This window comes from Trichoplusia ni, chromosome 1 (assembly GCF_003590095.1).
Source record: "Trichoplusia ni isolate ovarian cell line Hi5 chromosome 1, tn1, whole genome shotgun sequence".
Taxonomy (NCBI): domain Eukaryota; kingdom Metazoa; phylum Arthropoda; class Insecta; order Lepidoptera; family Noctuidae; genus Trichoplusia; species Trichoplusia ni.
Window position 1 is genome coordinate 229,372 of NC_039478.1, and position 70,145 is coordinate 299,516.

The 70,145-nt window shown below is 34.9% G+C and overlaps 4 protein-coding genes across 6 annotated transcripts in view; 2 read left to right on the plus strand and 2 right to left on the minus strand.

The window, feature by feature from the left end:
- LOC113499427 (gamma-aminobutyric acid receptor subunit beta-like) overlaps positions 1–9,452 on the plus strand; it is a 13,843-nt gene extending 4,391 nt beyond the window's left edge. The window contains exons 3-9 of the mRNA XM_026879944.1: positions 3,773–3,999; positions 4,104–4,186; positions 5,734–5,871; positions 6,279–6,563; positions 6,727–6,902; positions 6,991–7,125; positions 7,322–9,452. Of these exons, the coding sequence (XP_026735745.1) occupies positions 3,773–3,999; positions 4,104–4,186; positions 5,734–5,871; positions 6,279–6,563; positions 6,727–6,902; positions 6,991–7,125; positions 7,322–7,486 (1,209 nt within the window). The 3' untranslated portion in view covers positions 7,487–9,452. The remainder of the gene's footprint in view (positions 1–3,772; positions 4,000–4,103; positions 4,187–5,733; positions 5,872–6,278; positions 6,564–6,726; positions 6,903–6,990; positions 7,126–7,321) is intronic.
- Positions 9,453–18,642: 9,190 nt separating this feature from the next.
- On the minus strand, positions 18,643–25,578 carry LOC113499512 (UDP-N-acetylglucosamine--peptide N-acetylglucosaminyltransferase 110 kDa subunit-like). Of its 3 annotated transcripts, XM_026880055.1 has the most exons (8): positions 24,711–25,577; positions 22,234–22,628; positions 20,585–21,822; positions 20,213–20,504; positions 19,961–20,141; positions 19,746–19,850; positions 19,371–19,550; positions 18,643–18,780 (listed from the first exon to the last, which is right to left on the minus strand). In XM_026880055.1, the coding sequence occupies exons 1-7, from the start codon at positions 24,827–24,829 to the stop codon at positions 19,388–19,390; spliced, it is 2,493 nt and encodes an 830-aa protein (XP_026735856.1). In that variant the 5' UTR covers positions 24,830–25,577; the 3' UTR covers positions 18,643–18,780; positions 19,371–19,387. The 3 variants fall into 3 exon arrangements, with proteins under 3 accessions (XP_026735856.1, XP_026735917.1, XP_026735993.1); XM_026880116.1 differs by lacking the exons at positions 18,643–18,780; positions 19,371–19,550; positions 19,746–19,850 and having other exon boundaries at positions 20,003–20,141; positions 20,310–20,504; positions 24,711–25,578; XM_026880192.1 differs by lacking the exons at positions 18,643–18,780; positions 19,371–19,550; positions 19,746–19,850 and having other exon boundaries at positions 20,036–20,141; positions 20,314–20,504; positions 24,711–25,578.
- A 2,487-nt stretch (positions 25,579–28,065) lies between these two features.
- Positions 28,066–39,359, minus strand: LOC113499708 (tryptophan 5-hydroxylase 1). The gene is made up of 10 exons (XM_026880314.1): positions 39,029–39,359; positions 38,611–38,764; positions 38,042–38,207; positions 36,448–36,498; positions 35,429–35,546; positions 34,552–34,715; positions 32,815–32,941; positions 32,383–32,615; positions 32,089–32,305; positions 28,066–28,374 (listed from the first exon to the last, which is right to left on the minus strand). Exons 1-10 carry the CDS (start codon positions 39,302–39,304, stop codon positions 28,288–28,290), a joined length of 1,593 nt encoding a protein of 530 aa, XP_026736115.1. The 5' UTR covers positions 39,305–39,359; the 3' UTR covers positions 28,066–28,287.
- An 8,117-nt stretch (positions 39,360–47,476) lies between these two features.
- LOC113499811 (JNK-interacting protein 1) lies at positions 47,477–53,535 on the plus strand. The gene is made up of 8 exons (XM_026880392.1): positions 47,477–47,611; positions 47,820–48,073; positions 49,177–49,431; positions 50,095–50,295; positions 50,400–50,517; positions 50,593–50,755; positions 52,111–52,292; positions 52,616–53,535. The coding sequence occupies exons 1-8, from the start codon at positions 47,529–47,531 to the stop codon at positions 52,686–52,688; spliced, it is 1,329 nt and encodes a 442-aa protein (XP_026736193.1). The 5' UTR covers positions 47,477–47,528; the 3' UTR covers positions 52,689–53,535.
- Positions 53,536–70,145: the final 16,610 nt, after the last annotated feature.

The following is a 70,145-nucleotide window of genomic DNA, read 5'->3' on the forward strand; positions in this document are numbered from 1 at the left end:
ATAAGAATTTATAAAAAGTTCTTTTATAATTGGTTTTCAGTTTTTCACCACTATATAATTTTTCTTGCGTTTCAAAATAATAATTATTTCTTATCCTTACGACACTTAAACATCTTTAAATCTGCGCCTTGGGCACATTAGGTGCCTGATGTACTAGAAATATTGAAAGCACATACTGGATTCTTTAATTTTTCTACTTACATAATTGGTAACGCAAAAAAAAACATCCATTCGTTAAAGTCGTCTTCCAATTTCGTCATCTTTCCATTTCAATTCTCCTGTGTTTAGTCCTCTCCTCTTCTTAATAAGTGTATTATTTCTTCTGCACTGAATTTCATTTCAGTACCAACCAATAGAAAGGGGCCACCCACTCTATTGGTTTTCCAAGCCTAGGTTTTTACGGAAGCTTTCGGTGTAGAAAATGTTCTTTTGTTTATGCCAGACAACAAGGAAAGGAATACCGACCACTACATTGATGTTCTTGAAGTTCTCCCTTACTTTTAGTTTGTCTGGCCAATACATTATGCCCAATAGATAATACATACTTGTTTGATATTGTGTTAATTTATCGGCTTTAAACAAATTTGATTTAGCCGTATTATAAACGTTGAAAGAAATTCGTTAGAATAACAGAACTTCATCACTTGCTTCACTTAGGTTTGACGTAAAATGCGTATTATGTTAAAACCACATTGTTGAAACAATAATTTCGTTTTTAGTGGCAACAATAAAGGCCTACATAATATAAACATCATTCCATGATAAATTTATTTAAACTCACATTAAAATTTGATGTGTTCGAGCTCTATGGACTTGCGACGACTGTTTATCTCTTATCGTGACTCATTTTGTAGTTTGTTGTGTATGAACGTATTATGTGTATTTACTGAAATATTGCCAATATAATTGTAACTTTCTTTTCTCTCCAGTGACTTGGAACATCGACACTATCTGACCTTAGTAAAGTTTAAACAGTTGCATTTTTAAGTTCACTAAGAGTCGTAATTAAAAACGAAGTTCAGGTCAGAATATTAAACCGAATTCGGTTTTCCAATATGTCAAACTGTGTGAGCTTGCTAGGCGTATGTTTGGGCGAAGGACCCTGAAGTGGAAACCAAATCAAGGTTGGGAAGGTCACAATGAGACGTGACCCATGGCCCAGGGTGGGGAGGTTGCCTAATTAACTATTCGCAAACTCTCGATTCGACCTCATTAAAAACGTTATTTTTTCCACAAACCTGGTCCAAACTTAATTGGTGGCATCTTGTATACGTGCCGGCTTCTTAGCTTGAGTCAAGAGACCAGCCTCTATCGAGCCGTGGGTGTTCGCCTGCGCCGCCGCGCCTCTTACCTCGCCTTGTCCTTTCACTTAGTACACTCATCTCCCTGTTCATTCTTAGATCTCACCTGTGTTCTGTAGGCTTCACGTCACTGTCACACTCTCTGCACATTTTGTTTTTTCTTAATTGTTTTAAGCTTTTCGCTCAATTTGTCTATTCAATGTAGTGCAGTGTCTATATTACTCTCAAATGTTACTTCTGTCCGTAGTTATAAAAACCAAAATACGACTTACTGTGTATTATATTACAATTGTATGTAATAATATCGGCAGCTTACTTATTCATAAAATATCTTAAAAATAAAATCTCTTAAGATCTAATTATTAGAGAATTCACTGACCTTTCAATCCAGGAACAGATTCTATCAATAAGTCAAGGTGTTTTTTCTTTTCTACTTTGTCAGAAGCTTGAATACTATTGTAAATTTCCGAGTAACATCGATTTTTAGAAATAAACTACTAATTTTTTAATGTTTATATTAAGTAATAAAATTTCTTAAAGCTGGGCTACTGTTCAGTGTCAAAAGTCAAGGCTTACGTCTTCTTTTCACTGATCTTAAGCCCAAACCTGCAAATGACTCATCGAGTGTCGACACAAGCCTCTGTAAATCTTTTGGGGGAGTCATCTGCATACATCATCTTAATAATAGTCAACTATAACACTTTGGTGTGAGCTTTGAGTCTAGCTAAGTTGAAGAAGTCACTGCCATTGATTCGAAAGCGGATACGAGTACCCTCTGATAAAGTCTGCAAGATATCCCGAACCACACCTGCTAAGGGCACGGCGAACAGAGTTGGAGCGAGTACACAGCCTTGCTTTACGCCCCAACTCACTGAAAAGAACTCTGAGTCTTCGCCCTGCACATTGTTAACAACGCCTCCAAGTTTCGTCAATACCCCTATAAGTCTTCTCGAGGCACACTGTCAAAAGCTTTCTCCAAGCCAACGAATCAACGAGGGCGCGTACATCCCACGTTGAAAATGTCATATCATGGGTTTTAATGATCTGAAGCTCATTCCTTCTTTTGTTTATTTTTCGACCTCTTGTGGTTGATGCGGAGACAACCTACCTCCAAATTTGTAGGATTAATCCTAGACCCCTTCCCGGGTCCCCTTAGTCCGGGGGGAGTAGGGCCTCTCTAAATAGAGTTGCTTCGTCACTGTGAATTGCACTGAAAACAGACATTAGACAAATCCAGGTTAATATCACAACCACCAACTCAAACAACTCTCTAACTCAGCTCATCGCTACAGGACTCGATTGAATCGGGCTCCTTTGCCGGAGCCAAGTCAATTGCGCAGGAGATATAGTGCACAAAACGTAAAAAAGACAGTATGCGCTCGTACGTTCGTACGTTTAAGTATACAATGCGAAGGGGGACCGCCACAATCAGTAAAATGCAGGAACGTCCCTAAGTCTCCGTGAAACCTCTGATGCGTCTCGGTTGTAGGACGACTTATTATGAAAATAATGTACTAGTATCGTGTGAAACATAGCTGTGTAACAAAAAAATCCCAACTAGATAATTGTCTCATTTTAAATCCCTTTACTTACAAGTCCTTGAATATTAGGTCTTATCGATAGTAACCTCTAAAAGTTTTGGCATTTCAAGCCACAAAATCTGGCCTTAAAATGCCTAAATTAATAAATCCTAACAAATTAAATTTTTTGTACACTACACGGTACATCCATTCTGCCGATGTTGATGATAAAGCAGTTTGATTTGGATGAAAGGTCTTAATCAAGACATGTTCATATTAGGTTATTACCATGTAACGTGGGCTTCTAAACTTATTTTGATGATTTCAAATTAAAAATTAACTATTGAAGCCCCTGATTTATGCCTTGAAGAATAATAAGATATATAGATAGAAAATTATATTATTCTACTTAAAAGTTATCCAGGATACCTGTTCCGGTTTCGAAAGGTCGGCTGCTAAAGTTGTCCGATAATCAGATACAAGTTAGAGCTTACCTAGCCCCCGAGGAAATCTAAATTAATCACAAGTCAAACCCATAGTGTGTTAGAATGTGAGCCTGTTTTTTGACTGTTAAAGAGATTCACCTTTGTCCGTGTCACCGTGATATTAAATACCATACACTATGACACTTTATAAACTTAAATGTTTATCAAAAAAGCATGCTGATGTTAGATGTTTATGTCTAGTTACCCGATTGTGTACTGCTGTTGACGTATTTAGTTCAAAGCATAATGATGATTTTAAGCAATTTATTCGCGACATTTTATGTTCCTACTACATACTTGAAATTTTATGAATATTCAGAAAAGTATGTTTCGTTTCTGGCAAGTATTTGGTTGGAACTAAATAATTATAATCATCTTACATTCGACCATGTCAAAAAGTTTTATCTTACTTCCCCTATCGTAATACCTGGTATAAAAATATGACGCTCAAAATTTCTCTCCTCAGGATTTCACGCTGGACTTTTACTTCAGACAGTTTTGGACCGACCCACGGTTAGCGTACAAAAAACGAACAGGAGTTGAGACATTATCTGTTGGCTCCGAATTCATAAAGAACATATGGGTGCCCGACACGTTCTTTGTGAACGAAAAGCAATCTTATTTTCATATAGCCACAACCAGCAACGAATTCATACGTATACACTATTCTGGCTCTATCACTAGGAGTATCAGGTAATAAGACATTTGGAATAAGTGTGTGCTGCAAGTCTCAAGGGTAAAAGTATCGTTGCTATTGCCCCGTGTATTTCCAATTGTTACTCTCCTGTAAATTTCAGGTTGACGATCACCGCCTCCTGTCCCATGAATCTGCAATATTTCCCAATGGATCGACAATTATGTCACATAGAAATCGAAAGTTGTAAGTATCTGTATTATTGGATATAATTATGTATTGCCATATTGTGTTTTGAAACTTGTACATTAATCACAAAATGCTAACTTTGATAATACAATATTGTTAATGTTTTAGCTGATATAAGAGTGTTGCTGGATAACCGCACGCTTTGTGTGTCAGTTGCAAAAAACGTAATATTTGTTTTTATATACTCGCAATGCCATTATCGACGAGAATAATTCGGAACTACATATTATTATTATTAAAATATATTTAAAAAGTTAAACAATTCGTTGCAGATGATAGAAAAATAATCGAAAACAATATTACTGATAATGTGTGTATTGTGCTCACCAAAGCAATCATTAATTTGATTCTTTACCACGATGCAAATTTATCACTAGGCTTACAGAAATTGTGTTGTGACCACTTTCTTGTATCACAGATGCTACTCAGGGGTACCCTGTGAGCACAAGCGTACAACATAAGCGTCGACACGTGCTGTGATTTCTCTCGTGTTTTCATAAATTGGAACGTCTCCTTCTCGCATACAGCACCCGCAGAAGGCAGACTCGTAAATAGTAAGCCTTTATTGTCACGAGCATCAAGCAAATGAAATGATTCTGAGACATCGACGCTGCGATTTGCTGAGTGGGCCAAAGGAGGCGGGGTACGGTGGCGCCCGCAGGGTCTGCATAACCACCGACGGCCGTGCCGCAGACAGGCATCGCACGCGCCCGGCGCCCGGCGCACACCCACACCCTCGCACTAACGCTGCTTGCGCCCATCACTCCTACACCGACTGGTTGCATGCGCATAACCAAACATCTTGATGGCTCGCATTATTGGACTCACTATGCTTTTCTCGTTGTATTTTTTGAGCTTAATAATAACGTGTTACATTCATTAGAGATATCATAAAAATATCACAGTTACTTTAATGCTCTTTTATCACGTAGGTAGATTATATTTTTCTATCATCCATATCGAGTTAATCCGAGTGTTAGTAATTGTGCTACATTTTAGTATACTATTCTCGGATTGGCTTATTCGTGTTTGTTGCCATATAGCCCCCGAGTCAAATCCTCGACACAGCAGCAGCCGCGTGAGGGAAACGCGATGCTTCGCAGCGTAAGTGATAGCGTTTTGTGTGTTTGGCATGTCTCCGGAGTCGGGTACACAATGAGAGACATTCGGTACCATTGGAAAGATGGGCTGACCAGCGTCGGTATGAGCAACGAGGTGCAGCTGCCACAGTTCCGGGTGCTGGGCCACAGGCAACGAGCCACTGTTGTTACACTGACGACAGGTAACCGATCGCAATAGCTGCTCTCCCAGCACAGTCCATCCATTGCCCGCCACCGACCTCGTCTCCCTCAGCCCGTGTGCAGACGATTGAAATCGCGACACTAGCACACACGCTAAACACGACACGATAATCGCACGACGAGATGCGCGGAACTGAACTCGCGACTCCCCCGCTCTTACCCCAAACGAAAAACGACTCGTGTTTCTAAAACCCATTGAGATGGGCCTGGGGTGGTTTCATTTATAATGTCCGCTGCGCACAGTCGGCTACACCATGCGGGACATCCGCTACAAATGGAACGAGGGGCCCAACTCTGTGGGTGTTTCCAGCGAGGTGTCGCTGCCGCAGTTCAAGGTGCTGGGCCATCGTCAACGTGCTATGGAAATCTCCCTTACAACAGGTACCTGGGTTCGCGGGGGAATCTAAGAGTAGGGAACGAAGGCAATGATACTTAGACACCACTACGTGGAACACTGGACAGAAACAGCCACGATTCTTTCACGTCCTGCTTTTGTATTATTGCACAAAACACTATGAGTGGTGTGAAATAGTTTTATGTCATGTCATTTAAGTATTTACAACAGATATAATAAAATTAATTGTTATTGTTAAATGTCTATAATATCAATGTCAATTAAATATTTTGAAAATTTTCCTCCAATACAATGTTTTGTAAGATTCGAAAACAATATTAACATAATCGTAATATTATGTGATGTATTAATTCTACAAACAGAAATATGATTTTCTAAATGTATGAGAGCTTACTATTTTTTCAGTAGATTCTAATTCTTCTACCTTTTACAGGAAACTATTCAAGATTGGCATGTGAGATACAATTCGTACGTTCTATGGGGTATTATCTCATCCAAATTTACATTCCGTCTGGTTTGATTGTCATCATATCGTGGGTGTCATTTTGGTTAAACCGAAATGCTACACCAGCCCGCGTGGCTCTAGGTGTCACCACTGTATTGACGATGACGACGCTTATGTCCTCAACGAACGCCGCTCTGCCCAAGATATCATACGTCAAGTCCATTGACGTCTACCTGGGAACATGCTTCGTGATGGTCTTCGCCAGTCTTTTAGGTAATATACTTAACAGTATCATTCTGCCTAGCGAACGATTTATACAAATGATGCGAATTTTTCTTATCTTGAAATTTATATTTTGCGAACGTAAAGCCATGCAAAAGCTCCAAAAATAGCCAATGAATATTTCGTTACGGATACCATTCTCTTATCTTTACAGAATACGCCACGGTCGGATATATGGCAAAGAGAATCCAAATGAGGAAGCAAAGATTTGTAGCTATCCAAAAAATAGCATCGGAAAAGAAAATTCCCGTCGACTGTCCACCTGTGGGTGATCCTCACACGTTATCCAAGATGGGTACTCTCAGTAGATGTCCGCCTGGAAGACCCTCGGTAAATTGGGCTTTGGCAATTTATTCCTATTTTTTCTCATACGTAAAGTGTTCAAACAAGTAAGATTTTTTTCTAAAATAAATTCCAGGAAGTAAGATTTAAAGTGCACGACCCAAAGGCACATTCTAAAGGAGGAACTTTGGAAAATACCATAAATGGCGGCAGAAGCGGCGCCGAAGAAGAAAACCCTGGCCCTCCACCCCACATACTTCATCCCGGCAAGGTAACTATTAATACGACCTCTTATGTTACTAAGCGATGCTGTTAGTCTTGCGATTTTAATTATATTGCATTGCGATAGGTGAATTTTACTATTGGGATACGTATTCATTGCTATATGCGCGTGCGAAATTCATTGCTGTGAATTATTATGTAGACTTCATAGTTCTATTTTGCTAACCATAGGTTATTATTTTCAGGACATAAGCAAATTGCTCGGTATGACGCCTTCGGATATCGACAAGTACTCGCGCATAGTGTTCCCCGTCTGCTTCGTATGTTTTAACCTCATGTACTGGATCATATACCTTCACGTATCTGACGTCGTGGCTGACGATCTGGTTCTACTGGAAGAGGATAAATAGAGGGCTCTGTATATGGATCCACTTATTTTTCCACAATTCTTCCTTATAATAATTTGAAACAAGCTTGAACTAGAGATCTTGTATATTTAACATAATTGCTTCCCTCATCGGTTGACAGAAATGACACCTTGTGTAATTTCACTTACATTCGGGAAAAAATATACTCGCAAAATGAGTTTGTAGATATTGATATTTATTAAACATAGAAGTACTAAACGTAATGTAACAAAGTTGTAAATACTTGAAAGGTACGAATAATTATGGGCGATATAGTATAAGATCTAGGTGTTTTTCTTGGAATCTAAAGTAGAATCCAAACGACTGAACTTTTATGTCATTTCGGCCAAGTCGCAGGAAATGACGTGTACTTTGTATTATTTAGTTAAATACCAGTAGAACGTAAGTTTCTTAGTCTGTCAAGGGAATTATAAAATAAAGTTAAAAAAAAAAACATGAGTAGCCATGGTCAACAAGCAAATATATTTGAAAAATTTAACTGTTTGTGTTCAAGACAGATTACAATTCATGATTATTTTTATTTCAATGCTTTTTCGAGCAAAAATTGCGTCTACCCGGGAAAAATTAACCATAAAAGTTCCTAAATTCAGAATGGGGGAATTTGATTTTGAATAGTTGTATAGAATAAAGTTTCAAATTATTATGTGTGGTAAAATGAGTGGAGTAGATAAAAAAATTAGTAATACGAATCTGATGCTCAAACTCTGCTTGAATTCAATTAGTTTTAGTAAATTTTTGTAACTATGTCATAAAATTAGTGATTTGTTTATTCTTTGCTGATATCGTTGTAATAATACCATTAGGAGTTTTCTTTTAACAGTAGTTGCAGACCATTTTAATAATTCTAAACTATTTTATTTGGAATCGTAGCTTTATTTTTTAACTTGTTAATGTTAATTAATGAATGTTTAAGCAAGTGACTTTGCTTTTCATCAAAGAATGCACGTTGAATTTTGATATTTAATATATTGTAAATGTTTTATTGTGTTATTTTGTTACCGTTATGGATACAATGCGTAATTATGTCAGAAATCAAGTGCATTCCATTATCCTTATACATATCTTCTACACGAATCGGAACAGGTAACTATCCACCAGTTTCAATAAATTATATTATTATTTTTATCATTATAACGGAACAAACCAGTTCTATTAGAGGCATGATGCAGTCGCCAAATCTAACAAAAATTGTAAACCCCAGCATGTATATTCCCATTTTCGTAACATCTAACTTTTTTCCAAATTTCTACATCTGTTACGTTTAGCTTATAATTTTATATTATTTATACATAAGAATAAAATTTCCTAGAAAACGGACGAAAGCATTGGTTTTAACTGACTCAGGTATATTCTGCTTTATCCTCATCAATATTTGTTTTATTGATCTTGTTAAAAGCTATTCGTTCATTATGCATTTAAGTTCAAAAAATATGATTAACTTCGAGTTTAAATTATACAAAAAAGAAAAAACATTCGTTGTGTCATATATTTCGTGATCAAGAAAATAACGTTATAACGAAAGAAAAAACGATACCACTAGTAAGTAGCTTGTTTTAAAGTACGAAACGACAGATATAAATAAATATATGAGTAACTACTAAATAATAATTTTAACAAGTATACAAAATAAATCAATACCGCCTTATAACAAGGCTCGCTTCAAAAAATCCTTTGCTTAACACCTGATCTTAACAATCAATATATTGCGCCAAGCGTCGAAGATAGTCTTAATAGAGTGTACTCATAATCTCACGAATATGAATTCGCTCATTAAACGGCGCATTTCCTTCAAGTAAGACCTGACCCTTAATAGTTGAAAAAGCTCAAGGCGCGCTAAATGCTTATTCGTTTTGGGTTCGTTGCGTAAGTAACTCGTATATAGATCATTGCGTTCCCGAGCAATTCCCCTCAAAAATGTCAAGCCCTATTTTGGTTAAACCTCAGTGAGTTCATAACACAAAAATGTTCTTTGTAGAAATACATATTTTAATTACACCAGGCAGTCATAAAACTCTTTTATATTATGCTATTCATTTCGATCGACTGTTATTTGTAATGATTTTCGTTTCATAGTAAAATGTATATCTAGCCTAGTTTAGTAAGGCCATAATAGTTTAGTCCTGATTTTAAATAGTTTTACCTCTGAATATATTTGCTATTTCTTTACTAGACGCACAATAGTCCATGCAATGCTTTCCTAAATTAGTTCGATTTAGATGGATTAGCTTTTTTGCTCGCTAGTTATCTACCAAAGCTCCAGTAGTTGAAGCGTAATTGAGCATTAGAATTGCGCTGTCAATGTGGGAATATATTAAACACAATTCACTGTCGTGATGGATGCCAAATGAATGTTCCTACCTTCACAGCGTTAAATAACACCCCGACCCTCAAATATCTGACAAGCAGGGCTCCTGTCTTCAGCTACGACTCTCAAATCAGTTCATTGTGCTTTTTACGCGCAACATATGTAATTACGCAATTTAACATATTAAATAGTGGGCGTAGAGGTAAGATAAGTAATATTTAAAGTCTAGAGTGACGAACTCTATGAAGCAATAATTTATGGAAAGTTCAAGTGTAAGTACCTACAGTGTTAACAAGCAAATATTTAATTTCTGTGAAATGACGCAACCTCAAAGATACAGTTAAAAACAAAAGAGTGCAAAGAACTGTTGTGACCATCTGCTAATATTTAAACTGGAACTAGTTGATTTAGCTTATTGTGTCCAAATTTTACTAATGTCGGATAACTTGGGCTGCTTCAAAAAGCTCATGCCTAGTTTCAATGTTAGCAAGTATCTCAATTAAAAATAACAATGAACCTGTCCGATATTTTGTTTCCCATTTCATGCATTTTTCTTTTTAACGAAGCGGTTAACTAAATATGTTCTTTACCCAGACATCACGTACTCTTTAAGGCAAATTGATTTAATTTAATTAGTTAAAATTGATTGTGTTAGAGTATACTGAAAACTTCGTTATATTGAATTGACCGAAATAGATAAAATAATAAGTAGTCACTGTAAACTTAGATGTTCCATATTTAAGCTTAAAACGTGTACGGGTACATTTTAGATGGTAATGTACACAAATAAGATGTATTTATTATGATATTATAGAGCGCCTTCAAATAATATCAGAAAAGTGCGCTTGTGCGCAGTAGCAGCGACTGCCACTGGCTCGACTTAGGAGCGCTGCCACTGCGCTTGAAGAAGTTATAATGAGAGCTGGTATCGGCGCGGACAACGCTCCTCCGTCACGCTAGACCAGTGCTCCCCGAATTTGAAGGCGCCTTAAGAGAAGCACTTAAGGTATGAAGGCACCGTGTAATCAGTGTTATCACTTATATTATTTATTGCAAATTATTAAGACTTCGGAGTCTATTGTAATACATAGAAAAATATAGGATAAGTTATAGGTGGCTGGTAGTAACATAACGGTAGTAAATATGCAAAGACGAGAAATATTAGTCACGTCTCCGAAACGAAATTCTAAAATATTTGTCTAGTGACTAGCTACTAAGTTCAAAACATAGGTCCAAATGGATTTATCTTAGGTATTGTCTAAATTTATGTATAGCTACGCACGTTCTGAAATAAGTAAATTTCTAATAAAGATGGCAGCGTCATTAAATTATTATTACCTTTAGCAAAATTAATGTTACGTTATGCGAGATATATTTGAGTTTAAGAACCGAAATTTCAATTGACTGGATAAATTTTATTATTGTTAAGGATAACAGAGTGAAATTATGAACGAAGAACGCATAGGAGGATATGAAAATTCATACATTGTCCCATAGTTTAAGTTAATATGATCCAAAACAAATGTTGCATGCAAATAAAATGCATTTGTATACATCTATGCTGTGATAATAAAGTGCAATTTGTTTTCAAATATTCAAACGTTAATAGTAGACCACACGATGTATAAAGTCAATCAAAAACAACTAAAAAGACATGAATTGCAAAACTATGAGAAGCTTTACGAAATATTTAAGGTATTGTATTGGCTAGCTGGTAGTACAAAAACATCCTTCAATGCGTCCGTCGGTCATATATTCCAATACATTATACCGTTACAAATATTTCTTATAAGAAACGATGCCTACCGTAGAGATGTTATTGAAATGTTGTTATAAATTTGTACATAATCGTATGTCAAACTGAATGTGCAAAAATAGATTTAATTTGTGTGTAGGTATGACATAATATGAAGAAAATATAATATGACAGTGTAAATTGATTATATTCATATTTTTACGCAAAAACCTACTTGAGAAATGGAATTACCTAGAATTAACACCAAAAGTCAAATGTGATTCAATAGATTAATGAATGATGCTATATGGAATGAAATACACCACTCTTTCAAGGATTATCCTAACAACGATGTTACGTTTTATTTTTGTTATTTACTTTTACATTATCATTACACAATATCGAGTGAAATGAGCATCGTATTATCCTCGGCAAATTTTCATTACGGCTTAAAAAAAAAATCCTTACGTCAATTTGACGGTATTAGGCCAACAGTAGCAAACAATTGTACCAGTTTATTTATTTAATTTTGCAGTAGGTCAAAATCTACATTGATTTATTTGGTGTTTTTTTTTTTAATTTTCCTTTAAAAGTATAATAGTCAAAATCATACTTTTATTTATTATGCGTTAATTTAATGTTGAATAATAGCAGGACAATTAAAATAATTAAAGAGTTCCATGACCGTTTGTCCCTCTAAATGAAAGCTTTCAAATAAATGCTTAATCGCAAACGAAGCAAAAGCACTAACGGACGGAACGAAAATCGCAGAAATATAATTATCAAAGCACACATACACATGTCCATGGCAAACTATAAAATTTGCGTTTTGAAAGAAGTGGATGTAAAGGCTCTAGTGTTATTAATCTTTGTGTAAGGCATTTAAACATTTTACAAAATGTTACCCATAAGTGTCTCGACGACGCTTCTGACGCTGATATTTATAGTTTCCAACAACTTATTATTTTATTTACCGATGCATTGTTGGTAGAATATATACCATGTTGCCACCTTAGTCGTGAACCAACCCAACTATTATAATTAAAAGAAAGCAATAAAAAAGAGACCGAATTTGTTAAAATATTTTACCTTCTCTCAAACAGCATCATGGAACAACGTGGCACGTGTGCTTTTACATATTTTTGTTTTTTAAGGATACTTCTATATTACCTTAAGTTCTAACATATTTTTAGAAATATACATTTTATAAGTCATACAACTGTAGAGAATAAATTTGAAAATAGTATTAAATGCAATAATCTTGCACGTGTATTAATATAAATGATAAAATTGTACCGTAATCATTTACCTTATAGATCTGAAGAGACGCTAGATAAACTTTGAAAATGTTACAGAATTAAACGAAAATATTGAACGCACGTGTCTTAGATATTATAGGATTTTATAAATAGATATATACAATAGCTTAAATGACAACTATAATCGAGTATTTTGGTTATGATTTTTACACTAGATTCCCGATTAGCAAGAACAAATTGTTGTACTTTCCTCTTATAAACATGAAAACCATATATTGTGTTCTTGATACAAATTCTGTAAATGTTACGTTTTGCATCCTATATAATTTGTTTAAGACTATTTTAGTATAGTTTGTCTATTTCGAAAAGTATTAAAAAGTTTAATTTATCTATCAGTTAGGGATGAAGCAATTTTATTTATTCGCAAAGAGATATATTGAAGAATAAAATTTCTACATCCTAAGCAAAAGAGGACTGCGATGCTTTGTAGGTTATTCCTTGTTGATTAAAGTACAACTATTTGTTTTGACGGATATAGAAGAAATATTTGTAAAATTTAAATAATAAAAGTAAATAGATTTAAATATGCGTGTTGAATACTTGTAAGCTTAACACCGTTTACAATTGTATACACGTGTAGACTACTACTATACTACGTATAAAAAACCATGCCATGAACGAGCATACAGAACCCGGTCTGATAAACGTTATCATTTTCCCCACTTTATTATTTAATGCATTTCGTTTCTCCTACAGTTGCAATTGTACTTATATGCAAATAATTAGACTAGAATTTAACAATTAATCTTAAGTTAATAATATTACTCGTAACTATCTTCCATTTCTTCCAAACTTTACTGAAATTTCCTCACAAAACTTAATCACCTTAAATAACTCTCGCACTATTGACTTAATTTAAAAACAAGTGATTATAAATTAGAAGTTAGAAATATTAACTATATTGCTCACTTTAATGATAAGCAAATAAATATGTATTCAAAAATCATCTTAGCTCACTCATACCTTAAAACAAGTGTCTAAAAAATCTACTTTCAAAATAGTTTTAGCTTTTTCTTTAACTCATAAAAACGATATGTCTACAAAAATCTTATGATTATTCAGGTCGATTATTTCAAGTTGCATTTTATATACACCAATTATCTTTTCTTACAATAAAGCTGCCAGTATAAAAATCAGATAGTTTCAACACACAAAGAAAGATCATTATATTGTAAATGTAGAACAAAATAGGAAAGAATAATATTATGTAATTAAAACTTACGTAATGAGACAGGACTTTTTTACGCTTTTCGGTTTTCTGATACCTAAAGTGTGTAATCGGTTCGGATATCAATCAACTACGCACTCAGGTCCGCTTCCTGTTGCCGCTGGCTATACGACGACCTCCAAGAAAATCATCTCCGATCCAATGCTCAACGTTCGTTGATGATGAGAATCGGAACTAAATCTTATGCGAGGTCCTTATTTAATTTTAAACAGAAAAAGAAATCGTTTCTTTTTTTACTTAACAATTGCTCTCTTAATTTTATAAAACAAATTGTCTGCTTTCACAATAGTACAGGAATGAAGGATAAAAGTCTTTATGATGCAAAAATGGCTTAATACACAATTTAGAGTGATAAGAAAACTGTCGACGTTTACAATGTCAGATAACAGAATTCGTAATGTGTGCTAAAGTAGTCAATGTCTTTTGATTTGTTTTTGTTTTGTGCGTAACCATTATTGCAAGACGTTAAACGAAATACATTTATTTTGGTAGGAAACGAAAAACGCTTCAACAAAAATACTTTGGATGCACACACGCAAGTTAACTGTTACATTAACAATGTTTGTCAATTTTGCTATTTTGTAACACGGCGTTTTGTTCTTATGTAATTTGATAAATCAGTGCTCAAGTTAAGGGTCGATAGAAAGGTTAAAAGCGAATCTTGTCTCGGTTACGTTTGGACTTTGTCTTGACTAACTAGATCTTTACCAAGATTGCGAGTAAGGAAGGTGTGGTAAAAAAAATGAAAATAATAATTCTTACGGCCGGTCGAATCCGATTAATTGAAAAGATGTCTCTTAGCCCCCGACTACGGGCTTACGGTGTAATTGTGTAAATTATGTATAACTCCTTACTAATCCAGACAAAGCTATTTCCTCAGATGACGATCTTGCTTTTAACCGATCAATCGTAACTTAATGTTGATTTTTTGGATATCTAGAACAATATTTACAGATTTGAACATTATTGCACCACGATGCATAATTCATTTTAATTTTCTAATATAATTATTATTGTTAGCTACACTGTACTAATTTGTGTACTTATGAACGACTATTAATATTTAAAATTGATAATGAAAATAAAACATTTTTCAAATAATCTTGTTGTTTTCTTTATATTTATACGCACTTTTCCTTGTATGTTAAGCTTGTGTAAAATATTCGCCGAAGTGAAATAATAAACTATTTCGGAAGAAAATATGATTTCTCACACGGGTTCCACAAGCAAGAACTTCTAACTAATTCTAGATTATAGAAAGGATGCTGGTTAACGTTATGGTTACAAATAATCTTTTATTTACGGACAAACTATAGACTACAAAATGATTCCTCAGCTAGCTAGTTGTGCTCGGCTTCCAGTCTAACCGGATTCAGCTAATAACCCGTGTTTTACAAGGAGCGACTGCCTATCTGACCTCAACCCAGTTACCTGGGCAACACGATACCTACCCCTTAGTGGTTGTCAGACTTTCACTCAAAATGGAGGAAGTTGTTATGTTACAGATGGTCACCCATCTACGGATCAACCGCGTCAAGCGAAGTGTGATCGATTATCGATCTACTTATTCAGTATAGCTTAGCCACGAGCTCCTCTTATTGTATGTAGATCGTGTTAATCAAAAATAGAAATCATAGATAATACGTGATTTTTTAAAAGCCTGTCTCTCATTCCATTGCTGGGAAAACCCTACCCTTTTTCTTCCAGACCTTTACATAGGTTTAAGATGAAAATCAACGCTGAGCAACCCTCTAGAGGGATCTCGGCATAATGCTGACGCTATGACGCTAGTTTTATGTATATATGTATAGTACTAATAGCTGTAATACCGAAGATAATAAACGTTATTCTATTCTATTCATATTCTGCGATTTCTGGCCACGCTGATTTAAGTGGATTATCACACCACCTTCGCCACAGACGACCTCTGGCGTCCAATGGGTGACAATTTTTGCCCATCGGTCACGCTGCATTCGCGCTAAATGACCAGCAGTCGGGTAAATAAGATAAAATTAAGAATTTAAACACCCTAAAAAATAACGCATTTTTAGCAGAAGAGCTCTAACTTGACAATTGGATTTCAAATCCAAAAATTTTGACCGCGCGGATAGCCGAGTGGTTGAGGTCACCGCACCAAACCCACTGAGCGCGACCTGTCGCGGGTTCGATCCCCGCGTAGGAAAAGCTTTGTGTGATCCACGAATGCTTGTTCTGAGGCTGGATGTCTTTGTGCACGTGATTTGCATGTTTGTAAAACCCCCCGCGACACAAGGATTAAATTCCTTACTGCGGTGGTCGATATTAAAAAAGAAAAGACAACCATTTTTCTACCACCAATTCACACCAATACCTTCCAGCACCCACAACTATTAAACGGCTCGATTTTTTTTTAAACATGTCTTGCTCACTGGCACATTGTTCACATTTGTACAAAATAAACTAAATTAAAATAGCTCAATCCGTTCGGGAGCCACGTCCAACTTATACAACCCCCCTTTTTGGGGTTAAATAAGGAAAAATAATCAAAATAGCTTTTAATGTTGGACTCCAGGACCGTAGTGTAAACGATGAAACATGTTTGATTCAAACATCTTGTAGAATCTGGGCACTCTAGATTCATAAAAAATAGAAATAAACAAAACAGAAAACAATTTATGAGCAAAGAATACATACGATAGAGTTAGAACAGAGCTTAACACAAAAATGGCTCGTTTTTCAATATTGCGTTGCATTTTTGTGTTGATCGTTATTAATTTATTGTTTTGTAGCTAGTGAGTAATAGTTCAATAGTTTGCTGCATTACTCTCAGGCAATAGATCATTCTGAATTGGTTACCACAATAAATCGTCTACAACCGACCACAAGAAAAGGAGATTTATTTTCGGTCAAAATATATTACACTTACTAATAAATAAAACTTGAAACCACGTGAATAGCTCATGTCTGTTATCCGCAAAGTCCTCTTCATTTATAAGGAAGGATTCACTGCCTTACTTGCTTACTGAGAAACGGGATTCTAAATTTCAATAATGATACTACCTTGTATTGCGTTAAAAGTGAAATTCAACCTAACAACGTGAAACCCGAATGCAGTGGTAAATTTGATGTTTAAGATCTCGACCGTGTGGCCGAATGGTTTAGGCACTCGACTCTTGTAGTCGGGGCATGTGGGTTCAAATCCCGCCGCGGTTCTCATGGCTGCTTCTATTTTTGTAACTTCTTTCATTTTTTTAATATAAATTATCATACTTTTTCTTTAAATTGTTGTGATTAAATACACTTTTCACAAAAAAAAACCGACTTCAAATTAGTTTCAGTATTGCGTTTTTTGTAAACTTTGTAAGTGCCCTTGAACATTATTTTTTTTCGAAATAGTTTTTATAACCTTTGTAGTGAGTACAGGCGTGATAATATGTTGTGTGATGGCGTAAACAATGCTTAGATATGCTATAGCAACAATTGTGGTTAATCTGCTGTTATTTATTGAAGAGTTCCCCCGATTTCCCATCATCAGATATTGAAATGGTGATAATGGGACCACACGGGAAGCACAAGCTTTCAAATAAAAAAAGAATCATGAAAATTGGTTCACCCAATCGCAAGTTACGAGGTAACAAACATAAAAAAAAATACAGTCGAATTGAGAACCTCCTCCTTTTTTTGAAGTCGGTTAAAAAGTATTGGTACTGACATAAATTTTATCTTACCGATCATCTACACTATAATAAAACTGTAGAGATCAATACTGATGCCAAAAATGCAATCAAGTTTTTTTCGTTTGGCTGTCTGTCTGTATGTCCATACTCCTGGGCAGTTTATAGGCTACATAACATAACGCTTAGACACATAGGAGTTGAGCAGTGACGATAAATTTGAAGCTTATCGGATGAAAATGCGCTTTCAAGCTCTACGTACGTTGATCATAGAAAATGTCTATGTTTTACAAAGATGATGGTTCCAAAAAGCCTAAAATAGTATATTTACATCTTTCATAAATAAGCTACAATAACGTGTTTAATTGTAAGGAGTTTTTTTTAAAGTTGCACAGGTACACCTAACTAAATCTACCCACATAATACTAGCTGTCCCAAAAAACATGAGTTCTAGGGAATAAAAATTAGCCTAAACATAGGTGGATTTAGATATTTTTGACTTTGTTTAGCTATGGATTTTGTTCAAAGGCATGGCGTATTATTCTGGATCGCCCGAAGAGTTGCGGTCCTAGCGGTTCACCGCAGTCCGTTGGTTCAGCCTCTAGATTAAAAACTCCGTCTGGTTTAAAAATTAGTATGTGATCAATGACTTATTCTTGTTCTTCAATAATCATTAATTTGCCGCACGGAAGCGAATAGAAAAGTTGCTATTATTTTGAGACGACTTCATTAGGACGTTTAATGTCATCAAGCTTTTTACACCTAAATGGGGTCTTATCGAATTTATGCTTAAAAATGTTATGATATCTGCATCATCAGAAAAATCATGAGTGATTTGATTTGTTACATGGCAGTTCAAAATGGTATGTGGGAAACTTTATGAAATGAAAAAGCCGCATCATATCGTTTTATTTATTAGCACAATAATAATTAAAAATTACGTAGTCAATAACTAAGACGCATAAAATCTGCAGACTCCTTATGGATAGCATCTGGACGGACAGCTCGTACAATAACTTTTAAAAGTGTTATTAATCTGTAAATGAAAAAAAACAATTTACCTTCAAAGTCACGTGACTACTTACTATACGCAGCTGAAGATTATGTAATTAGAAACGGAAATAAGTCGAATAAAATGTTATTTAATTAATCTTTATTTACTGGAACTAAAATTTTACATAACAATAGCATCAAATGGAATACAAATTTAAAAGCGCTAACATAAACTGCTGGGGAATATGAACTATGGTTATATGACGAGCACTTATATTTAAGAAGACTAAAATCTATCTTGGGGCCATAAAAACATTTAAACAAGGTTTAATATCCTACTAACATCTTGATATTGTAAACACAAATGCATTCGCTTTGCTAACAATATAAAAAAACAAACGCTATTCATTATTCGCTTAAGCAACAATTATTACAAACTTTAAGCTTATTAAATAAAGGATTTTTATTAAATAGTATTAAAACCGAGAAAACAACAACGACAACCGACAAACCTGTATTGATCGAGCCAAGTCGAAGGCAAGTTTGCTCTGTGCATTTTTAAAACGATGATACAAGGATACACAAATAATGCGTGCAAATTAATGGGCCACTTTGAAGGCAAGTTTTACATACCTTTTATTTAATCAAAATCATGTCTGTTCCACAGCATATATGTGTTGTGGCTTATCACCATTCTCATATCGTTCCCACATTTTATTATAAAGTGATTCCAGGCCGCGAGCATAATGCTCGCAATTAAATAACGTGCTATCTAGTCGTGCTTTAGAAACTTTAGCTCTTATATATCTTCGACTGCAAAATAATAATGCAATATTTATATCCATTTGAGAAGTAGGTACTTAAACAATCAGCAATGACCACATTAAGAAAGTGCTGTGATTGCAGTTTGTTCATTGATCTTGGTCAATAAACAAAACAAAGCTAGATATATAATTATAATCTATTTTCCATTTATTTTTTAGGTTGAATCAGTGAACTTTTACTTACTACTCGCTACTTGTTCCCAATTTAACAGCAATATCTTCGTATTGTCTTTTACTTTTGGCAATGAGTTCTGGACAGCCCAGTGCTTGCAACTGCGACGCCGCGACGCTATAAAATACAAAATATCTTAAAAACAAATATTTAGTTATATACCATTTCACGTGTTCATTAAATCAAACTAGTAAGTCGTTGATATTCTAAGAAAAATATTCTGATACCGAGAGGCTAATGTTTCGCCAGGAAGGGTAATAACTGGCGTGCCAGCCCATAACACATCCATTGCAGTTGTATGCCCATTGCATAACGCTGTATCTAAACATACATCTGCTAATTGCCCCCTCCTCACATGTTCTTCCTTGCATGCGATGTCAGAAAACAAAATTCGTCGAGGTGGTAAACCTGTAAACAAATATATAAAAGTTGTACTTAATCCAACAAAGTTGAACAAAAAGAACAATCAAAGTCTGTACCTAATTTCTGGGCAAATTTATGTATATTCGGTTCGCCAGCAGCGGGAAAACTTAACAGCCAGAGAACGCTGTTTGGTACCTTTTTCAGGATATTTACCCACATTTCCAAAATACTGGGGTCAGTCTTGTATAATTGATTAAAATTGCAGAATACTACGGCATTGTCTGAGAGACCGTACTGTTTTCTTGAAGTCAGTACTATGCTTTCATTTATTTCTTCGGCAGCAGCAACTTTTTTATTACAACTGTTCACCGATAAACCATTCTGTATACATGTGCCGTTGACGGTTACCTTGAATAAGAAAAATGCAAAAGTTAAAATGTTTCTTGCATTCAAGATATATAACCTTTTTTTGCCACAAAAGTAAATACCTGCAATAGTTTAGAATCCTGAGTACTTTCGATAACTTCAATTGGAATGTTTATTTCTCGAATGCATATTTCTATTGGTACTAACTCTTCATACTCAACTTGTTCGATTCTTTCAGTCACATTTAATAAATTTTCAATTTTGAGATTCTCAGCACAATTTATTACCGCTGCATGTTGGTGAGAATCCTTATCATTAACAGTTATGACATTAAACTGTTTTTTCAAATGTGGAAACATTTGTTTATGATCGCCAATGAAATATGTGTGTGGCATAAAAGCAAACTTTTCAGTAAAATCTAAAACTGCAGACGAGGGAGATGAGATCGTGTCAGTTATTATGTAGTCCATGTAATTCGCACCACTCGTTCCAGGATATCCCAACCACATTACTTGGATAGGAGCAGGCCGTAAAGCAAAAATTTCGTTCCGAGCTCCTTTCGTATAACCATTCATGTTTACTAGAATATCTATGTCATCATTGTATATCCTTTTGGCTGCTTCGAAATGACACATTTCAGTTGAAAAATCCACAAAATGTTCTGAGTCTTTCACTATTCTACTTCGGAATGTAGTTCCATCATCAACATTTAGAGCATAGCAGAATATTTCTAATTTTGACCGGTCATGGAGTCCTGGTATAGACTGCATTAAGTGGGAAGTTGGATGGTTACCAAAATCACTGCTAACATATCCTATACGTAATCGTCCTTTTCGTTCCTTATGATGTAAAAATGTATGTTTGCTATGTAACATGGCAACTTTCTCCGTATATAAATTTGCATGTCGCGTGGCAATTTCTTTTCTGGCCTTATTTGATAACGGATATAAAATGGAATGGTGCGGATGTACGGAGGACATTTTTTCGGTACGTAATTGCTCTTCTACAATCAACACAATGTTGTACATTCGCTCATCGTAATCATCCCAGTTACAAATTATTTGCAAACAGTGCGTTAAATTACAATAAGCGTCGGGAAAATCGGGTTTTAATTGTAAAGACTTTTTGTATAATTCAATGGCTTTGGTAACATTTCCCAAATCTTTATAAATACTTGCTAAATTACAGTGCGCGTCGGCGAATGTTGGGTTTATCTCAATTGCTTTTTTGAAACACTCAAGAGCTCCCGCTATATCTTGCAATTCTCTTAATGTATTCCCCATATTGCTATAAGCGTCGGCAAAGTTGGGCTGAATATTGATTGCGTGTTTATAATGCATTAACGCCTCATGAAGCTTACCTGTAATAATCATAATAAAATGAGAAGTCTGTTTGAGCTGACTATAATTATAAAGAATTAACTTTGTTTATATTTGTTATCTTATTTATTGATACGTTACGAGTTGCGTTTGTTTTGATACTAAGAGTATTTATTCATGCATGCATACTATTATATTGTAGGTCGTTAATGGTTTGTGCACTACTATTATCAGGTCTATGTCACAAGATAATTGTTCTACATTTTCCCAAGGTGAAATCAATAAACACATATCGAACCGACAGCTTGTTACGTGGTATTTATTTCTCTTTTACGTTGGAGATTTGATATTTTTGGAGTTTGGTATTTTTCTGTTCATTCAAGTATAGCATAAAATGTATTGTAAAATAAATAGTATTTCTTGCAAAGTAGAGAAATTATTATTTAACCAACCTTGATGTTGTAAAAGTGAAGCCAAATTACTGTGTGTTGCCGCGAAATTAGGAAATACTTCTAAAGCCTTCATGTACAGTTTGGTAGCTTCATCAATTTTCCCCTGTTCTCGTTTGACATTGCCGAGGTTGTTTAGAGTATCAACGTGAGAAGGGCATAATCGTAAAGCTTTGTTATAACACTCCTCCGCCTCGGAGACGAGGCCTTTTTCCTTGAGTGCATTAGCGAGATTGCAGTAGGCATCAGGAAAATTAGGCTGGAGTTCTATAGCTCGTCTGTATGTGTCTATAGCTAGATCTATAAACCCTTGTTTGTAGTATAAGCATGCTAAATTTCCATGTATGATTCCACTGTTGGGAGACAAGTTCAATGAATGAAGATAAAATGCTACCGCTCTGAAACAAAGAACATATTTTGTTTTATGAGGTTGCAAATATAAAATAGAAACCATGTACAACATAACACAATGTTAAAGATAGGTTAAGGTCAATTAAAGGTGTGTTGAAGTATGGTATTTATACGTTAACCTCAAGGATAAAACCTGGTCGTATGAAAGTATGTCCCACTTATTTTTAAACTTACTATTTAGAATTCAAAATTTGTTTTATCTTATATTACTACATATTGATTACATACTCCTATCTTCAAACTCAAAATATGGGCCGCGAGACAGTGAGCGTTTTGCTGCGGATAAAAGTAATCAGGAAATTATGATTAAAAGCTTTTGTTGTTTTTTTTTCTTTACCCTAGTAATCAATTTAGTAGTTATTAGAATATTATTCGAGAGCCACTCAAGTCTACTTGCAATGAAATAGATACCTTTTTCATTTAGGCATCCTGAAAGGCAAATAATAATGTGAGTCGATTAATAGGCAACAAGATTGCCCGTGTGTCGAAGTAATCGAAGAGTGGTAATTATTATGGTAAAAATAAAACTTGCTTTCAAGGTTGTCACTTACACGTAATACATTTATATGTGTGTTTGCCTTGGAAGCAAGTTCCTGAAATATGATCTAAGTAAATGTTAATGAGGTAATCTCGACAATCTGCTAAACGTAATGGAAACAATCTTCAATAGGTTTGGTATGGCGCTCAATGACTGCACGGATAGCCGAGCGGTTGAGGTCATCACGTGCACGACGTGTCGCGGGTTCGATCCCCGCGTAGGACAAGCATTTGTGTGATCCACGAATGCTTGTTCTGAGTCTGGGCATGTGCATGTGAATTGTATGTTTGTTAAACACCCCGCGACACAAGGATTGAATTCCTTAGTGCGGGAGTCGTTTTTTTAAGAAAAAAGAAAAAAGGAACAGGAGTCAAGTACTAATTACATCAAAGCTCCCACGTAAATTAATAAGCATAGACAATAGCCCTTTGGCGCAAGTAAACGCCAAGTAATTTAAATATCTAGGTACCATAATAAACGAAGATACACTCTCAACAATAGATATGAAAAAAAAATGGCTATTGTTAAACAATTTTTTCTTTGAAAAGAGCGTTTTTACTAAATACTATTAAAACAGAAGTATATGGAGTGTACCACTGTATGTATGCGAGACATGGACTATAACCAAAAAGGACTGGCAAGACTTGGCGCGGCTGGCTTTAAGATGTGAAAAAATTGGTTTTCAATGAGGAGGTACTGCTTAGGGTTAACTGAGAGAGAGGAAAATTAAGTAATTAAGAAAAAACGCGAGATACCTGATAGGTTTGGTATAATAGAAGGACAGATAGGGAGAAAAAGAGAAAGACTAAGAAATTACATAAATTAATTTAAGGAAAAGGGAGAAGTGCCGATGTATAAAAGAGTAAAAGAGATAGAACAGAACTTATTTTTTTTGTATTATTGATTGTTTTCCTCCTCTCTCAAGACATATCAATCACAAACTTATAGCTAGTTTGATAGATATTAACTAGTTACTCTATAAAATCAATATGATCATGATTGATACGGATAATTGACGTTCCCGGAATAACTTTAGTCTTAACAGTGTGTAGACTCCGCAGTGCACATAGGGTTTTAATGATGTACAATTATGTGATTTGCAATAATTAATCTTAGCAATAAAATACTATTGACAAACTTTTCAACAAAAAAGAAATCACTGTTTTTCTTTATTTTATCTAATAGCTTTATCCATATTGTTATATTTAGCCATAGTTTTATACATTTCATATTTTTCTATTTCCTATACATTATTTTGAAAACGTATTATTATTAAAAATTGTTAATTAATTTTATTATGTTGGATGTTTGTGTCAGTAATGAATTAAATTAACCATTATTTTTTCTTCTGAAGATTATAAAGAAAAAACGATTCTATCTTCGTTCAAAAAATTATGTCAGTTACTTCCTGTTTAACCTTGTGTTTAATGTATGTTGCGGTTTTATGATGTCTGTAAAACTGTTTAATAACTTTATTGTTTCCTCGTTCATATTTTTTTTATTTACCTAAGAAATTCTACATGTTACTTACCTCTTGATCTTATTTTTGAACCAGGTGACACATCCGTCTGAAACATCCGACGCCTGCGCGGATTGCCGCGGCGGAGCGATGTTGATGACGGTGTACACGACGATGCATTGGTAATCCATAACACGGACATGTCCTCAGCGCGAGCAAGGTTGTACTGAGGAGGCAGATGCCGGAGACACGGGCGAGTCTGCCCGCGCCGCGCCCGCGTCACGCCGCGCCCGCGCACCGTGCCAACTTCCCCGGAGCGTCGCTACGTCGACGCAAGCCGCGGCCTTCGTTCACCCGCACGTTTATACACTCAAATCGTGAGCATATATCACAAGATCTATTAACGACGTGAAGACCATGCGCACACGCCATTTAGTCGCCTTCGCGATATATTTAAAGCATCATTCGTCTCACCATAAAACACTCGGGCCTCCGCACTGGAAGACTTCATCGAATTGGTGACGGCATTAAAATAAGCTATCTACCAATTTACAACCGCGAGACTTTTATTTCAATCGTTTCAACGTTTATACGAAATCTAAATTTAAAATATAAGACTCCGTAGCACCGCGCGTTATTCATAAAAACGATCAGCTGTTCTTACAAATATCAGCTGTTACGCTCTCTCGTTTGTTATAGCGTCTATTGTTTACTTGCGGCGGTAAGCTGTCACACAGACGATAAACTTGTTTGAAGACAAAAGATACGTGATGAATTACAATTATGTATATAAGAAGCGCGCTGTAAAAGTTTTTAAACAGCCGTAAACTGTTTACGTAGTAATAAAAGCGTGCATGTGCGACGGTACAGTAAATACGGTAATATCGATTTGCGAGCAAGCAGAAAAGCGACGGCGGCGGCGTGGTGACGCGACGGAATCTCGACGCGACTGCGGCCGTGGGCCTACTTGCTGGAAGCTGGCGCGTCACCCTACTCCTCCACGCTCCACGCTACTACTGTCAACGTCTGCTTAATTGTTAGCAACAACTTTTACGTTCGCCCGAAAAAACAAAACATGGCTTAACTGAATTATATTGATTTTCGGTTTAGCTTTAGCTTCAACAGTCAAGTGACAAAGATCACGCCCGCCCTTGCGCTCACCACTGTTCTACTGACCTATTTTTGGTAATCATGTTTAATGTAAAATTTACAAATATTACGTCTTTATCTATTTGAAATCAAATTTGAATATTACGAGGTTTTTTTATAATGTATTTTACTTCTAAAATTTCAAGTCTTAATAAGTCGTTACAATAATCACATTTTGATGGCCCTTAAAAAATGTTTACGACAATTATATATTTTTTTGTCGTCAATATTTTGTTCTAGAGCAGACAATACAATTAATGTGTGTTTTCGTTTAACAAACACATTAATTGCTTTACACCTGAGATACAAAATGTAGACACACGGGAATGAGAAAACACCGGCACATCCTACACATAACACACCTATTATGTAAGCAAGCCAGTGACCTGGCAGATTCTATTGAAAGAAAATATAATCCATCACAAAGATAAAATCATATTACTTTCTTCCAATAAACATAATGTAACTAGCTCTGTAACTAGTTCTTCCAATACCGCTGTTATTTAAATTCTATTCCTATTCATTCATAATGTGTAGCTAATATTTATTAATTTTGTTCTTATGGCCTTATAAAAACAAAGAAAATATTTCCGCAAATCCCACAGACCCCGCCTCTGCAATGCCGAGAAAGTAACTGCCGTTTTAATAACCAACTTGAAGTAAAACGATTTATTTATAATCTGCAATTTTTTAACAAAAGCTCGGAAGGCATCGTTAAAAGGATTTTCCAACCAGAAAAAAGGTTGAAATAACTAATCTCAAAAATAAGTTCCCATTAACGGTAATTGCAGAAGGGAAATCCGTAGATTCATTGATGTGCTCGGTTTCTGACTGCAATGAAAATTAACTTCGTATGTATACAGCTTTTAAACGAAACGAGTAAGCTGTTTCAGTCAAATATGTAGTATATTTTAAGCGACGCTTCTATTCCTCGCTTTTATTTTTTGACTTAATACATTTATTAATTATTATTTATAATTATTACTACAGTTTAAGGCATTCTCTTGTTTCAAAGTACAGGAAATAACGCAACACTCCTTTTTATTTCATCGCATTAAAGGTACGGTAAAAAATTAACAAACAAAATTCATAATTTTTCTGAGTATTATGACTAAAATTAAAAACTTGTTAAACTAAATCCATTTGAAACTGCATATGCAGCTTGGTAATGGACGAAATATATTGTTGCAATTATTTAGTGAATGCTGACTGAATATTTTATTCAATCTGAAGATTACCGGAATAAAACAAAAATATTCAACCATGTGACATCCAAAATTTCAATGTTAGAAGCTATTTTTAACTTCTCTTGTCGCTCACTTGCCAACTTTCATACGAATTTGACAGATACGTAAGTAGTTATAATTAAATTCAAGAAGCATTGCCAAGGACTCCGTTCCGATGGTTATCTATTAGACCACTGTTTTCCGCATATTGAGTATTTGTGTAGTAAATGTAATTGGTGCTGATTATAATTATACAGCATGTTCAATTATTACCATTACAAGCCGTATCACGTTTTGCTGCGTGTGGAAAATAATTTCGGCGTACATTCTAAATATTGATCTCATCTGAGGTTAAATCATTGAAGTTTTTACTCGACCTCATTTTTACCCAGTTGCATCACTTTGTTTTAATAAATTAATGGTTTTATATTTTGGCTTCGTGCCAAACTGATGCTAGTCTCGACTGGTCAGTTATGTATAAGTGGAAGCTGATAGATTCTGATCATTTGATTTGAAATCCCTTGTGGTAATGGTAATTTAAAAATATTGTTTCCGTCTTGCCTTGGCTATTACGTTTTGTATTTTTCAACTTCATAAAAACAAGATTTGCCTTAACTATGGAAAGCCGTCTGAATAAAACAGTAGGTGACTAATAGATAAGATATTGATCGTTAATGTAACTAAGTATTACAACCCAATATATTAGACATGACAGGACAAAGATATTATCATCGGGTTCAATAAGAAGAACAAAGAAATCTCGGAACTTTTTCTATTCATTCGTGTTATCTAAGTAAGAGTCCATTATCGGTTATTGCCAATATTGTAACTAGTAAGACCCCAAGACAACAACCTTTTAAAAGGTAATAATGTTTATGAACAACATCAACGTCTTATGTACTTAATACTATTCAACTATGACGTGTTATTAACTGCTGAGCAGGATCTCAGGTATTTCTTTAAGATTGATTACGTTATAGCAAAAATAAAAACGAGAAATATTTTAATTGTTTTATTTCAATACAATTAATATTTGGAATCAATTGTTTGGATATATACTTTGATGTAACATTAAACATTTTTACACAACATCACATGTCTACAAATGTCAATAGAGAGAAAATGATGAGCTCGCCTACAAGCTAACGACTACGATATAATATAGTCATATATCTAAATAGTTTATCATGAACTAAGCAGATCCAACTGGTAAGGACATTTTTAAGAAGCTTTAGCAATTAATTTGAATTATGGTGTGTTTATCTAGTTGGTAGTTACTTCGTGTCTGGGCGGGGGGAAGCGCCGCGCTCGGAGTTCGGCGTGCTGCCGCCGGAAGTGCTCTGCGGACTCCTCTCTTGAACCTAAACAAATAATCAAACCGTTAGTCACTGGCACAAAATAACTCCCCCAATAACACGCGTCGCGTGCTGTATCGATGAGCCGTTGTTTGTGCATGTCCGTTCTATGATTTCTAATAAACTGTTGGCAATTTCCACGCTAGTTCTAGGAAATGATAGCTTATAACGTTGATAATAGGTAGTTCAGCGTGTGGCCTTACTCTAGTTATTGTCGTGCTAAACCCTGAATAATTCTGTCTATAAATGTAATTTGAGCAAAATGAAAAATGTATGTTATTCTTATAAATGCTAAGTGTGAATATGAAACAGTTGACGCAGGCCGTGATTAATGTGTAAAATCATGATCAAAGTGAGATGCGTTGAGATTAGGGTATCCAATGAGAAAAATACTTGCGGTCTAGATGTCAGTTTTTTGTAAAGTAATACTTTTAAACAGATTCATCTAGGTATATAAGTTATTAGTAATTTAACACGACAACAAAGTCTAATAAAACTCAATTCTTTATTTACACCATTTCAACTGTTATCAAATCGACAAATGATATGCACATAAAATCATTTAATCACGGTATTTGCTTTAAACGTATCGACTGTTTTATTGCTATTAAATATTCTTAGTCGTTTGTAAACGTCTGTAAATAAGAATTACTTCGAACGATTTTACGATGTATAGTACCTACTCGTATTTTCTTTACGCATATAAATCTCAACATCGGAATAGAAAAATAAATTCATTTTCCTATGAGCCATGGTTGGTTCAAAAACTATATTGTACTATAATGTTAACTGCTTGACAAATTTAATTGTAACCTGTTTCAAACAAAAGCCGAATTTTGATTTTCGTATAGTATTTTCAATTGAGAATTTTACATAAGATTGTGCTTTATAAAAAGAAAATATTATGTAACTTTTTAATGAATAAGAAGCTCCGTAAAATAATGTATTTCAGCTGAACATTGAGATGTTTGAGGGGCATGTCTTGTTTCATTATTTACGCTATGTGAACTGTTAAATTTTCCAATGGTATGCGCATAAAACCATTTGATAGCTTTATAGTTAGAATGTTTATTACTCGATCGTAACAGCACAACAGTGGCAATGAAGCAGAACGCATCCTTGATTGGTGCCAAAGTTACGGCAGTAAAAAAAACAAACCGAAAAAATAAACATTATTTCGATATTTAATTTTCTAAATATCGAATGTTAAAACTAAATCGAAAAGTATGTTAATTTTATCTTACAAAATAAAATGATGACGCAATTACTTCAGAAACTCGCGGATATGGCTGGATGGCCCTGTTCAAAACTATGTACCTACTCATGTAGCTATTTCTTCAACCAAGATCAAATGCAAAATTATTAAATTCATAGCAACGCCAATTGAAAATACCACTTAAATTGCTATTATCATTTATGGGCGTTTGATGTATACGTCGACTGCCAACTGTTCATTGCTAGCTGATTGACCGGTATGAAAACAAACATAGGTACTTTTGCTACCGCGTAACTGACATGCGCCTTTTGGTCATGTAAATAAACGTTGGATTTACGATTCGCCAACCATGTAGTTTCATTTTGTAGATATAAGATTATTGGTTTTTTTTCATTGTTAATTTAGTATTTCATCAAGAATGCAATAGTTTTTTTGTTTTGTCTACGCTCTTGATGTAGGTGATCCGTTGGATGTCATACAATAATTTAAGACTGCTGACTAACAATTCAGTAATAGTTATTTTCGCGTTGCTCTAAAAATTATTAGAGACGATAATTTCAGCTTTCAGTAAATTAAATTTAACCTTCCGAAACCGCGACTTGTTATTCACGTATTTTCAGCTAAACAACTGACTTTCTGCAGAACGATGTTCAAAGAGTTCAGAAATTACTGTTAAATTGAAATCACGAGCTTCAGAAAAAAGTAGTTGATTAATAAGTTTTAAGATATACGAATGTTAAATGTTTAAATAACTGAATTTCTTTATTTGATTATGATAAGATTATCAGTAAGTATAGAATTAATGCATTGTTCAAAAATACCTACGTAAAAGAACCTTTGATCTCATGATCAAAGGTAACTTGCGACACGTTAGATAAACACCCCAGTGTGCCGTGCTTTACTTACATTACATTCGTAACAGTGATTTTAAATAGACATCACAAGATCTTTTAAATTTTCTCGTTACGTCGGCTTACCTAACGTTAAGACGTACCTACGACTAACGTACCTTTCAGAGCTTAAATCACGGGGGAATTAATAACAATTTATTTTCGACATTATTTTTTTTACGTCAGAACTTCAGACTGGATGAACCGATATTGTAGTTTTTTTCATTCAACTTGATATAGCTCTGCCGCGCTAATATACCGATTTAACTCAAAAAAATCACAAGACTTACTCCGAATATCGCTAGCGCGGCAGAGCTGCACTCAATAGGTAGTTGTTTAAAATAATATTGTTATTACAACAAAACATACAACTGACTTCAAATAAAGAATACTGTTTGCGTTAAAAAAGTAGTTACTAACACCAATTCTCTTTGAATGTAAATTCGTTTTTTTTTATTAATTGTTTAAAAATAAAAACACTGATTGTCAAAAACATAGAAATAATATTTAGATACTATTCGTTCTTCATGAAATAGACAACTTGATTTATTTCAACGTGTTTTGTTCCCTCGACTCGTGACTTCTTTATATATCGATTATTTAGAAGTTACCTACTCAGTGCAAGCGGTCAGAACATCAATATATAATTAGTATCTAAGTGGGGCACTGATGGGATCATTAAAATATATTTTTCCTGCGTGGAAAACGTCCACGCCTTTATCCACTGAAGCACAGTAATTAGTCTGTTGAAAGTATGCTCAGAATATTTTATAACTAATAATGAATTCCGGTATCGCAGTTGACGGAAAACCGACTAATTAAAAATAAGTTTAAAGAAAATTTACTTTTTTGTGTCTTATAAAATATCAATAATTAATATAAAATATCATCAATATAATAGATTAAGCTAACAAACTAGTCCAAATATCCTATTACGGCTAATTTAAGACGAATACCCTTTGTTGAGGTAGTCGATAAGGCGCAAAGGTTTTGATTTTAAACTAAAAAAAATACCTATGTATAAACTTTCTTTAGTACTATAATATCTATAATAATATCTGCCCTGTTAGACTGCCAATTATATTGTTGTCGAAGATACCTGGCGTACTCTTGGCAACTAAAGTGTAAACATTAGACTCCCAATTAAATCATGACAGTTCACTAATTCCCTTCTATATTTCATAGTAACATTTTTCGCTTAGTTTCCCGTGTTTATGTATCTAAAAATATTCTGTACCTACGTCTGTGACATTGTTATGATCACATAAACAAGAGGAGAGCGGAGAGCTACCTAGAGAGCAGATCTCCAGAAGATTTGGAGAAAAACTTTTGAATCATTTAAGATAATGAACTTGTACAGCAGTATATTATTATAGTTTAGGGATGTTGTTTTTTCAAACATAAATATTAATGTATAAGATATACTGAAAATAAATTTATTTTGAAAGAGAGTTACTAATTGAGTTCCTTTCATGTTTTTCTCCATAGGAGTGACACATGGCTTATAGTCTTTGCTGCCATAAAAGCCTGTTTGAAATACAACTGTTGATTTTGATAAATTAAAAATAAACATAATATATTTGATGCTCACAATAGGTTAGGCTATTTACCTACCTGCAACCCAGTGTGAAGCATGTTCGCAATAGTCTCCACGTCCAAAGTAGAATCTTGAGCAGAAATCTTCTTGATGGCAGACGATACAATGCAGATATCTCCTCTGAGCTCGCGAACCAGAGCAGTTATCTTCTGAGCATTGCTGAGAACTTCGACACTCTGGGTGTAGGGGTTGTAGCGAACGCCAAACGGACGCTGTATGCTCTCCGCAAAAGCCCTGAGAGAAAAAGAGCACGTTAATAATACAGAAATTGCTGCAAACCCAAACCACAAATAATAGCAAACAAGCAATACCTCATCTTTTCTTTGGCTTCTTCGAACGAATCTGTATAGTAATAAGCATTTTGATAGGAGGTGATGATGCATTCTTCGTTGACGGTAACATCCGGATCAAAGCGCTTGATCTTCTCCGGCGTTGTCAGAGCGTGTTGCAATTCAGCAACGGAGGACAATAAACCGGCGCCATATACTCGGAAACTTCCGTCCGTTTGCCGACACAATCCGAACTCAACGGTGAAAAAGTAAAGCTGAAATAATAAAACACAATTACAGTGTTGCGAGCGTTTTTGTGGATATTAGTGGTGCAATCATTCAAGATTTATATTTCCGGAGCACGAGTAACAATTATTGGGCAACTACTTGGGGTTGCTAAAGAAATTCATGCCTTCTAGTTTTCTGTATTCTGGATCATGGAAAATGTCTATCAATTTGGTCCGTTATAGTTACCGTTGCCAATTTGTCAATATCCTCGTCGGAAGCGCCAAGGGATGCGAGACCGAGCTCTTGCGAAAATTGGGCAAAGCTCGGGTTGGCAAGCAACGGCATGTGCCCTAACAGCTCATGACAGCAGTCACTGGAAGGAAATATATATATCGCTTTTATTTTTTTTATATTACGGTTTTATTAACAAATATAAGAAAAATAAAAAAGTTTTTTTTTGTATTTTGTAAATGAACTACGATTTTATTACAATTTATCGTTGACAAATTAGGATAAGGTCATCCCTTTATTAATATTTCGTATCAATGTTCTGAAAATGTGTCAGCTCCATTCGAACTCGACCCAGTTTTCAATGACAAGTATATGATTATAAATTTATTTTTTCTCTGAATATAAACCTAGAGTATTTTAAAACACTTCTTACATCAGAAACTACTTGTACAAATCGAAAAATGTTTATACTGAATCAAGAATCGTTGAAACTGCTCAGACTGTTACTCATTCCAAGTAATGTTTCATAGTCAATCTTTTTGCTTTAGCTTACAAGCAGAGTTTAGTATTAGAGTATCGACTCTAAAAATAAAGTGGCAGGTAGGGTCCTTCATCGTAACCCATTTAACACGTTCAGTGCCACCGACTCTCCCGGAGAGTCCACGTAAATTTTATTCCAGTGCCGTAGACTCGCCTGGCGAGTTCAATGAGTTTGCTGTTTTTTTCCAAAATGCATGTGTATTTTTTGCTTAAAATAATACTGAAGACCAAATATACCCTAATCTAAAGAATTACGTGGTGGGCCGGGTGTGCAGACGCAGTTTATAATCGAATGAAAATAAACTATTCTGCAATGCCTTGAACTCGCTAGGCGAGTTCACTGACATAGAATCTCAAACTTTTATTAATGAAACATATATAATTATGGTAGATACTTTTATTTTCATTTTACCAAGTCACATTCACTTGCAAAACAACGGCGGATTGTGTTCTACATCTTGTAGGGCTCGAATTTCGTGTTATTATAAAGGCAAAGGAATGGACTACTGGAATGCTTCCTTCATATTAAATTCATGTATGTATGTATGTAATTGGTTTGTATTATATTGTGGCAGCGTGCTGCTGGGGAGTTTGTTGCGCCGTTTCTTCATCACAGCTAAAGCACTTAGGAAGCGGTGAAGGGCGAAGAAGGGTCTTATGTTCTTAATAAATTTCGAACGTATTCAAAATGTAAAACGTTCTTCGAAACTTCACAATAAACATTTTAAAACTTTACTGTCTTTTAAACTATATTTAAAAACAACCTGTTTATAAAACAATATTAAATATTCAAAATATAACCTAAATAATTACCACTATTTATAAGATTGACAACCACAGCATAAATTACGAAACAAACATACCTTTTCTTTTATCTGCAGTGTTTCTTGCCATTTTTATATGTTAAATTACATCGTATATTAGTTAAACACTTTTTAATTGCGTTAAACAGGCAACGTAGACTGTCACGGCCACAAAAATAACAAAACATTGTTTTTACCCTAACCCAATGCCACTGAACTCGCGTGGCGAGTCGATGCAATTCATGTTGCAGTGCCGGCGACTCGCCTAGCGAGTCCAACGTAAAATGTAGGCGGCATCTGAGAAATCATCGTGAAAATCGTAGTGGTAATGAAAGTGTTAATTTGTACGTTTCTTATACTGTGAACTGCAAAGAAAGTTTAGTAATAGCTACTTTGTCTGAGTACGTACGGTTCGGGAGTGTAGAAAGGATCCGACGAGTGACGTATGTATTGAGTGCAGTGAAACACTCTGAAGGCTAAACCAGACAAAAAATCCCTTGGAGACAGGTAGCCTGCGACGGGGCGCAGTTGGAATCCAGTTTTGCGCTTGAGGAAAATGCTCACATCCTCCAACTGTAACATATTTCATGTTCATATATATTTAACAAACAAAAACCCTAATTTTTAAATAATTTAAATAATTGTGTAATATATAATTATGATTTAATTGGTATTTTTACTGTTGTATAAACAATTTTTCTTCCTCCTTTCTTGTCTTTACCACAATTCTAACAAATTCAACTATACCTCTATGATATAGGACGTCCGTGAGGTGAGGCAAAGAAATGGATATACATATGTATATTAATACGCACATGCTTATGCTCAAAAACATAACCCTCCTAACGACACAGTTAGGTAAAAAAGGCTTTCCGGTTTCAGTATTTGGCTATGCGCCAAAGCATTCAATATTGTGATACGATGTCACGATTTCATAAAAATGTAATTCAGCAACGTTTTCTGACAATGTATAAAGTTGTGAAGGAATCCATATTTTTTTGTTATATTTACGGCATAGCTTTGCTCGCTTGACTACTAACTATACATTTGCTAACTTATTATACACTAAAGAAGTTTAATTCCGTGATCGTCTTGAAGTTCAGTGAGCCCCGTGATGAATGCTCGTTTCTTCACCGGGGAAAAAACTTTTCCACATCAATATTAATTACCTACAGGCCTTTTAATTTCGATTTCGCAGCGATGATCTTTGAATAAATAACACAGTACCAGCACAGGAGCTAAAATAGTTCAAGCTATCATAACTAAATTCAGGACAAAGTTGCGACCTGTGGCAAATTATCTTCCCTGTAGCCGCAGTACTTGACGAGTTGCGGCCAGTTCTCGAGATACTCCTCGCATGCATGCTTCAGATAGAGTTTGTGGAGTTCACGAAACACGATGCCCCTGTAATAAAGTCACAAGCCTCAAGTAAACTAAAATAACAATATTTATAGTAACTATAAGTTGTGTTTTGTCATGAGATGTTTGTGTGATTTGAATAAAGGGAAACTTTTGATAATCAGGCTAATGGTTGCTTTAGTCAAAATTTCAGGACTTTATGAAATTAACAATTTCAGCTGTACTTAAATCCGAGCTAACGATAAGAAAGAAATCTGAAAAATGTTTTGGCAAAGTGTGATCTAAATCTTAATGATCTAAAATATACTGCTTACCACAGAAAATATATTTCAATGAAAAATGTCTTATTGTAGCCACAAGATAATTACGACAAAATTATTATGGCTAAATTAAGGCTGCCCGAATTTATATCATCTTAAGCGCTACACATACGAAGCTACACGAGGTTTAGGAAAGCTTTGTCGTCGACAACATACGCAATATACTTTGATTGATGAATTTCCTAAACAAAGAACCGCAACAAGTAGGGATAATAAACAAGAACGACAACATTCATATGTTACATATTAATGACACAACAAATTCTCGACATCCAAGAAAATCCACTTGGAATTTCTCATGGTTTTATGGTGGTCTTCGGTAAATCATGTCAATAAATATAAATAGATAACAACTCTCTGCTTTATTTCAACGACTGAGAGTTCATAAAATCACAATCAACAAACAACCCACGCGAAGCTTTGAAATTATTAACATAGTTCGCAAAAATATGGGCTAAAACAATTGAATTTAAAAACATCGCCTCAGCAAAGTCATAATTCGCTCTTTTGTTACAATGCAATGGGTCTATAGAAACGCTATTATTAGATTAATACAAGTAGAAGTCAAAACAGAACGTGATTTCAAACAAAGCAGCAAACTAATGTGTAAGTTAGTAAACACTCACCAGGTCTTAATTTCCACGTCAGTGTATTGAACTTTTGGAATTGGCAGGCCACTGCAACAAGAAATATGAGTTATTGACGACTATGTAGGATTGTAAGTACTATGTTTCCGCTGCAAGCTGGTCTAGTTATAACATCTTGTTTGTAAAATACAGTACAGCTGATTTTCAATGCCGTTTTACATGTTTTGCGTCATTGTTACTGACTTTGATCTTGCGTACTTTTAGACTTCTTAAGTAAAAGGAACGACTTTAAGGGCAGATTACATAAAGAGTTATCCAAGCTTAATCCGAAAGTGTTTAAATCGAGAATCATAACTATTGCAAGTTGTCATGTCTGTCCTTCTTTATTTAAGTAAATCCGAGATCGCATCGTAAAACTAACAGGGGGTGTTTTTAAAATAGAAAATAAAAGCTCACAAAATTTTGTCTGTAGCTCTGCTAAAGTAGGCTTGGTACTCGAGACATAATGTGGAGAAGGTATTTTTAGACTAAACCTATTATAAATTGAATTGATGAAAAATGTAATTAATAGCCTATCGCTGTTTAAAAGCTGATCCTTTCCTCCTTTCTTTGGGCCGCATTTTTCAATACAGCTCGACGAATAAGACAACTAACTCTTGCTGTTATGATTCACAGTGGTATAAATTATTAAATCCTATATTTTTTAATATTATCTTGCCATTTATGGTCCTTATAAAATAATCGTCAAAGGAGATGAATATTAAGACTGTTAGATATTTTCTTCATGGCTTTTTTAAACGATCCTGTTTTTGTTTAATTATTTAAAATGTTACTCAACAGAAGTTTTGCTTAATTGAATTAAATCTACACACACATAATACAGAATTCAACAGTATTTTCTTTTGTTTTTTAGAATCCGGTTTAGATAACTCAATTTCTTTTTTCAATTGTTAATACAAATTCTATAAGAATTTTGCTAATTAATATTATAATGATACCAAGAATTAAATACAGATCTCGGAATCGATCTAGGCAATCGACTAGTCGAGAACTGTATGTTAATATGTACCTACTTACTATTTGGGAATTTATAGGGGTTTGTATGTGTCGCCGAAACGCTTCTTGGGTCCACCCAATCACTTAGGGTGGTTTGATTCAAAGAATTGATTACAATTTTGTTAAAATGTTTCCGTGGTCATTTCAAAGTGATCTTAAAACACGTTACTAAACTTTGCAACATAGAAGGCTAGAATGTAATGTTTGATTTACTGAATTTCATATCCAACTGTTGACATTAATAAGAGGGTCTTCCGATGTATAATTTTGACGGCTAAACAACAATAGTTATTCTGATAAAATTTTATCTGATTTAGCTGTGAGAAGATAGTTTGTTTAGCGGTAAGACATTAAAAGGCTGATATAATTATTTAAGAGTCGTCTCCTTTTCTGAAGTCGGTTAAAAATTGTTTGGACGAAATGAAAAAAAAAGACTTTTTTATTTTTATCGACGTCCAAGCAGGTAAAAACGTGGATGAAAGTTAATTAACATGTTGCTAGATTTAAAAGGTTACAAGTGAACTACGTACTACGTTTGATAGGAATTATCTTAGTATTATTAAAGCGAGTGACTTACTACTTGTAATTATTCGCAATGGCAGCAAATTGTTCCCTTCGTTTTCGGTACACAGGATCCTTGAAGCCAGGGTGATCGGCATCCAGCTCCGACCCGTACATGAGCACGTTCTGGGCTCGATCCAGGTCGGAAATCTTCCTTGGGAACCACGGCATTTCCCCGAAATCTATAAATAGAACGAATTATAAATTTTGTTTCCAATTATTTTCCTTATACTCCCTATAAAAGTTCAGTAAATTATTCAATCAACGAGATGGTATAACTTGAAATGAATTTCCAGTATTTGATTAGGACAGATCGATCTTTTTTGTATACTGTTTGAAGTAATATAAACTTTTAGATGACAGAAATGTGGCGATTGTTGAAAAAGATTTTATAAGGATTCAAAGACTGTTTAGTTGTAGTTAGTATATAATACACAACACTATTGTTTGACCCAAAATTTACTATAAACATATTAACAATTTGCTAACTACACAACTATCTGTATTGTAACCAATAGCTGTGGATCTTGTTTCTCATTAGATTAATAAATAATATTCACAAAGTAAGTGAGATAATGTAGTTACCGAAACTGGCAGCAGCGGACAATGGGGTCGGTGGTGGGAATTCCTCGCCAGTTGTTGAGGATACCACCTCGAAGTCCTGGACCTCTCGCTTCAACATCCTCTTCAACTGTTCCATGCGTTGAGGATCACATTCCACGTCCACCAGGATATCGGACTACAAATGAAAAACATTAATAAAAATAGAAATGCACGGAGAACGTAGTAGTTTTAAGTAATTGAAGAAGAATATTCTTTATCTATTTGGTCAAGTTAATATTTTATAACACGTACAGAGTTGTTGAAAAAAACATAATAAAGTGATTTGGAAAATAGGCATTAGGAATTTGAAGTTGCTGGCAGTTGGTGTCATTAATTTTTCGACTGAAACTACCTTTTACATGCTAGGTTTAATAAATTAATATTCATTTCTAAAACTTACTGAAGAAAGTTCAGTTACTGATTTCCGAGATTCAATGTGAAGCACGTTAATCCCGAGGTCTTGGAAAACGGTGAGGGCTCGAACCAGTCCGCCGACTTGGTTCCTTAGGGTAAATATCACTGAAATCCTCTCGCTCTCGGAAGCCTGGGCTTGCTGCTGGGCAGCCATTTGGAGCTCTCGAAGTTTTGGATGGTGATGAGCTTCGTTCTTAACTTCCCATTCTGATCCGTTTCTGTACAGCCAAAGTCCCAGAAGTCCTTTACCCGAACCACTCATTATCTGAAAATTAATAAAATTAGATCCGACCGCAAAAATAAGTCATAAAAATAATTAGTATAATGTGAATATGTTACATTTTAACAAAGCACAGTTTGAAATTTCGAGATAACTTAATCTGTCGGGACTGGTAAATTAAATTTGGACTAATAAGGGGATGTTTCACTGCAACGTCTGGGACATACTGCGCCTTTCCTCGGGTTCTGTTCGCTTATAAAGAGAAGAGGCGCGGGAGACTCGACGGAGGGTGGGTATATTTGATTGGCTGAATCAAGTGTTCGGAGTAACTTGGAAAACGTTCTCTTTTCACACCGTAAAGTCACGGACACACTTTGGTAACGTTTTATTTGTTTTTAATCTTTTACAAACCTTAGAGTGAAATGTCTCTGCGACGCTCGAATAAATAGGTCAGAAAAATAAATTATGCTTCAAAGTAAAAACAGTTTATGAAAAGAAATTTACTGCCTTTGATGTGAAATATTTTTTAAGTCTTCATTAACTTTTAGACCATTTGGCATTTTAGTAATACTGCATAGGCAATTTTTATTCCTAATAATAGAACTATTTAATTCATTAAGTTAATAAATTTAGCCATAAGCAAAACTCGATGATTACAGAGACTTTTTTACTTCGGAAATCTATTGTAAGCCTTCAATTAAACTATTTACTTGATGACGGCTTGATTTAAAAATATATGTGTAGTGTAAAAGCCACCTGTTGCGGGAGCGTGCGCGGCTTCTTTTACAAAAACAGTCAATGAATATCCAAAAAGTCACGATTTTACAATTAACTCCTTAACTTTGAAACATTAATTTAAACAATCAAGAGACGTTAACTTTGAAATCGAGGAAAAACTAGTTTTATTGATGCTTCTCGTAAGTCTAAAGGTGCCATTATCGCTAACATATACAAACGTTTATATGGCCGCCACCCACACTAGGATAGTTCTCTTTGTAAGTGTAGCTGCGGACACGAGTCTGCTACGTCGAAGCCGTTGGCTGACGGGCGCTAAGCGATCCAGTCACTGTATTTATTACCATTGTTTAGCGAAAAGAGCATCCCCTATCATTCATTACGAGAAAAGGGGCCCCACCATTTATTCACTGCTACTGTTACTTCAGTCCGAGAATAGTAAGTTAGGTTACCGTTTCAGAATATATCAAGCACAATAGTGTGTAAAAGGTCATTATTAACAGCTTCATTGTAATGCGACTCTATTTGACTGTGTATTCTATTAAAGTTACGGCAACATGTGATACCATCCAAACCATCCAACTGGGGCGACACAACTTCGAGAAGGAAGCGAGCAGAAGAATACGTTTGGGCTGGGGAGCATTCGGGAAGCTACGTCATATCTTTGAATCGTCGATCCCACAATCCCTTAAGACCAGGGTCTTTAACCAGTGCGTCCTACCCGTAATGACGTATGGAGCTGAAACGTGGACACTCACCGTGGGCCTGGTCCATAAATTCTAGGTTGCTCAGCGTGCGATGGAGAGAACGATGCTCGGGGTATCTCTGGTGGATAAAATTCGTAACGAAGTCATCCGCCAGAGAACCAAAGTTACCGATATTGCTCGCAGAATCAGCACGCTGAAGTGGAAATGGGCCGGCCATGTCTGCAGACGGACAGACAGTCGATGGAGCAGACACGTGTTGGAGTGGAGACCACGTTTAGGCAAACGTAGTGTAGGACGCCCTGCGGCACGATGGACCGATGATTTGAAGAAGGTGGCTGGCAGCGGATGGATGCGGGCTGCCCAGGACCGGGATGGTTGGCGCTCTTTGGGGGAGGCCTACGTTCAGCAGTGGACGGCGATAGGCTGAGATGATGAACATGTGATACATTATCGACAGTAGATTGCATGGAAAGCCGTGTGGTTAAGTTTCACCTTAGCAAAACTATTATGTGCGACGTGTCGCGGGTTCGATCCCCGTGTGGGACAAGCGTTTGTGCATTTGGTGTATTTGTACATGTGACTTATATGTTTGTGCAACACGGATTGAATTGATTTATAATTATACATAAAAAATTTTGTAGCACCTGCAATTATCGTGATTAAAGTGACTGATTCGAGTTTTGTAGATAAAATTTTCGGTATAATTCCTACAAAACTGTTCTGCGAAAGTCCTTTAAATAAGAGTTACAAAACTCTGGTACAAGAAATAATTACACAAAGTTTGTCGAGTCAAATAAATGAGGGCGGATAAGAAATGAATAATATACTATTCTGGACGTACCTCATTCCTCGTTAGAATGACGTCATTGTTATCTAAATACGTACATATAAAATACACGGCGGACACAAGGAAATTAGATATGGCCCTCATTTCGTCACAGCATGACAACCACAAAAGCTTATTCTAGTTTGACGTCCCATATAACTCGTATCTCGACTGGTTCACGCCTCGTTACTCCCTGAAATCTACACGACGTTCTAATTCACTTGCTACTTATTATGCTATGTATAAATACACGAGCAAATGAAATGTACTCTGAATTATTCAAAAGCCTTTATCTTTTATTTAGGTATGTTATCTAGACATTAATATTACCTCTATTTTCTTCGTGCGAGCCTTATGAGGTGATTAAGGAGGTAATAAGCCAATATCTGATCGGAATAAAGGAAAAAATCGTGGCAACAACAATAGCCTTCAATCTATTTTCATACATTTAAACTAGAGATAGGCTATCGAAGAGATACTTTCGTGAAATTTAATTCTCTGCTTTTTATTGAATTTTTGACACTCGATTTCAAAGTGAAGAGTGGAGTGTATAGGTCACTATGCCAATGACTTACTCGTATACAAACACGTGCTACAAATGCCTAAGCGTTGCTTTTCAATGAAATTCAATATGAATGTTTGGGAAACCACACCGAGACAACTATTGTTTTCCATAAGGCGGGCGTGGCTTTTCTTATCATCAAATATCACATAGCATCACAGCAACCTTCTAAAAATAGATTAAAAAACAAGTTGTGCTTAAAACTCCTTACACAGTTGTTGATATTGACAATATTTAATTATTATATTTTTTGTCAAAATCGTGGTCGAAGACGGTAGGTTCTCCAAAATATAGAAATACATTTTCTAAAGCAGACAAATAAATCGTTAACTTGAGTCGCGAACGAAGACGCTTTTAATTCAATTTCCTCGGAGACGCGTCTCAAGCGTCTCTCTGATTTGCAACGAGTTATCATTCATTGTTACATTTACTGAAATACAAATCTTATTCATAATGAATGAAACGTATCACCGTCAAACATAAAAGGTTTTGCTTATTTCTTTTTAATTTAGCTCCTGTTCCCCTGTGCAAACCAAAAACCTCCGAATTTTCTATTCTATACAGTCCATGACGCTTAAGCACTAGTAATACATTTATCAAGACTAAATACAACGGGGAAAGTACGATTTTGTAAACACACATTTATCACACTTTGTAGTTTTAAAGTTGCGTCCGAAGAGCTACATAAAATTCATTTCAAATGAGCATGTAAATGTGCTACGTCGCATAGTACGGCACACATTGTTGTGAGTGCTACAAACCGTAGCACAAGTGTACTTTTCTACAAGAGAGTGTACTTGTTAGCAAGGCAGGGCTACGGCTAATTAGGAAAACTGGAGATTGTAGGCGCAGACAATAGACATGGCTTGCATCCAAGAGAGCAGCGATACATGCTGATGTTCGTGATACGCCACGTACATCAGAAACAATACGTTGTAAGGCCACTGGTAGGTACTCTATGGAGATCAATGAAAAATAAAGGATTGGTTTAGAAGATCACTGCATGTTGAAAGGAATGATTTTCAGCATTCCGTACCCAAAGAATTCTATCACTCAGGCTTCACTGCCTGTCCGCCTGTCACCGAGCTGTATTTCAATAGCCGCGATAGCAAGACAGTTTAATTATCACAGATTATGTAAATCGGGGTTAGATTATGGTAGAAAAAGATATTCTTCTAGCAAATGTGTGTTTCTGAAGCCTATTTTGACGGTGAGTCCAACTCGCACTTAACCGGTGCTTAAGTCGCTGTTACTGTAAACGACATTATAAAGGTTTAATTTAATAACTTAAATATTAGTAAAACTTACTGTAATAACCAAAACGCAACACTCAACGCGTTTTAACCGACCTTTCACATACCAAGTTAATTTTAACTTTGTTTTCCCATTAGTGTCATACATTGTATCATCATAGACCCACTTTAAACGTAACTAACTTACAGCCGCTCTATTTAAACAAAATAGAGCAAACACATTATATTTTATAAGCTTTCATTTAGTCCCACTTGTTCCGGTGTCTATCTGTAATCAAATCTTGCAAGTCAATTTTGATGAATTTCCGGATTCCGATCGACAAAGCAAAAAGCCATTTAAAACATTTTTAGGGTTCTTTTGTTGTATGTTTAACATATACTTTTTCTCACGACATTTGCCTGCCATCTTTGTTTTTAGGGATAGCCGTTTCTTGGGCAAATTCTTACTCTAGAGTTATAAGATAGGTAGGTCCTACTAGCTAGGTTATTATGACACAAAATGATGAGAAAATTCTCGTTCCTATGCTATCGACAAAGGCGAATCCACCTGTAGGACACGCTATACTTTTAATGAGAATGAATTTATAGGATATTTATTTTCTTGGTTGAAAAACAATTAGGAACGAAAAATTTTGCCGCTTGCGAATCCGTTTTCTACTTTTTTGGGATGTTTCCGCCTACGCATCGCGTTTCCTTTATTTAAGTAATATCCAAACAGTACCAGAACCAGTACAGTTATATAAATAGAACACATTTAATGACACTGTCTCAAGCGTATTGATCAATGACATTCCGCACTCTTGAAATTTTCGGAATTGACATTACTCTCGTTGATGTAGTTTACCAAATAAGGGTAAGATTTATCCTTTTTTCTTTTAAAGTCGACATTTAACTCCCATATTTGATTCCCATCCTGTGGTTGAGTGATGAGCACGATCATTTGTTCTGAGTCTGGGTGTAATTTATCTATATTGTGTATGCATTAAGATTTATACAGGGCTATTTTTAAACGACCATTAAAAACTAAGGTGTAATTTTCGGCAAATTTCTGTATGATGTAAAGGTACGTAAATTGTCCTTGCAAAAAATAACTGATACAGTAAGCGCCAGATGGTATATTGGTACTGATACACTAGGTCAATGGTCTGTCGCAGTACTCGCGTATGAAATCCGGAAAATATTATAGCCGGCTGCGAGCAATTTGGACGACTGCCAACAATGGAAAACCTGTGCTAGTTTTATAAGCGAAGGTGTTACATCGCAGCAAGTTGCGTCCCACATTCAATTACATTTTGTACTAACAACAACGTTATCAAGTTATAACGGCTGATAACCTAAAATAATCGTGGAGCTTGCGTATATAGTAGAAGACTTAATAAGAAAAGAATCATTCTGGACAGTATCTCAAGCAACATCGTTGCTCTACGACTTTGCATTCATACTTTGTATCTTTCATTGATAGTAATTAGTATTGTGGCGCATCTCAACAAGAATTTAATGGACATATGCTATTAATCCTCGAAATGGCAAAAGAACAAGCCTGATACCTGCAAACTTGCATGCATTGAAGCAATGCCATTCTGAAATCATAACAAAATTTCTGCTGTTTCGTCAAAAGGAACATAGTTGAAGCCTTAATGTAACTAAAAAAATATATGCATCTAAAATCCATGTACGCTAGTCTACGTCTTACATTTAAGTCTTTTTAGATAAAAGCTATAGTTGGACCTAAAAATAGGTGAAAAGCCAGAGTCTATAGTATTTGCGTTGGCTGGTAATCGTTCATCCTGACGGTCGGAAAGCGAGCACGTCCCGAGAGTTCGGTCAACACGCTAAGCCTCTCTGCAGGCCGCCACAATAGACGCTACCGACCTCAAACACTTAAGTACCTCTCGGACTTAAATGTTGTTTTATTACACAAGAAGTTACCACAAGATATGTAAGTTATGTCATTATTAACGAAGAAGTTAACGGCTTGAGATAAAGTTAATTTAAATTTAAGTACAAATAGAAGAAATCTTCAAAAAATACTTAAGCTGCTGATACTTCTTGACATTATAACAACAGATCATAGTTAAAGCTAATTTTTTTAGATAAAGATGTTATAAGATATTATAATAATATTTTCCGTTTGTTATGCAGATACGATACATGTATTAAACAAAAAAATAAGCAGCAATATACTAAGCTTGTTGTCCACCTAATCGAACCACAAATGGAGGCGATTCTAATTTTAATGGAATCTTATTATTTTTAATCATTTGCTATTCAACTGATTCATTTTAGTATTTTTTTAATTTGTTTGCACTCGGGGATAGGATACCTGTGGAATAAACCGTTGGGCTAAGCTAGTATAATGAAGAAAAGCTAGTTGAAATTTTTGTGCTTTTTTGGAGAGCATATGTCCAATGATCCGTCAAGCCCGGTGGCTGTCTTAAAAATCATATATAGTACTTCTAAATAATAAATGTTATAAGAAAAAGATAGGAACGTTTTCTACTGTACTTTGAAAATTACATAACAAAAGTGTGAACCCTACGTATAAACAAAGATTTAGACACACTATTTGGCCTCAAATATCAAGACAAAAATCAGTTGAATCTTTTTTATACCAAGACCCCTATAATAACGGTAACTTTAATGATCTTTTTGAAAGTTTATGAGTTGTTGACGTCACTGGGTTATATTTTGTAAGGGAAAGCGCTTATTTATTCCAACACTACACGTCCGTTCCGCTCGTAGAATTAAACAAGACAACGTTATCTGAAATAAAAGATTTATATTAGAATAACTACTAGCCATAACCCCAGCAGCCAGCTGATAAAATCCCGTCAACATAGGTCAAGCAATCTCTAAGATAAGATGGAACAAAGAAACAGAAAAAGAAAAATTAATTTGTATGTTATACCGCAAAATTAATATTCATATAGTAAAAAACGGTTTTTTAAACATTACAAAGTTTGCATACATTACAAACATAGAGTGTGGTATAATATAAATTGTATTATACATGTATTGTGCTTTATTTGTGAACATACTATTTTATAGCAATAAATAAATTACTACCGGCACGTAATGATGAATAGATAATAGATACAATGTTGTTTATTGTAGCAGTATTGTATAGTAGCTATATTATTGATTGATTGTATTGTTTACAGTGTACAAAGGCGGTATTTTAGGTGATCAAAGGACTTACAAGTGAAATTCGATCATTGTTACACGAATCCCTTCATTCGAATATATTTTACTATACTTTTTACAAGATAAAATTTAATTAGTGGTTAATTATCTCCAGAGTTAATTCGATTTCTAAGTTATCCCTATAATTGTTTTTCAAGTATTCAAATCTTCTGCAACGGTTCTCTTGAAGACTACTTCTTGTACTTCTTGTTGTTTACTCCTGGATGTTTCCCGGTAGAAGGACCATCTTTCGCATTATATTGTGCCCACCCTGCAAAATACTCATTATTTGGTGACCAACAGTGATGTTGTTAATCTCTGGGCACAATCTGATCTTTTCATAAAGCTTCAATGCTCTGTTAACTATGTACTTTAGGACCTTCTCTTTAGTTACGCTGTCTAAATTTATCTTCGGTCTCTTTGGATCCGAAATTTCTGCATCATTACTGTCTGCGTCTACAGTGCGTTATAACGTCTCTGTCCCGCTACTTTCGTGTGTTACCTTGTAATATACCTTAATTTTAACCTAACATACAGTCCACGTTATTTCTACATCTCCCTGAGCTCCTGGACAAGTATTTAAATTAATTATTCCTATTCAATATTCAAAGAAACGGTTAAAAAACCGAAACAAAATCATTACAAGTTTTTATAGTTCAGAAGGAAAATATAGAGTTGAGCTAATTTTATCACGAGATATTTTTATCGTGACACTATAAGTTGTTGACCACATAACACCCCTTGACATTTTCATTAAACGCTCAACCCTAGGTTTGGATCGGATTTCCCGCTGATGCATCATAGGTAGCGTCACACACACAGCGGCACGTGTGTAGGGGCGACACACGCACACTCGCGTGCTGCAGGGGTGAAGCGATGCGCGCACAAGGGTTGCACATGCGCACTGCGCGCCACGGCCCCTATGCTCGGTCAATACAGTCGCGGGGGGCTAGTCGCGCATGCGACAGTCTCTCAACTCAACAATCAGGTGTAAAGCGACATGGCCGATAGCGAATTTGAAGAATTTCGCCGAGTATTCGATAGATTACCACAGCACATTAAGGCCCCAACGCCTTTTTACTCGTAAGTACAAATTTCCTTATAGTTTATTCACCGATGCGTAGTAAACCTCTTAGTAAAACGTGTCACATCCGGAATGATTTCTCACGTGAGTGCTGAAGAAAAGTCTCTGAAGGCGCAGTTTAACTTAATATCAAATATGGTAATATTAAATACGTAAGGATTATTATAAAGGACGGTATTAACTTGATTTCTTTACGTGGTATTGCAGATTGGTGCCAAATGTGGGTCTGGAAGATGACTCGCCGTCAACAAAGAGTGAGTGCTCTCCGGAGGAGGACGGCAAGGATGATATGCATCCTTGCCTGGGAGATGGTGATACCACCTCCACACTAGTCAAGGAAGAAGTAGTGTCGCCACCGCAGCCGGAGGTGACAGAAGCGCAGCGTAGCCCACAACATTACACATTTACAAACGGCGAGCGTAAAAGAAGAAAGTTACCAGAGATCCCAAAGAACAGGAAATGTGAGTAGAATTATTTATAAAAATTATCTCCTTTACTATAAGTAAAAAGTCACCGGTCAAAACAGGTTTACATATAAATAGGCTCGCGCTTGATATGCTACGCGTATTATAACTATTGCGCTTTTGCGATTGGTAATAATTGTGGAATATTTTTATAACAAATGGCGAAAGTGTTACTGGATATCCATTCAGAAATAGGCATCTAATGTTAAATATTAAAGACTGGTGACGATTAGTTAAACTAAAACAGTAAAAAATGTTAAATGACGTCCTTTCTCAATTATGAAATACGATTTACATATTTTGTATTTTCATGTTTGATTTTAATTTACGTCATATATTCTCAGTTTTTTTCATATGTACCAACGAAAATAGTTGTTTTGCATAAACAAGTGTGTTTCCACATTTTACGTACGATTAACGAACATCACTCTACAATAACGGACACCAAAGCTGCTGCAATTGTTTCCTGTAATATTTTGGCCTAGTTTCAAAAGACGTTCTCTGCCTGAGCATGATTTCGGCTATTTGCCTTGTTCTTGTTTATTCAAAACAGTCACAAATTCTATATGTATGACTGAATAACTTTTACATTTGTATCGTTATTCGGTATTTATAAAAATTTCTTGAATTAAGTAAAATTATGGTTAATGTACTGTCGCCAGAAATGCAACATTCAAGGGAACGTTTCAAATAAAAATATTATCTAAAAAAAGGATTAAGTGTGTGCTTTTTATATACTACATGATATGTGCTAAGAGAAAAATCTATGTAGTAACTAAACAGAGACATTTTGTAGCAGCTTTGGTAGATGAACTGTAAAGCATTCCAGCTTTTCACTACTCTGAAATAAAGTTCAGAACCTCATCACGCTGTTTATTCAAAGAAATATTCGTTTGTTTAAATGTAGTCATTTTCTAAACTCTTTCTCCAAAATTATTTAGAAAATCTAAGTTAATTTAATGTCCCTTCTTAATATCTTGTATTATTTTAGCATACAGTTTTCGGTAATCGCCTTAATAATCACGCTACACATATAAGCCACATTTGCTTTGACATTATCATCAGTGTTCTAGAACTGATGACGCGTTCAATATTTTCAGCGAAAATACTAGCATGCAATCAGCCTGCTTCGCTAGCAGACGAGCTGGGAGCACTGACTGGACTTCTGATTCGGCCCGGTTGTCAGACAAGACCGCTCCTAGTGCTCAAATGTGGGTACCTCCTGGATGAGGACTCCAGCCCAGACTCGGAGAGGCTGCAAAGCTTAGGCGATGTAGACAGCGGTCACAGTACTGCTCACTCGCCAATCGACACTGGCCCGAAAAGTATATCGCCGACACCGTTACAACAAAATGGTTAGTCTGTACATTATCTTCCTTTTATTCTACTGACCCTGTTAAAGACATTGTTCGTGAGTTAGATAATGGCAAATGATGTAATAAACCTGGAACATAAACTTTTCCACTGCTTAGCGTTCAAAATACAACATGTTTGGCTCAATAAGTGGTGCCCACATCTATACCGAGTACCACATGGTGTAAATTGGTGGCTTATCATGACAAGTGAAACATGAATCGAAATCTTACTTAAAAGTCTTTCACCAGTAGTTCCACACAATTATTCAATCACTATTAATGTGAAAAAAATAATCGTTATATAAATTAATCAATCTTAATAAAACACTAGTTCAAATGCAAAAAACAGCAACTTTAGTTCTTGCACGTTAAAATCATTCGGGTAAGCATTTTTGGCTCAAACATAAATATTGAGATAGACTATTATTGTTATTTCGTGTTGTTTGTAATACAAAGATAAATATTGTAGGTTAACTATTCCTAAATGTAACTATTTTCAAACGTAGCGACGTAAAATGTTTAAGCTTAAACGAAAATAAAAAAGGTATTTACAGTTCTTTTATTGTTCATTCATGTTTTGTCTAAAATGTTATATTTCCACATTCCTCAAACATTAAGAAATTACCGATTCTCTTTGATTTTAAATACTGCATTTCTTGGCAGTATCACCGTCATCAAGTTGCAGTATCAGTGGAATGAATTTTGCCGGTAACATGACAAATATTCCGCACAGTCAACTGGAAATGCTGGAAGCAACGCACAGAGGCCTACATAAATTTAACCCTAGACATCATGATGAAATCGAAGTTGAAATTGGAGACCCCATTTATGTTCAAAAAGAAGCTGAAGATTTATGGTGTGAAGGCAAGTCCCATATACCATGTCTTACGAGAATCCTGACTCGCTTAATATCATTGTGTTGACGTCAAAGTTTTATTTTAAAATTCTTAATTTAATCTGATTTTCAGGAGTTAATTTAAGGACAGGTCAACAAGGAATTTTCCCTTCAGCCTACGCAGTAGACATGGATTACAACGACTTTGACCCCGCAAATGCCAAAGTCAAAAAAGAGAGATATTTACTGGCGTGAGTTATATTAAATGCTGTAATTTTAAAGATGGGTATCATGCCTCTTTTTAACTTATTCTTTATTTGTGACAGGTATATGGGATCAGTGGAGACTTTAGCTCACAAGGGCACGGGGGTTGTATGCCAAGCTGTCAAAAAGATTGTTGCAGAATGTAATGGAGAACCTACCATGCAACCTTGCATTCTAGAAGTATCAGATCAGGGACTTCGCATGGTAGATCGATCGAAACCTGAAGTAAGTAAACGTTAACACTTTTAGTAGATTTTTTTTTAATATTGTTTTAACAACAAAAATGACAACCCACTACAAATTTGAAACTGCTGAACTAAACAAATTATGTGACCAAATTACATATATTTGTCGCTCAATAGAAAAATAATTACAAAACGGTTATCCATTCCGAAGTTCTAAAGTAACATGCATAAAAAAAGAAAAGCAAAATGTTGTCGAATCTTCGTCTCGCAAGGGTTCCACAAATATAAAAGTCACGCAAAGACACATTGGACAGTACTAAAATTTTCAATATCTCAAAGCGATTTAATATTTGTAGGCCGTCGTTTAAACCATACTTTTTCGTGTGTTGGCAAGACGAAAAGATAAAAATGCGTCTTAATAATCATAAATTTCGGATTTACCTCGAAAATAATCTCTCAAAATAATTCTGTTAACACTCGCAGCGGTTACTACCAAACATAAAACTCTTTAGTTTATCTACCAGTCAAACAATCAATCAACTTTTATGATTAAATCATAAATTACGAATATGGTTTCTGTTGCGAACAAAATAATGTTTGGATTAACATAATTTGCAATAACATTCTAATTTTATCGCTTACCTCAGCATAGAATTTTATAAAAGCTAAACATGGGGAGTTTTATAAAACTGTTATTAATGCATTTTTGTTGAACTATTAATAAAGCTTAAAGAAATATAAATTTGATGGAATCAAGTCACCCATTTGTGGACGTATTTATTTAGAGTCGAACAGTTGAAACGCTTACATTTCTATTCACAAGGGTTATTTTTTGCTATAAGGAATACATGAGGCGTCTAGCTATTGAGTCACGATTTAATTTTGTATTTCTGTGCCTATTTACTAAGCCTAGATTTCCTGACTGTCTCTTAATATGATTTAATAGTTTGAATATTTTGATATACTCATCCCTGTAGCATAGAGTTTCGTTATTTTTATTTTAATCTATTAAATGTAAATATATCATATTTACAATGTAGGTAATTAAACTTAAATATTGAAATTTAGGTTTTAACTTTAGTAAATTGGTACACTCGGCGAACGATATCCAATGATTATGTCGCAAGACAAGTGAACCAGAAATGTGGCGCCAACATGACATAGGTCTATTCGCAATTCTTCTCGCACTTAACTTTTTTTATCCTCAATGTTTAGTTTTTTTATCGAATCAATACGTGTCGCCCTCCACTTCATGAACAAATTTAACAACTAGTCATGTCAGTCTGTCGAAAGGTCAACTAAAAAAACGGACAAAGTCTCATTCGATTCATGATTAATTTTACCGTTTAGTTTAAGAAAAGTTCACAAGTAACTCATATATATTTTTCTTTACAGAGAAATCGAAGCGGGCCGTGCATCGATTACTTCTATTCTTTAAAGAACGTGTCGTTCTGCGCGTTCCACCCGCGCGATCACCGATATCTTGGGTTCATCACGAAGCATCCGACGTTACAGAGATTCGCTTGCCACGTATTCAGAGGACAGGAATCGACGAGACCTGTAGCAGAAGCTGTAGGGTGAGCAAACTGTATTATTCTACCAGTCGATGAAGTCATTAAGTATATCCTTGTATATATTCCCAAGCAGCTAGGAAGCAACTTGTTATTCCAATGCGAAACAACTTATTGAATATAACTAAATTATTAAGAGGAGTAAGTGTACTCCACCGAGGCCTATTTTGCATTTAGATAATGAAATGAAGGATTTCAACTTTCCCCTTCCAATCATAGGTGGTAACCAGATTTTCCCGCTTATAAAATTTGTTACCTATCTTGTCTGTTACAAGTATTTATGTGTGCCAAGAGCAATAACTCGTCTAAATGATTTTACTTTTTTTCAGGAGAGCGTTCCAGAGGTTTTATCAGAAGTTTATAGAAACGGCGTACCCTATTGAAGATATTTATATAGAGTAGATCTTTCAGCAGAATTGTTAACGTCACTCATTCATGTTTAGGTAACTCTAGAGTCAGGCATACAAAACGCGTCGAAGCCGTGGCGAGAATTGAAGTTAAACAGCTTATTGTTGCTGATTCTATCTAATCTTCTGCTATATTTTTTTTTTCTTAATATTCACGAAAACAATAGTTGTCGCGCGATAGTCTCAATATTAGTTTCGCTACATTTCTTTACATTTTACAATCAAAATTATTTATGCTCGGATTGGAAATTAGTTAAAAATCTATAGAGTAAAAGATTGAATGTAGGTATGATAGAATCAGCGCCAGTACAGGTTTTGAATTTATAACATTCCAAAGAAGGGTTCGGCTTTAATTCAATTGCATTTCATTTAATATATGTAATATAACCTCATTCTTTGAATTCATTGCTGTTCGCTGTTAGCATTTCGCCTTATCGTAGGTTAAGAGCTACAGAATCTGAAACGAAACAATTTTTATTAAAATATACTTATTACACGTAAGCTATATATAGGTTTTTTATGTAACATTATATTTCACTAATATAACATGTAATCGTGGTTCGTAATATTAATGAACTGGCTTATCACCAGGCTTAATCGTTTGCATTAATTAAGATGAAATTAATATAATAGAAATTAAGAGCATATCCATATTCTTCAATTACTATAATTAGAAGCGTACTTCGTTATAGCATATAAGTTGAAGTTTTGTAGCTCTTAACGCTAACAATAAGGATGACCACAGCGAGCGTATAGTCGAGCAAGTCTTACGGCATAAGGGCCCTAATGTTAAGAATATAACGGTGTGAGAGAGAATTTATTATCCAGCTATTAAACCACTTGTATGAAGTAAATTTCAAAGTCAAACTAATATTTTAGTACATAAATAATGTAAACAAGCTTCAAGATCCTGAACATTTTACGGCAATGTAATTATGTAGGGATGCTAATATTTATACCGAAGTGCAATCGAAAACTTGCAAGATTAAGTTGTGATCTTAAACATTTTTGTCGTTTTATACACAGACATTATAGTTTTTGTGTAAGCTTAAAGATTAAGTTCAATTGATAAAAATATAATCTAAAACAATAATAATAAAAAATGGTGAATCCTCTTCAGATAAAATGGTACATATTAAAATTTACTATTACGACATTGTAATTTATATTTCAAACAAAATATCGTGTATAAAACGTAATTTTTTACAATAATTATTTTTTGGCATTTGACTGATAATTATATATACAAATATACACATGCTTAGATAGGTATTTACATACAAAGAAAGTTATTATATTACATAACTACAGTCTACATGTATGGGTACAACTCTGCGAGTCAAGCTCGCTCGGTATTGGTTAACGAAGCAATAACAAAAAACCTTGTACAAAGATAAAAACAATTAAATATATTATTTGGTATTGTGGTAGCATATTGTCGCATCGTGCAGTATAGCATACAAAATCTTATCAGTCAATGACGGATGCACGGATAGCCGAGGGGTTGTGGGCATCACGCCGAACCCTCTATGTGCGACGTGTCCTGAGTTCGATCCTCGCGTAAATCAAGCCTTTTTGTAATCCACTAATATTTGTCTCGACTTTGGGTGTCTTTGTGCATGTACTTGAATGATTGTGGAACTCTCCGCGACACAATAATTAAATTCCTTACTGAGGAAGCCGTTTTTCCCAAGAAGAGGAAAAAAGAATTAACAAATTTATAAGAAAAACATGTACAAACACAGGCAATACTTCATGGTCAAAGGAAAAACCACATTAAATATTTATGTTACAAAATTTATTACAACCTCATCATATCAATTAAAAAATAAACTATCATAGTGAGCCAGTAATAATAATATAAATGAATCTCAACTACTGTGATATGTGTCTTACATACATTTATAAGTAATCTCCCGATTACCTATTTCTTAAATATGTTTATGTTACTGTCTAAGCCCGATTACAGGGTAGACTACTTGATCCTCGTACTAAGATGTTCAGGATCTCCTAGTTTAACCCTGGCTCTTTAATGACGCAGGACACACACCTACAAACTCCTTCATCCCCTTTTCAGTTTATAGAAGGTATGATTGAATTGTTATTCGTATCTTACCAATTAAGTATTAATATCAATATGCTTAATCAAATTGTAACTATAATGATCGTAGCTATTAATATCGATAAGGTAAATGTACAGATAATGAACGCACTTATGCAAGTATAATTTCTTATTATGGTAGGTAGGTACTATAGTCGCCATTGCTTATGCAATGATAACTAATATATTCGCTGTATACACGTACCTACACTGTTATTATATAGCGCTTTATTTTGAATTGTAAATAGATGTAACCAGGAAACGTTCACATTGCGTTGTGAGATTTATTTTCTATACATAGTTTCGAATCGAGATTAAGCTATTTTTTAAATTCCAAAAAGTATATAAATTAAATTCTTAGATGACTTCCTTTAAATGAATAACTGAATGCTAATAATTAATTGTAAAACACTAAACTATTTAATGCTGTATTACCTTCTTTATAAAACATTTACTCTATATTTGTACAGCATCCATTCCGGTTGCGTGGTGTATATTATAATTTATTCTGATAGATATTGAATGTAATTATTATAATTATATTAATATTTTTGGTAATGTGAATGGGATCCGCTACTTGTAAATAATAAAATAAATAGGCAGCAAGAGGCAAATGTATTCAACAAAGCTGAATAAAGCTGTGACTCAAACATAAACAAAAAAATTATTTATTTTTCCATTAAATGTCATATCGTATTCGACATAATATTGCATACGGCATTAAATAATAAATAAATAAATATTATTTGGGACTGATTTAATGTGTTTTCTTTTATTTTTGCAAATATATCATAATATGTCTGTCCTGTATTCTTGCCGTTGAGGAAGTGAATGCCCGGTATGCTCAATTCGGTCTCGCTTCAGCCACGGCTGCTGTCCTACTGATCTAACTTCCCCAATTTTAAGGGTTGTTGTCAGTTCCTCTGATTTAATAAATGCTTATTAGTTAGCTTATAGTTGACTGTGAACACAGCTTTTCCCAGTTACTATTCATTAAGATTACATGCTCATTCTGAATCTAGACCTTGATATGAATCAATAAAATCAGCACGGCATGCAACGTGACTTAACTACATGAAAACCATTACGTATGTTAGTAATTTACACCTGGTTCACATCTACTTCAGTTCACCTTCTATTACCATCTGGAAGCAGAAATTAAAATTTGGTCTTTATGGAAAATGCTGCGGACCATTCTTACAAGGATTTTTGATTTTAGCCTGCTTCGATAACCGCGACTAAAGAGAAGGAGGTTCTACTCGACACCGATCATTTTTATTAAAACGTCCTCTATCGGCCTGTACTAAAACTGCAGAAAGCACTTGTACTGAGTTTTGATAAAGTTCCTGTATGTGATGTCGACGTCAGTTTTATTCTGTCAACAGATGGCGTTAGTTACTCATTTCTCTGCATTGCCACTAATGTACTTTAAAGTTTTCAAGTTTGTTGATGCATTCTGGCGCGCACGTGGTACGAAATAAACTTCAGTTTATAAACGAATCAGTAGTTTTAGAGCAAGTTGTTCAGAAGTTCTAGCGTTGAAGAAAATGGTTTTATTTTACAATAAATTGCTCCTTTAGCGTTTTAATGTTCCGTACTTAAAGGGTAATTAGGTACTTAGTCTTCTGTATCTGTCGGACTGTCTGTAACCAGATTGTATCTCATGAACCTTAATAGCTGGGCAGCAAAAGTTATGTATTTTTTGTTGCCACTATAAGAAACCAAATAATAGATACTAAAATAGAGATCATCGTCAATTTGATGAATAATCAATTTACATATTTTTAAGCCTATTCGTCTCGAAACCGTCGTTTAGATGAGTTAGACTAGTTCATAACAGTATTCTTATTGTAATATGAAAACACACAATAGGTAACTATCTAGTTAAACCAACTAAAGGACATCAGAAATCTATAATAACAGAATAATTTTGTTGGGAAGTGACAGTGGCAGGACTCGAACCCACTTGTCCCGATCATATAATCAGTCGCCATCGGCTACGCGCTCTTCTCTTTCTTCGACAATTTTTTTCACTGGATTAGAGCGAGAATTTCTAACGTACGGCTCCATCTAGAGAATAAAAATATCAAAAAAAGATTTCTAATCTGCAAGAATTTAGTTCTTGCAGATTAGAAATATATGTACCAAGTACAGATTAAGTGTACTGGAAAGGATTTAAGTCATTACAAAAATATTGTCCTGTCCGAATCAGATTTACAGTGACAAATTAACAAAATATGCGAAAGACATCGTTCACAACGATTAAAAATTTAAGGTTGCGAAGAATGAAAAATCTTATTTCAAGAAAGTTCGTGATGATAGTGATTTAGTCAAAGACAGAAAATCCAACTAAGAAACAGTTTTTTACTGGTGTTACAACCATAGGTATCTTATGCAACTACCAACATGACTTTTCCAAAGTTCGACCACGACTGCGAGGTTAGATAGGCGGTCGCTCTTGGTAAAGCGCAGGTACTTAACTGCTACCGCTAAACTGGAAGCCGACCCCATGATACTTGTTAAAAGCTAGGATAATGATGATTTATTCTCACCATATCCGTAACATACCACACCATATACATAGTAAGATTTGAGTTATTTAAAAACTAAAGTAGATATACACTTACGTTAATGCTGATTAATATTTATATAGCTACCTGTGTAAGATCTCTCACTGATCTTATAATAAAATAACTTTAAAGATTAAGCAAATGCGATTTACTTGAGAGTCCACTAAGAGCGTCTTGTAATGATATGATAATTTATATTCTATTTCGACGATATGACTGAAATCCCATTTTATGAAAAGATAAATTTAATTACAAGAGGATACAAATTTTAGCCTAAATAGGCCAGAGCGTAATCAGTGATACTATTCTCTGAAATGCACAGTTAATCAAAATGTCACTAACGTAATAATTTGAATGCAAATGTAGCAAGCACAATTAGATCGGAGGACATAAATTTAGCAGCGTATATAAAAAACGAACGATGAAGTTAGACTTTATAATATTCCGATAAATTAATATTTTCAATAGACCTAATCACAGAAGGGTATTTGATTTAATCAAATAATAAAAATCAGTATAATCCGTCGGACAGATCACCAAAGGGGAATGCCCACCTATCATAGTCATTTCGGCCCATACCATAGTCACAGAAATGATATTATGCATCTTAAATAATCAAAAGGTTAAGGAATTGGTTTTACTAAAAGTCCGGGTTTTTAAGATATAAATTGGATTTTATTTTCACAACTACAGTATTTTAACAGTCATTTTACAGTTATACATATATTCAGTATCAAGCATTTCTCAGAATAAAGCATTTCTTATAGAAAGACATGTCACATAGTGCCATTGATCAACTATTTACCTGTTGTGGTCGAACCCATTGTTGTAAAAGATTTCGTACCTCTGCAATTTCCAAAAGATGTCTTCGTAATTTCATGATATTTAAGCCACAATTGACACAGCGTAAATGTCCTCTTGAATGAGTTCGTGAGGGCTGGGAAGAACTCTGGCCGATGTGAGAGCTGGGCTCGTCATTATCAGCGGATATCGAGTCCAAGTTTTTGCAGGGGTCATCGTGTGAAGCGCGAGCGAGATTCATGTTTAGGCCGTGGTCAGTAGGGTAAGAATAATTTGTCGAGGTCCATTTAGAAGCCTTTTTTGTTGCTCAGATAACTCCACGAGAAAACAAAATAATTCAAATGCAAACGAAGTCGACTTGTGACTTTAGTTGTTTTTGACGTAGTTGTCATAATAGATTGATGATGATCGATGTTGTCACTTAAAAGAAAAACAATAAAGATTTGAATTTAAAAAAAATCGAGAGATCGATGTCGATTTTGTTTGAATTATAACGTCATAAAAATATTTATAGTTGTTGGCTTTTTAAAAGAGGTACAGAGCTTTCTGCACGTCTTTCAAACATAGTCTTTTTGTTACTATAATCTATTTTTTAAAATTAAATATTTTTCAAGACCAGAATTAAAGTCAAATTGTGCTGTGCAGAGCGTTTTGTTATGATCTAAATAATTAATTGTAAATCAGCATAGCATTTCCCTTTTAAAATAACAATAACCTCGTAATAATTATAGAAATAAACGAATAAACATCTTAAAAAACAGTCGAAATAGAATCAAATCAATCTTCAAAATAATGAATTCCGGATGTCAACAATTTCATTTTTGTTTTGTTGGTACTTTTTATTACAGATATTTTTTGCCATCTTTTTTCGATAAATTTATACCGTGACTAATTAACATTAAACAAGACATTTTTTTAGACAAAAGTTCATTGTTGGGCGTTCCATGGCCAAAAATGGGCAATCCCCTTTATTTTTCATTCAAAATTAAGGATGACTTAGGTATAAGCACTTAAAATTATGAAATTTATGGTAGTGGGGGCTAGAGACGTTACTTTGCTAGTAAATATCGTACTGGTAACTTACGTCACACGTGATTTTATACCACTTTATGCCCTTCGCCTTTTGTTCACAAGATAATAGACAAAATATCCAATATTTTTTGGAAATCTGACTGACGGAATAAACTAAAGATTATTTTGTAAAATAATCTATTTCCGCAAAATGGGCAAACAATTTAACGGTGTTGAAGAACTATGAGTAGCCCAGTTATGAACTGGCAACTGCAACGTTAGTGCCAGTAATGGACTTTAACTGTAGCGTCGATGTTATGTACTCAACAATCTCTTCAACAAACTGACTTTACTAGAGGGCGCCATACTACCTAGTAAACCAACATCAACAACAAACATTGCACAGCACTTTACAACCAGAACTGGAAATCTCAATCTCTTTCTATTTAACGTTTGATAACCATGCCCAAAAACTTCGTAATGGTTTGTAAACATCGTAATAGTTGTATTATATTTACTCAGCAAAAGGTACGTAACTAAACAAAACAAGGACAAAATAACAAAACAAAGAAGCAGATAACGCCAACCTATCTAACATCTGGACCTGAAGCTTATCGATTTTTCTGAGGGAGATAAAAATAAAGTACACAAATAGTACGAATGAAGATGAAATTTCAAGCAGGGCCAATCAGACCGCAGACTAGTTGGTGAATGTGCAGTGTTTTGTAAACAAATGGTAAAGTTCAAGTTCAAAGCCAGGCATATCAATTACAGGTATTGGCTCTGCAGGAAAAAAACATCTATTTCGCTTTCAATATTTTCCATTTAATTTTTTATTCTGAACGGTTGAAGCTCTGATAGGTCAGAGGGCAATTGAACGGATGCGGACAATAGGATGCGAAATGAATGCACGTTTGTCTCGGATATATGATGCTGATTGTACAGGTTCGCGTGCGGTTTTTTAAATCAATGTGTTATAATTAAATTGGTGTGGGTGTATTCAGCCCACACATCACGAATTCGTTGGCGCTTTCATAATAATATGTTGAACTTTATTTAAAGTAGCCGGACTTTCAGTATGACCCCTCTATTGTGAATGAATTCAAATATTTTGCAATAGGAACAAACGTTTATATGTATTTAGGGCGGTTATTAAAATCGCATTTCATTATTTGATTCTTTCTTGCTCTTGAGTTTCTCTTGAATCTTCAGGCAAATCTTTTGCTAATACTAAAAATATAACTACCTACTTGAAGTTTTAATGAAGTAGCTAGTACCTACCCCTCCTCTTTTTTTCAGATTCCGCTTTAGTAACCGGACGACCTCCGTGGTCGGGTGGCGTACGCACCGGTTTCAAGGTGTCGCTAGCTCTGAGGTCCCGGGTTCGATCCCCGGTCGGGTCAATGTAAAAAAAAATAACATTTCTACATTGTCTCGGGTCTGGGTGTTTGTGGTACCTTCGTTGTATCTGAATTCCATAACACAAGTGCTTCAGCAACTTACTTTGGGTTCAGAACAATGTATGTGATGTTGTCCGCATTTATTTATTTATTATTTATCTTTAAGGTATCTTATGTCGTGTAGATTTTGTCTCACTAAAGTGGAAGTATTACCGCAATTTTCAAACAAATCCATACATTGCCATGTCGTTAAATTGAAGTACATATGCATAAGTTGTTCATAGACACGTGCAGAACGCAAAGGTCGCAGCCAATTAGCAAGCTAACAAGTGTTAGCATACAAAACGCAGCAAGGTTTAGTTTCCAAAGTGACTATCGTTTAATTTCCTCACTTACTAAAGTTTGCAAACGGAAACAGACCACTTCAATTACAGTAAGTACTGTATCATTAGTAGTTGAGTAGTCTTTATAAATGCTGCAATATTGCCGGACTCTGGTAATGATGCCTTCTCAATGATAAATAATTTATGTTCAATTCATATCCCGATTAACGTAAGGTAATTTATCGCAAGGCTGGTAGAGTTGTTTCAAAACAGATTTTTCAAATATGTATACTTTAACACGTTTGTTGCGGTATCGGGTTAATTATATCCGATGCTCATCAATCCTCTGGTACAGGATTCAAATCAGTGTGATAACCGCTTTAGCGGTACAGATATATTTGGTCTCCCTTTGAATACGATAGAGTCGGATAGTGATTTAGAGCTACTTTCTTAGACAAATATCACCAGTATGAAAAAAATGTATATGGTGCTCACAACCCAAGGCAAAATTCTTCACGTCTATTGCGTTTGATGGTTCTGAACGACCAGCGACCCGTTGACCCCAGTTACACTAGAATACAAGTTGGTTGGCCTACAAAGAATAAGAGAAAGGGCACGGATGATGATGATATCAAGGCAAATATTATTTAAGTTACATGAAGGCTATATTATCGATCATATAATACAGAAGTTTTTTAAGGGGCACTGCTAGAAATTGATTTATCATGCCAACAGCTAAGACAGTTCATAATGTAATCGATAAAAAAGGTGTTACGAAAAATTACGAACTTTGCGTACCAAACAAGCCGCAAAAAAGTGAAAACCATGTAAAACGTATTATAAATACTTTATTACGACAATGTCATAATAAATCTCATACGTGTAATATTACTATTTAATTTATACTGATATATATAAATTTTATCGCTATCGCTATATCGACACCCTTACTAACTAGTGCGGTTATCGGGTCATAAAGATCCGTCAGGCAATAACTTTATTTGGTTCGGAAACAAACCACTCAGTGCATCTTCTGATGTTGTCACCCTTTTGTTGATTGTTTATTTGTCAATATCATGTTATGAAGGAAATTTTCTAAATCATCATACCTGCAAAGATATGTACTCCCACACAGATGAAAGTCGAACGGATCTTTTCACCCCAGCAACGCCCGGCAACGAATCGGGCTTCAGTTATGTAAATTAAACCCTGTGTATGAAGGATTGCAACGTATTGCCATACACCGACACAAAAACGCAGACGGTGGTTCAGGTTTAGTCAGTAAAAGTCTGACACTACCCATTTCCTCCTCTGAGGGAGTGGGTGTCCATGAGGATTCGCCTTACCAAAAGGAGGTATAATACACCCGATGCCGCATCAAATTTGACTAACGTAAAGTACCTGATAAGTGATTTTTTGATACAGTTTGTCTAAATATAAATAATGAGCCGGATAAAGCTCTGCTATGATTTTGCATCCAGTATAACATGGTTGTTATCAAAGAGTAAGTTATCAAAGCAAGACATATTCATCAAAGCCTGGCAGTTCATGCAACTGTAACTGTCGTATAGTTGTGACAAAGCGAATTGCTTTGAAATACACTAAATGTGATATGATACTCGCGTCACGGACTCTCGAATTGTCTAAAAATAGGTTCATCACGGTGCTATTGTTAAGTCTTCAGCTGCGTTTGCATTCGTCCCGTTGTTATGAATTCATCCGCCTACGCTTGTTGACTACATATTCACTGATGTTATGACAAATATATTATGGAAATAAAATAAATAATCTAAAATACAATATTAACAGGTAAAGCGGCTAACTACCTCTTGAAAATTACCTAAGAATTACGCAATAAATTATAAAAAAATCTAGTATTTTGAATTGAAAAAAACACCTCAAAAGGCGTGATTTCGGTTTCAATTAATCTAAAGGAAGAAAGAGGATCTAATTGGCTAAAGTTATTTAAAAAAAATCTAACCTCAGTCGTAAACGAGTAAAGGATTGGTTCTATCAGAGGCATAAAACCCACTTAAACATTTCAATTTAACTTCCTATATGCAAGTGAGGCATAAGTTTAATTTTCTCCAAATACTTGTAATTGGACTATTATCGGATAGCATGAGTTACGTAAACAAAGTTGCAACAGTTGTGGTGGGCGAGTCGCCGGCAGAGTCGAGTGCACCGCGGATGTGACCGTTCCGTTTCCGATCTAATCAGGTAATGCCGCACATGTGCACAGCTACTTAATTTCCGTTACATTTAACCGACTAGAAGTAGTTTGTAGTAGTTCTCTAAGGTACAAGATGGCTAAAACATATGGTGTTTGTATTAAGTTACTCGAATTTGAAAACTTATGTATGTCATTAAAATACAGTTTAGATTTTAATTCAGTTTGATGTTCTCAAAAAAATAAGCATGAAATTAAAAAAGAAGATTCTCAACAGTAAAAGCATTTGCCCATACATCTTTTAAATGGCTCAAAAAAAATTTATTAACATATTTAAGAACACTTGCAAATAATTCAACTTTACTTATTACAAAACCATCCGTTATGGACTGTATGATGCCACAGATCCACAGGCAGACAAACTGGCAAACTTATAACATCTTTTTGCGTCGGGGGTAAAAATGTTTTTTTTTTTTGCATAATCAAGTCCACATACCAAAATATAAATAACTTTCAAATGTAAATTGGTTTTAAGTCAATGTAGATTGTTCACCACTGGGACAATAGAATGCAATTAAAGGCATAACTAGAAGTAGTTAGAGGCTCGCATGGTTGGGCCGGTCTTAGCGTATGTTATCGTATTTATCACAGGTATTTAACTTTCAAGCGATGATTTATTTAAACAATAAATATTTTTAGCATACTCTTCTTCGTAATGTGAAATCCTTTCACTAGTTTCAATGTCTTATTAATTGTTGCTATTGGTTCAGGAAGGGCGACATTATTTTTTCAATCTCGCTCTTGTAGTTGTATTTCTTTTTCGGTTTTGCAAATTTAAAGTGAACAAATGACATCGAATGAAACCGTGACGTCAGTTCTGCTAATGCATTATCTTTACGTCACACAAGCTCCCATCCTAAAGCAAAAGCAGTTTATCTTTGCGATTTTTATTGTCTTGATAAAGGCACAAAATACGTGTCTAATATAGTGGTTTCTTAGGTTGACGCGAATGTTAGATTTTGAAATAAAATTATTTTTACGGATTTTATCGCGGTTTAATTTTAGATTTTAGTTCCCAATATTTCAACACCTTTGCGGGTATCATGGTCACGGACAGACTGAGATGGTGTTCGTCTTGACAGGAGCTGTTGCTCGTTCTACCTTCATATTTTAACAAATCATTTGTGGTCAGACGCAATATGAGCTCACTGTGTCTTGATGTCTTGTAGCGCTGCTCTTGGGCTTGACCTTGAGTTTATTTATCATCAGTTGTCGAATACTTTTAAGAACAGTATCCAGTCGTCATCCCTTGTGCTCCTTTTTTACACATGTAACAGTTGACTAGTCGTAAAAATTAACTTAAGCGCGCTGCGTGTGCGTGAGTGGCGCGAGTGAAAACCACTGGCCTCGTCGTATTGCGGGTTCGATCCCCGCGTAGAACAAGTATTTGTGCTATCTACGAATGCCTGTCTTGAGCCTGGATATGATAGTGCATGTGAGTTTAATGTTTGGGAAACTCCGCGCGACACAAGGATTAAATTCCTTACTGAGGCAGTCTGTTTTTTTATTTACCCTTAATTAATGTGCATTTTAAATATTATTTACAAATTTTCATATGATTTATGAATAAACATTATCTCTAAATAATGGAGGAACATTATACACACATCAAACTATGATATATGGGATTTGTAATTAACACGCGAATATAACACGGGTCACTGAACGCAATCAGACCACTATTCTGATTAATTCCCTATACTTGTAGTTATAATGACCTGATTGTAAATTGATATTTGAACTGAAGGGATTTCCCATTAATTGTGCAGTCGCTTGAACGGCTTCTGTAATCATATAGAAATATTAATTATAGAAATATTGAGATGATTTGATTATTTTGATGTGGTGTCTATTAGTTTCACTCCCAATAAATACTTTTTTTTTCAAGTTATATAAATAACTATAATAATATTTTTGCTAATTATAATCGCTATATATTGTCTAATATATAAAATTCCCGTGTGACGATGCTAGTTACCGTACTCCTCCGAAACGGCTTAACCAAATTTTATATGCGTATTAAGTATGTCTGAGAATCGACTAACATCTATTTTTCATACCCCTAAGTTTTAAGGGCTGCTCACACTAAAAAAAACTATTTTATTTTTGGGACGAAATTGTTTGTTTTATACTGTGGCATTAAAAATACATACAACTATAAATAATTTATTAGGCAAAACAACGTTTGCTGGGTCAGTTAGTATAAGTTTTAATATATTAAGTACATACATATATGGAAAATTCAGGGTCCTTGCAGTCGCACCGTCAAGTGTTATACGAATGCGCGCTTACAATATGTAAGTTGATCAAAAAGCAAATTGTCGCGTTTGTATCAATTGAAACGCGCACAAAGCAATGTAAAACTGACGAGAGCGCCTTCAAAGCTTGTCCGTATCACGTTTGTTTATGATCTTAACTATTCACAACGATAAATACCATTTCCATAATCGTTCAAATTGTATATACTTTCAAATAAATAATAATATAAATAAATAAACGTTCGTCAAATTTTATATTTGTATTTGCCACACGGCAATGTTTAATATTCGTTATACAGGGAACTAAAATCCAAAACTGCTGCTTACATGCTTTCAAAGTTACCAGAATTTTGCATTTACACGTTAGTTAAATATTAACTCTTTCCGCATGGTACCTACACGTTGGTAAATATCATATGAAAAATACGTTTCATTTGGTTGGAAAGCAGAGATCTATTGGCGAGATAACTAGTTCTGAGAATGAACCAGCTGCGGTTATTAGTCCGCGCGAGTGGCCTTATTACATGCTCCATTGATATTGCAATGTGAGATATCAATGCATTATATGGAGTTAGCCGGTACCTATACAATCAAACCAATTTCCATAAAAGCTTACCCATTACATGAAGCCGCATCGATATGCGGTGAAAGTTTCATATTTTATTTATTATTTGAATATTAATGCAACAGAAGCGTCCTCTAAAACGTTTCGGTAATAATTTACAATAACAAGTGACAGGTATGTTTTATGGTACTATCCAAAACTCTTCATTTGTTTTTAATATAACTTACTGACCCTCAATCGCGTAACAAATTGCCAGTAACAATGTACTACGCCACGTGGAGTACCCACGTGAAATTTAGACTTTAGTAAATGGAACATATTGAACAATTGTAGGTAATATTGTGTAAAATCAAAATCTAAAGTTTTATTTCAAGGTGGCCGTTTTTCAGGTACTTTCAAAACGTTACAGTAATGACTCCAAGCACACGGTTCCCCAATGGCATTCTTATGGAGAAGAGCCGGCAACAAAACTCCGTGCGAAGACTTATAGGGCCCCGATTCTGCTATTTTACAATGGCGGATGAATGAATGGCAATTGGATTAAATTTGAAATTATTCCTATTCTCTTAAGCATTTTGCCAATACAATAATTGGAAGTTAATTGTGTTGACCTTAAGTATACCTTCCCGTACTGAATTTACAATAATTGTGTAGAAAAATGCTTTAGAAAATACGAAAATTGTAATTTTAAGCCAAATTTCATTCATTCATCGGCCGTTGTAAATAGCAGAATTGGGGCCCAGATGGAAACAATCTCTATAAAATAAAAATGAGTTTGTATTATAGAAATTAGTTTTTTTTATTGTACAGCATACTTATGAAAATAAATAATATAATTCAAAATGAAACCAAAGCATTCTTTTTAAATAAATGCGGTGCTTCTTTAAACGTGACTCAAACGGAAATTAAAATTGTCTGCAACGTCAACACCGAAGATCTTGTGACAGTGTTCCTAGAAAGTTTACTCAGCGTAAGAAAAATTTGAAATAAGCTTCTTCAAGCTGTACGGTTGCTTTTCAATAGAATTTCTTTTAATATTTGCGCGAACTTATCAGGGTACTCGGAAATTGTAATGAAACCACTTTCAAAGAACTCACCTCAAGCAATAATAAAACCGTCTAGAAATGATATTTATTTTCGTTCCAGCTATAAATATTGCACTGAGCTGCAAGGTACTCAGGCTAGGAGTTTTCTGTTTGATAACTTTCAAAGGATGAAAATGATAAAAGCCCACTGAGCATCCTGCGTCCTCATTCTGAATATATTACGGTGCAATTAAAAGATAGGCAAAATTCAGAAAGCTTTTTCAGGAAGTAATGAGTTCTTAAATAAATAGTGCTTCCCGGTGTGAATTTAGACTCGTATTCATATTTTTGATGTAATTAAAACACAGCGTTGATGAGTAAGGCGTGAGTGTAGCAGTGATGCAAAAGATGCACAATTTAGCCTAGCACCTAGCATGATAATGTAATAGACCTACAGAGCGGAAAATATAATAAGTCGAACTTTAAAATTCATTGGGTCATTAATGTGACAATTTTAATAATATACGGAATGGAAAATAAGTTTTTGATGTAGTATCTTTACGTCCAGATTTAACATTTTTCCGGCTTCGCACGGGTGCAATGCTGACAATGTTCAAAGTTACCGCTACCGACTGCACGGGTAGCCGAGTGGCTGAGGTCACCAAGCCACTGCGCGCGTCGTGTCGCGGGTTCGATCCCTGCGTAGGACAAGCGTTTGTGATCCACGAAAGCTTGTTCTGAGACATGCATGTAATTTGTGTGTTTGTGAAACCCCCTGTACACAAGGATTACCTAAATCCCATTGTAGGGAAGTCGCATTAAAAAAAAAACTTTAACCGTTTACGCCGCGCACGCAAAGTAAGCTCTCAAGTAGAAAATATTTTTCATTGGAGATCAGCCAGCTCAGCCATTGGTCTTAACGTGGTATTATACATATAGTCCGCTTGGATAAAGGGACTATCTAACACAAACGTTTTCAAATCGGTCCTTCAGCTCTTGAGATTTGAGCGTTCAAGCAAGCAAATTCTTCAGTTTGATACAAATTCTTCAGTAGTATAGATATACCAGATACCCGCTGGTACTTACTATCTTTCGTTAACCAATTGTAGTGTTAGGCTGTGAGTAAGTTCAAGCTGACTTTTACCTGATTTGACTTCTCCAAACCATCCTCTTTTTCGATGGTATTTTTTTCCTGTAACAGTTTGAATTAAAACTCAGTTTAAGTTTTAGTGTAGCAGTTCGAGGTCATGCGTCACTTAGGGCCTGTTCAAGGTCATTGCATAACATTCCCATTTGCAGTAGATTGTGTGAATAATGTCAATAATGTAGCTTCTTCAAGCTACTTTAACCAGTTTCGTAATACTATCGACTTTTCATTAAACACAGTCGATTGGTAGAAAAATTTAATTGAAAATATCTGTATAACAGATCTTGTTAAATTAAATATTTTGGTATAAACTAATTGTACTCTGAGTTGATGTAACCTTTTATTATAAGACAAGATGGTGGTACAATCACAATGATCGTTAAATTTCTTCTCGTTCTCTGACGTACTTGTAATTATCCCACTCTCACCCGAAACAAAATATCAAGGAACGCATGTATTGATAGTACAATACTCAAACGTGATGGTATCAATTCAAATCTTTCTAAAGTATGTTTATTATTGTGTGCAATCCCGGATAAGTGCATGAAACTTTACATATTCAGTGTATATGTACACCGTTTCGGTCGGAGATACCTGAACTTGATCATATATTTAAAACTTACTTTGCAAGACTTCAGGTCAAGGTCAGGAGCGTTTAGAACAGAAGCTGGGTTAGACTTCTTTAAATTATTGATTTGGCTTCGGAATTTTAGGCTCCGTGGTTGAAATATTTTTGTAGTTTTAAAATAAGGAACCAGAGTTTTAAACTTGTCCAATCAAAAATATTAATAGGTATTTTAATGTAGTATGTTTGTTCATATAGTTTAGAAAAAAAGAAGTTTCTGATAAAGGCGGTTATATAAAAAAAAACTATGAGATGTTTTACTCTAGTATTTTTGTTGAGACTTTTGACACTACCTTTGAGATAATTGCTTTAATTAAATTTTAGATACAATAGTGTTCTAATGATAGCAGTCACCTTCACCCTAATAGGCATTCGGTGCTGGCAAAGCAAACGATGCGCAGTGTAAACTGCACAATTTAGCGATCAATATCCCAACAGCGATGCCTTTGCCCTTCACATTCAGCGTTAAATCTATACAGTTCAGGGTTCCGATAGTGGGCGCTAAGACGCGGAGCTTTACTCCTACTATCGGCGCTTGCAATTCGAGATAACCTATCTACATATGTCATTATTTCAATGCAAATCTTAGAAATTACCTGTTGGGATTATTTGTGTGTAAGAGTCGTTATTTTTAAATCGCTACTCATTTTGCAAAAAAGTCTTATCTTTGCGTTCATAACCAAGCAAAATATATAATATAATAATAAAGCATATGGATAGAAGAACTCACTTCAAAGAAGATAAAACTACGTTTTTCGAGACGTTTGTATCAGAATGCGACGTGTAGACATACAAAATGAAACACCGATACAGATCATATAATTTATTGGATCACAGAACTAAATTTCGTACAATGTAACTACTTGTTTTAAAGTTATTCAGTTTGAGCAACATCATTAACCACACCAATACCATAAAATTTAGTTTTGCACAAGGAAGATAGGTTAGTCACAGTTACAACTTAGATTATAGACATTCCAATAAAACAATCGACTAACACAACTCGCTTACAGATGGACACAACACTTTTGACAACCGAAACGTAGAACAGTAAACAACTTTCAGTCTCAAAAAATAACAAATAATTTAGAATCGTTTATTGCTTAGGTATTATGATTATCAAATACTCGGGTTTTGAGTGATTAAATAAGTTACAGGTACTTGTAGAAGCAAAGCTCTGCAAACAGCACATTTTGAACATAGGTAGGTATTTAATTTATTAGGAATATTTAGTTCTTTATGATCAAAGTCATTTGTTTAAGGCTAATAAAGTGCATGTATATATTTCCAATGTAGAGAATCGATTTACATATTTGTAGGTATGTTATTAATTATAGCATTGCTGTTACTCAACACCCAAATGACCAGTTGTTTATTTATTATAGATGTTTCACTA

Bases quoted from the DNA above. Each gene is read 5' to 3' on its own strand.
- LOC113499512 (XM_026880055.1), bottom strand. From the start codon at position 24,829: ATGGATTACCAATGCATCGTCGTGTACACCGTCATCAACATCGCTCCG. The intron at 21,823-22,233 runs GTTGGTTAAATA...TGATTATTACAG, and splicing joins TTCACTTTTACAACATCAAG to GTAAGCTTCATGAGGCGTTA. The intron at 19,851-19,960 runs GTATCAGAATAT...TGTATTTTATAG, and splicing joins GGCGAAACATTAGCCTCTCG to CGTCGCGGCGTCGCAGTTGC.
- LOC113499811 (XM_026880392.1), top strand. From the start codon at position 47,529: ATGGCCGATAGCGAATTTGAAGAATTTCGCCGAGTATTCGATAGATTA. The intron at 47,612-47,819 runs GTAAGTACAAAT...GTGGTATTGCAG, and splicing joins GCCCCAACGCCTTTTTACTC to ATTGGTGCCAAATGTGGGTC. The intron at 50,296-50,399 runs GCAAGTCCCATA...TCTGATTTTCAG, and splicing joins TGAAGATTTATGGTGTGAAG to GAGTTAATTTAAGGACAGGT.
- LOC113499708 (XM_026880314.1), bottom strand. From the start codon at position 39,304: ATGAGTGGTTCGGGTAAAGGACTTCTGGGACTTTGGCTGTACAGAAAC. The intron at 38,208-38,610 runs GTAACTACATTA...TTCTATTTATAG, and splicing joins GTCCGCTGCTGCCAGTTTCG to ATTTCGGGGAAATGCCGTGG. The intron at 36,499-38,041 runs GTAAGTCACTCG...TTCTTGTTGCAG, and splicing joins ATTGCGAATAATTACAAGTA to TGGCCTGCCAATTCCAAAAG.